Consider the following 72,089-nt stretch of genomic DNA (forward strand, 5'->3'; position numbering starts at 1 on the left):
AAATAATGCACAGCAAACACATTTTAGTAACCAGATTTTACAAACATGCAATACTACTGCTTTAAAATATATCACATGACAATTTCTTCCAGTATAGAGTTATAAAATTATTTATGCTTGTCAATCAGATGAATTAAATGAGTTACAGTAATGTATATGTTTGGGACATAGGTTTTTAACACATATTATTAATCTGCTATTCCTGTATCTGTGATGTGTCAGTGTGATATTTAGGTCAAAGGTGAGACCAGCTGCTTTCAGCTTCTCTGTGAGAATTCTGAGAGTTGAAGCTTTTGAAGTAGCTCATGGACACTGTGCATGAGACAGCCCACATCCCAGATTGTCTCTCTTAACATTTTGGCAGGAAACTTATTAAAACTAGTGACAAACATTCATTTAGCAGTGTAAATGCATCTAAACATGACAAAACCTTCACAATGCATTCTACAGGTTATTACAGACTCTATGTAAGTGAAATCAAGCCCAAAATTATTAATAAGTAACAAAACTCAACATTTTTGTCCCAACTCAACTCCTATGCGAATCTTATTATTTACTGTGTCTATATGATCAAAGTATTTCTATATATTAATAAAGAAAAGAAAAAGAGAGTAGAAAGTAAAAGGGTGTAAGGCAGAAATAAAAAAATGTAAGAGAAAGCTATAAGAAGTATATACAATAGAATATTACTTACTGTTTATATTAATAGAGTTAAAAATAAAACATTATTTACTATTATTTAGTTCTAATTATTATTAGTTAAAACATGACAGATTATTTACAAGCATAAGCAGTGTAATCAAGAAAGTATAATTAGGTAGTGTCATTCCTGTATCTGTGATGTGTCAGTGTGATATCTAGGTCAAAGGTTAGACTAGCTGCTTTCAGCTTCTCTGTGAGAATTTTGAGAGTTGAAGCTTTTGAAGTAGCTCATGGACACTGTGCATGAGACAGCCCACATCTCAGATTGTCTCTCTTAACATTTTGGCGGGAAACTTATTAAAAACTAGTGACAAACATTCATTTAGCAGTGTAAATCCATCTAAACATGACAGAACCTTCACAATGCATTCTACAGGTTATTACAGACTCTATGTAAGTGAAATCAAGCCCAAAATTATTAATAAGTAACAAAACTCAACATTTTTGTCCCAACTCAACTCCTATGCAAATCTTATTATTTACTGTGTCTATATGATCAAAAGCATTTCTATATATTAATAAAGAAAAGAAAAGAGAGTAGAAAGTAAAAGGGTGTAAGGCAGAAATAAAAAAAATGTAAGAGAAAGCTATAAGAAGTATATACAATAGAATGTTACTTACTGTTTATATTAATAGAGTTAAAAATAAAACATATTATTTACTATTATTTAGTTCTAATTATTATTAGTTAAAGCATGACAGATTATTTACAAACAAGCATAAGCAGTGTAATCAAGAAAGTATAATTAGGAATAGCATTTGAAGAACATATAAACTTTTAAAGGAAAAAAAATGTATCAAATTACTGACCTTATTTTTCCTCTTCAGAAAGAGAAACAAGTTAAATCACAGCTTGCCATTAAATCTCCAGATATTTTGATTAGTTATGAAACAAAACATTTCTTTGCACACAGAGAATAACTTTGATTAAATCTTTTTCAAAATATTTGTTGCTTCTTGGAAATGCAGGAACTATATTTAAAAGGATTAATAATAAAATAAAATGATGAGAGAGAAAAAAAAAACATAGCACAAATCATTTGTTTTTTAGTCTCTTCTTCTTCTCTGAAGTCTTCCACGAAGTTTCAGTTGCCAGTCTCTTTAACGAAGGACTAGCCCATTCCATTTCTTCTATTTTTCCAAAATCTTATTTTTTGATAAACAGTAAAGCAGAGTCTAAGTCATCGAAAATTTTAGGACCATCAGGAAGGAAGATTTTAAGCTTGGCAGGAAACAGAAGGTATGTTTTAAACTGTGCTTTTTTAAGCTCCCTTATTAGTGGCAGAAAAACTTTTCTTTTAGCTAATACCATGGAAGAATAGTCATTGTCAAAATGCACAGTTGTTTCATTAATCTTAACAGGAGCTTTAGCCCAAGCAGATTTAAGAACCATCTCTTTATCAGAAGATGATAGAAATCTAACTATAACTGATCTAGGATAGTTTTTGTTAGAGTTAGTATTAGCTATAGATCTATGTGCTCTTTCGATACCAAAATAGAATGCTTCTGGTAAATCTAAAGTTTTAGGGAGCCATGTTGTTAAAAAAGAAGTAATATTGTTACCTTCAATATTTTCTGGCAGTCCAAAAATCCTAATGTTATTGCGCCTAGATCTATTTTCCAGGTCATCCAGCTTTGTTTGTAAATGTGTATTTTGTTTCAGCAGAAACTCAATGTTGATTTCCTCTTCTTGTATTCTATTTTCCATGTCATTCACAGCTTCTTCTATGCCTGTCATCTGGATCTTCTGTTGTTGCAGGTCCATATGTAACAGGTCTATTTGTTTTGTAGTTTTTTCTATGAAAGTGTCTATTTTAGTATCCATTTTATCCATCTTAGCAGTAAGTTGCTGGACTATAATTATCAGAGACTGAAGTTCTTTCTTGATGCTGGAGTCTTGAGAATTTGTCTTACTGGAACTCATTTCAGACTGATAAACTGACAGGAAAATTTCCAAAGTAATTTCTGACAGGAATATTATTAACATTTCCTTTCTTTTTTAGATACAGTTCAAGAACTATATAAAACAAACATATTTAGAAAGAAAATTACTTCAAAAATTATTTTTTTAAGTAATTAATTCCTGTCAATGTAATGAAATTGGTGGAGCTGAAGAAATCTGCTGCTATCCTGTGTTCATCCTTGGCCACGCCCAATAAGACAATTATTGAAAAACATGTTAAAAAGTACTTTATATAAAATTATATAAAGGACAAAACCAACACCTAAATCTTTATAAAATGTATATAATAATTATACAATATATTATTATTAGTCGATGGAAAGCTACAAAATTTATATATATATACTAAATAAATTATGCTGATATCTGAAACAACAAGGTAAATATATTATCTTGAAAGAGCCTTAAGTTTCAAGAGACATTTAATAGAACAGGTCTCATTGAGACCTGGAGGAACGTATGCATTAGTTTTGAGCTGCCAAAGTAGTTCTTGTTCCTCAAGTAATAAATTCCAGGGTCCTCCTCTAGGGTCTTTATTAATCTTTTGTACTACCGTGAATGAAAATTTATGATTATTATTATCTATAATGTGTTTAGCAAGAGCATTAGTATTATTATTCTTAGAAATAGCATATAGGTGTTCATAAATGTGCTGTTTAAGTTGACGTTCCGTCTTGCCAAAATAAAAAGCGTGACAAATTTGACACATAGCTAAATAAACAACACCTTCAGTTTGACAATTATATTTGTTGTTAATAAAATATTTTACTCCTCTAATGTAAAATGTGGAACATGTTTTAATAAATTTGCAATAATTGCAATGTCCACATTTAAACATACCTCTATTAGGTTTATATTGTTGAACAGGGCATTCTAGTAATGTCCTTAGTGAGGGTGTTCTCTTAAAAACTACTAAAGGTTTCATACCTAGAACGTCACTACATTGAGAGTCTTGTAAAATTAATTCCCAGTTGATGTTTAAAATATTCCTGAACTCAAACATGAGTTCATTATATTGGGTTAGTAGACTCGATCTATAATTAAAAGAGGTAGAAGAGTCTGCCCTGTGGTTGAGATTAGACAACACATTGTCTGTATCAGAAACCTGTGTATTCATATTATAGTTCATTAATAAAGGAGCTAATGATCCATTTCTTCTCTTGTGTTCAACCTCCTTCATTAAATTATTAAATAATTTACAAGGGTAGTCTCTATTTAAAAACATTTGTTTAAGAAACAAACACTCTTTTTCGAATAAATGATCTTCTGAACACATACGTGAAGCACGGACCAATTGGCTTTTAACAATGCCACGTTTTTGAAAATAAGGCTCTTTCAAGATAATATATTTACCTTGTTGTTTCAGATATCAGCATAATTTATTTAGTATATATATAAATTTTGTAGCTTTCCATCGACTAATAATAATATATTGTATAATTATTATATACATTTTATAAAGATTTAGGTGTTGGTTTTGTCCTTTATATAATTTTATATAAAGTACTTTTTAACATGTTTTTCAATAATTGTCTTATTATAAGATTTAATTGAGTTTTTAATGGTTGTTTATATTGATTGTTTAATTGCCTAATTATTTTTGTAAAGTATATAAACTCAGTGTTTCTTGCTTGTAAATTGTCTGAAGAAGTGCGGGGATTGTCCGCATGAAAGCGCTAACCAGTAAAAGCATTTAGTTCAACTTTCTACTTGGTCTGCAGTTGGTACTTTTTTCGTTTCTCCTAAAGTGAATCATGAGAGACTGACATTCCTGCTGAATGTCAGCACCAATAGCTGCACCATCAGTAAACAGGAACTCCCTTAGATACTTCCTAAGCACCTTGAGTGACATCCCCACACTGGACCAGTAATCAAGGTGTCTGAATCCTCACCACTGACACTGGAGAGTGACATTCAGTTGGAATAGAATGGATACAAGATACAGACCTCTCTGCATCAAGCACAATTTCCCTTATGAGTATACAGGGCACACATACAGCCCGAGGTCTGGGTGCCTCTGTCACTCCCCAGGTGCCCAGTAAGGCTCCCCACTGGCAAGGTGAAACCACTGCTTTGTGTCCCTGTCCAAGTAGCTGACACATACACTCTTGAGATTTAATTTTCACACACACACACCATCGAAAGGCTGTCACAGATTGCTTGCTCTACCAACTTTGCCCAGACTACAAGGTAGATTCGCTGCCACCAGTCAGTTACTATAAGGCTTTTAAAAGGGTATTTAATTTTACTGAGTTAATTAATATTCATCCAAATGGTAATGCTGACCAAACAGCAAAGCTTTCAGGAGTGGCCAGAGTTATCACCAGAGCTTTGGATTGCATTGCATAAGTGGAAATTCCTTAAGATTCCAAGAGCAGGCTAAGTTATTTCTTACACTTATTTCACTGAATTGCACTTCTGAAATGCTTATAATTGTGCAATACAGTTGATCTACTATATTTTTGCACTGTTATAAAGCTTTTTTATTGTTTCACTGCATTTATGTACTGTTTTAAACTGTTTTAACATTACTTAACTGTAAACTGCTTTTTCATACTGAGAGTTGAATTTTCTGTTTGTGATTGCTCTATCTGAACCTTTATGTGCATTTGTGTCTGTTAAAAGCATTCTCTAGTCTGCTCCTTGATCTGTTTAAAACTTTCAATTAGTGGCTACAGCTAGGAACTGTAATAGTGTGCATTACTATAATTGTTTTTGTTTTATTTAAATTACTAAATTGTAAACTGCTTTTTCATACTGAGACTTGGATTTCCTATTTGTGGGTGTTCTTTATATGCTTTTAAAGTGAGGTTTCTGTGTTCTGCTCAGGTGGCATAATCCTAACAGAGGCCGGTTGTGTAGGCTGGAAGTTTTGTTTGTGTTTCTGGCAGCCATTTTCTGCTGATTGTCTTCATTATTGAGAGTAGCAAGACCTCCTGACCTTCTGAAGTACGAGCGATTGGGTAATAGCAGGAGCTGAGGAGTAATCTGATCTTCCCAACTCTTCCATTCTTACTGCTATATAAACCCTGTGTCTTACAAAGGCTCTGCTTGTATTGTCAGGCTCTGGATTGCATTGCATAAGTGGAAATTCCTTAAGATTCCAAGAGCAGGCTAAGTTATTTCTTACACTTATTTCACTGAATTGCACTTCTGAAACACTTATAATTGTGCTATACAGTTGCTCTACTATATTTTTGCACTGTTATAAAGCTGTTTTTATTGTTTCACTGCATTTATGTACTGTTTTAAACTGTTTTAACATAACTTAACTGTAAACTGCTTTTTCATACTGAGAGTTGTATTTTCTGTTTGTGATTGCTCTATCCGAACCTATATGTGGATTTTTGTCTGTTAAAAGGATTCTCTAGTCTGCTCCTTGATCTGTTTAAAACTTTCATTTAGTGGCTACAGCTAGGAACTGCAATAGTGTGCATTACTATAATTGTTTTTGTTTTATTTAAATTACTAAATTGTAAACTGCTTTTTCATACCGAGACTTGGATTTTCTATTTGTGGGTGTTCTTTCTATGCTTTTAAAGTGAGGTTTCTGTGTTCTGCTCAGGTGGCATAATCTTGATAGAGGCCTGTTGTGTAGGCTGGAAGTTTTGTTTGTGTTTCTGGCAGCCATTTTCGGCTGATTGTCTTCATTATTGAGAATAACAAGACCTCCTAACCTTCTGTAGTACGAGTGATTGGGTAATAGCAGGGACTAAGGAGTAATCTGATCTTCCCAACTCTTCCATTCTTATTGCTATATAAACCCTGTGTCTTATAAAGGCTCTGCTTGTATTGTCAGGCTCTGGATTGCATTGCATAAGTGGAAATTCCTTAAGATTTCAAGAGCAGGCTAAGTTATTTCTTACACTTATTTCACTGAATTGCACTTCTGAAACACTTATAATTGTGCTATACAGTTGCTCTACTATATTTTTGCACTGTTATAAAGCTTTTTTATTGTTTCACTGCATGTATGTACTGTTTTAAACTGTTTTAACATTAGTTAACTGTAAACTGCTTTTTCATACTGAGAGTTGTATTTTATGTTTGTGATTGCTCTATCCGAACCTTTATGTGCATTTTTGTCTGTTAAAAGCATTCTCTAGTCTGCTTCTTGATCTGTTTAAAACTTTAATTTAGTGGCTACAGCTAGGAACTGTAATAGTGTGCATTACTATAATTGTTTTTGTTTTATTTAAATTACTAAATTGTAAACTGCTTTTTCATACTGAGACTAGGATTTTCTATTTGTGGTTGTTCTTTCTATGCTTTTAAAGTGAGGTTTCTGTGTTCTTCTCAGGTGGCATAAACTTGATAGAGGCCTGTTGTGTAGGCTGGAAGTTTTGTTTGTGCTTCTGGCAGCCATTTTCTGCTGATTGTCTTAATTATTGAGAGTAACGAGGCCTCCTGACCTTCTGTAGTATGAGTGATTGGGTAATAGCAGAAACTGTGGAGTAATCTGATCTTCCCAACTCTTCCATTCTTACTGCTATATAAACCCTGTGTCTTATAAAGGTTCTTCTTATATTGTCAGGCTCTGGATTGCATTGCATAAGTGGAAATTCCTTAAGATTCCAAGAGCAGGCTAAGTTATTTCTTACACTTATTTCACCGAATTGCACTTCTGAAATGCTAATAATTGTTCTATACAGTTGCTTTACTATATTTTTGCACTCTTATAAATCTTTTTTTATTGTTTCATTGCATTTATGTACTGTTTTAAACTGTTTTAACATTACTTAACTGTAAACTGCTTTTTCATACTGAGAGTTGTATTTTCTGTTTGTGATTGCTCTATCCGAACCTTTATGTGCATTTTTGTCTTTTAAAAGCATTCTCTAGTCTGCTCCTTGATCTGTTTAAAACTTTCATTTAGTGGCTACAGCTAGGAACTGTAATAGTGTGCATTACTGTAATTGTTTTTCTTTTACTTTAATTACTGAATTGTAAACTGCTATTTCATACTGAGACTTGGATTTTCTATTTGTGTGTGTTCTTTCTATGCTTTTAAAGTGAGGTTTCTGTGTTCTGCTCAGGTGGCATAATCTTGATAGAGGCCTGTTGTGTAGGCTGGAAGTTTTGTTTGTGCTTCTGGCAGCCATTTTCTGCTGATTGTCTTCATTATTGAGAGTAACAAGGCCTCCTGACCTTCTTTAGTACGAGTGATTGGGTAATATCAGGGGCTGAGGAGTAATCTGATCTTCCCAACTCTTCCATTCTTACTGATATATAAACCTTGTGTCTTATAAAGGTTCTGCTTGTATTGTCAGGCTCTGGATTGCATTGCATAAGTGGAAATTCCTTAAGATTCCAAGAGCAGGCTAAGTTATTTCTTACACTTATTTCACTGAATTGCACTTCTGAAATGCTTATAATTGTGCTATACAGTTGCTCTACTATATTTTTGCACTGTTATAAAGCTTTTTTATTGTTTCACTGCATTTATGTACTGTTTTAAACTGTTTTAACATTACTTAACTGTAAACTGCTTTTTCATACTGAGAATTGTATTTTCTGTTTGTGATTGCTCTATCCGAACGTCTATGTGCATTTTTGTCTGTTAAAAGCATTCTCTAGTCTGCACCTTGATCTGTTTAAAACTTTCATTTAGTGGCTACAGCTAGGAACTGTAATAGTGTGCATAACTATAATTGTTTTTTGTTTTATTTAAATTACTAAATTGTAAACTGCTTTTTCATACTGAGACTTGGATTTTCTATTTGTGGGTGTTCTTTCTATGCTTTTAAAGTGAGGTTTCTGTGTTCTGCTCAGGTGGCATAATCTTTATAGAGGCCTGTTGTGTAGGCTGGAAGTTTTGTTTGTGCTTCTGGCAGCCATTTTCTGCTGATTGTCTTCATTATTGAGAGTAACAAGGCCTCCTGACCTTCTGTAGTAGAGTGACTGGGTAATAGCAGGGGCTGAGGAGTAATCTGATTTTCCCAACTCTTCCATTCTTACTGATATATAAACCGTGTGTCTTATAAAGGTTCTGCTTGTATTGTCAGGCTCAGGAATGCATTGCATAAGTGGAAATTCCTTAAGATTCCAAGAGCAGGCTAAGTTATTTCTTACACTTATTTCACTGAATTGCACTTCTGAAACACTTATAATTGTGCTTTACAGTTGCTCTACTATATTTTTGCACTGTTATAAAGCTTTTTTTATTGTTTCACTGCATTTATGTCCTGTTTTAAACTGTTTTAACATTACTTAACTGTAAATTGCTTTTTCATACTGAGAGTTGTATTTTCTGTTTGTGATTGCTCTATCCGAACCTTTATGTGCATTTATGTCTGTTAAAAGCATTCTCTAGTCTGCTCCTTGATTTGTTTAAAACTTTCATTTAGTGGCTACAGCTAGGAACTGTAATAGTGTGCATTACTGTAATTGTTTTTGTTTTATTTAAATTACTAAATTATAAACTGCTTTTTCATCTATTTGTCTGTGTTCTTTCTATGCTTGTTAAGTGAGGTTTCTATGTTCTGCTCAGGTGGCATAATCTTGATAGAGGCCTGTTGTGTAGGCTGGAAGTTTTGTTTGTGCTTCTGGCAGCCATTTTCTGCTGATTGTCTTCATTATTGAGGGTAACAAGGCCTCCCGACCTTCTGTAGTGTGAGTGATTGATTAATAGCAGGGGCTGAGGAGTAATCTGATCTTCCCAACTCTTCCATTGTTACTGCTATATAAACCCTGTATCTTATAAAGGCTCTGCTTGTATTGTCAGGCTCTGGATTGCATTGCATAAGTGGAAATTCCTTAAGATTCCAAGAGCAGGCTAATTATTTCTTATACTTATTTCACTGAATTGCACTTCTGAAATGCTAATAATTGTTCTATACAGTTGCTCTACTATATTTTTGCACTGCTATAAATCTTTTTTTATTGTTTCACTGCATTTATGTACTGTTTTAAACTGTTTTAACATTACTTAACTGTAAACTGCTTTTTCATACTGAGAGTTGTGTTTTCTGTTTGTGATTGCTCTATCCGAACCTTTATGTGCATTTTTGTCTGTTAAAAGCATTCTCTAGTCTGCTCCTTGATCTGTTTAAAACTTTCATTTAGTGGCTACAGCTAGGAACTGTAATAGTGTGCATTACTGTAATTGTTTTTGTTTTACTTAAATTACTAAATTGTAAACTGCTTTTTCATACTGAGACTTGGATTTTCTATTTGTGGGTGTTCTTTCTATGCTTTTAAAGTGAGGTTTCTGTGTTCTGCTCAGGTGGCATAATCTTGATAGAGGCCTGTTGTGTAGGCTGGAAGTTTTGTTTGTTCTTCTGGCACCCATTTTCTGCTGATTGTCTTCATTATTGAGAGTAACAAGGCCTCCTGACCTTCTTTACTACGAGTGATTGAGTAATAACAGGGACTGAGGAGTAATCTGATCTTCCCCACTCTTCCATTCTTACTGATATATAAACCCTGTGTCTTATAAAGGTTCTGCTTGTATTGTCAGGCTCTGGATTGCATTGCATAAGTGGAAATTCCTTAAGATTCCAAGAGCAGGCTAAGTTATTTCTTACACTTATTTCACTGAATTGCACTTCTGAAATGCTTATAATTGTGCTATACAGTTGCTCTACTATATTTTTGCACGGTTATAAAGCTTTTTTATTGTTTCACTGCATTTATGTACAGTTTTAAACTGTTTTAACATTACTTAACTGTAAACTGCTTTTTCATATTGAGAGTTGTATTTTCTGTTTGTGATTGCTCTATCTGAACCTCTATGTGCATTTTTGTCTGTTAAAAGCATTCTCTAGTCTGTTCCTTGACCTGTTTAAAACTTTCATTTAGTGGCTACAGCTAGGAACTGCAATAGTGTGCATTACTATAATTGTTTTTGTTTTATTTAAATTACTAAATTGTAAACTGCTTTTTCATACCGAGACTTGGATTTTATATTTGTGGGTGTTCTTTCTATGCTTTTAAAGTGAGGTTTCTGTATTCTGCTCAGGTGGCATAATCTTGATAGAGGCCTGTTGTGTAGGCTGGAAGTTTTGTTTGTGCTTCTGGCAGCCATTTTCTGCTGATTGTCTTTATTATTGAGAGTAACAAGGCCTCCTGACCTTCTGTAGTAGAGTGACTGGGTAATACCAGGGGCTGAGGAGTAATCTGATTTTCCCAACTCTTCCATTCTTACTGATATATAAACCCTGTGTCTTATAAAGGTTCTGCTTGTATTGTCAGGCTCTGGATTGCATTGCATAAGTGGAAATTCCTTAAGATTCCAAGAGCAGGCTAAGTTATTTCTTACACTTATTTCACTGAATTGCACTTCTGAAACGCTTATAATTGTGCTATACAGTTGCTCTACTATATTTTTGCTCTGTTATAAAGCTTTTTTTATTGTTTCACTGCATTTATGTCCTGTTTTAAACTGTTTTAACATTACTTAACTGTAAACTGCTTTTTCATACTGAGAGTTGTATTTTCTGTTTGTGATTGCTCTATCCGAACCTTTATGTGTATTTTTGTCTATTAAAAGCATTCTCTAGTCTGCTCCTTGATCTGTTTAAAACTTTCATTTAGTGGCTACAGCTAGGAACTGTAATAGTGTGCATTACTATAATTGTTTTCGTTTTATTTAAATTACTAAATTATAAACTGCTTTTTCATACTGAGACTTGGATTTTCTATTTGTGGGTCTTCTTTCTATGCTTTTAAAGTGAGGTTTCTGTGTTCTGCTCAGGAGGCATAGTCTTGATTGAGGCCTGTTGTGTAGGCTGGAAGTTTTGTTTGTGTTTCTGGCAGCCATTTTCTGCTGATTGTCTTCATTATTGAGAGTAACAAGGCCTCCTGACCTTCTGTAGTATGAGTGATTGGGTAATAGCAGGGGCTGAGGAGTAATCTGATCTTCCCAACTCTTCCATTCTTACTGCTATATAAACCCTGTGTCTTATAAAGGCTCTGCTTGTATTGTCAGGCTCTGGATTGGATTTCATAAGTGGAAATTCCTTAAGATTCCATGAGCAGGCTAAGTTATTTCTTACACTTATTTCACTGAATTGCACTTCTGAAACACTTATAATTGTGCTTTAGAGTTGATCTACTATATTTTTGCACTGTTATAAAGCTTGTTTATTGTTTCACTGCATTTATTACCTGTTTTAAACTGTTTTAACATTACTTAACTGTAAACAGCTTTTTCATACTGAGAGTTGTATTTTCTGCTTGTGATTGCTCTATCCGAACCTTTATGTGCATTTTTGTCTGTTAAAAGCATTCTCTAGTCTGCTCTTTGATCTGTTTAAAACTTTCATTTAGTGGCTACAGCTAGGAACTGTAATAGTGTGCATTACTGTAAATGTTTTGTTTTATTTAAACTACTAAATTGTAAACTGCTTTTTCATCTATTTGTCTGTGTTCTTTCTATGCTTGTTAAGTGAGGTTTCTGTGTTCTGCTCAGGTGGCATAATCTTGATAGAGTCCTGTTGTGTAGACTGGAAGTTTTGTTTGTGTTTCTGGCAGCCATTTTCTGCTGATTGTCTTCATGATTGACAGTAACACGGCCTCCCGACCTTCTGTAGTGTGAGTGATTGGGTAATAGCAAGGGCTGAGGAGTAATCTGATCATCCCAACTCTTCCATTCTTACTGCTATATAAACCTTGTGTCTTATAAAGGTTCTGCTTGTATTGTCAGGCTCTGGATTGCATTCATAAGTAGAAATTACCTAAGATTCCATGAGCAGGCTAAGTTATTTCTTACACTTATTTCACTGAATTGCACTTCTGAAACACTTATAATTGTGCAATACAGGTGATCTACTATATTTTTGCACTGTTATAAAGCTTTTTTATTGTTCCCCTGCATTTATGAACTGTTTTAAACTGTTTTAACATTACTTAAGTGTAAATTGCTTTTTCATACTGAGAGTTGTATTTTCTGCTTGTGATTGCTCTATCCGAACATTTATGTGCATTTTTGTCTGTTAAAAGCATTCTCTAGTCTGCTCCTTGATCTGTTTAAAACTTTCATTTAATGGCTACAGCTAGGAAATGTAATAGTGTGCATTACTATAATTATTTTTGTTTTATTTAAATGACTAAATTATAAACTGCTTTTTCATACTGAGACTTGGATTTCTATTTGTGGGTGTTCTTTCGATGCTTTTAAAGTGAGGTTTCTTTGTTCTGCTCAGGTGGCATAATCTTGATAGAGGCCTGTTGTGTAGACTGGAAGTTTTGTTTGTGTTTCTGGCAGCCATTTTCTGCTGATTGTCTTCATTATTGAGAGTAACAAGGCCTCCTGACCTTCTGTAGTACGAGTGATTGAGTAATAGCAAGGGCTGAGGAGTAATCTGATCTTCTCAACTCTTCCATTCTTACTGCTGTATAAACCCTGTGTCTTATAAAGGCTCTGCTTGTATTGCAGGCTCTGGATTGCATTGCATAAGTGGAAATTCCTTAAGATTCCAAGAGCAGGCTAATTATTTCTTATACTTATTTCACTGAATTGCACTTCTGAAATGCTAATAATTGTTCTATACAGTTGCTCTACTATATTTTTGCACTGCTATAAAGCTTTTTTTATTGTTTCACTGCATTTATGTACTGTTTTAAAGTGTTTTAACATTACTTAACTGTAAACTGCTTTTTCATATTGAGAGTTGTATTTTCTGTTTGTGATTGTTCTATCTGAACCTTTATGTGTATTTTTGTCTGTTAAAAGAATTCTCCAGTCTGCTCCTTGATCTGTTTAAAACTTTCATTTAGTGGCTACAGCTAGGAACTGTAATAGTGTGCATTACTGTAATTGTTTTTGTTTTACTTAAATTACTAAATTGTAAACTGCTTTTTCATACTGAGACTTGGATTTTCTATTTGTGGGTGTTCTTTCTATGCTTTTAAAGTGAGGTTTCTGTGTTCTGCTCAGGTGGCATAATCTTGATAGAGGCCTGTTGTGTAGGCTGGAAGTTTTGTTTGTTCTTCTGGCACCCATTTTCTGCTGATTGTCTTCATTATTGAGAGTAACAAGGCCTCCTGACCTTCTTTAGTATGAGTGATTGAGTAATAACAGGGACTGAGGAGTAATCTGATCTTCCCCACTCTTCCATTCTTACTGATATATAAACCCTGTGTCTTATAAAGGTTCTGCTTGTATTGTCAGGCTCTGGATTGCATTGCATAAGTGGAAATTCCTTAAGATTCCAAGAGCAGGCTAAGTTATTTCTTACACTTATTTCACTGAATTGCACTTCTGAAATGCTTATAATTGTGCTATACAGTTGCTCTACTATATTTTTGCACGGTTATAAAGCTTTTTTATTGTTTCACTGCATTTATGTACAGTTTTAAACTGTTTTAACATTACTTAACTGTAAACTGCTTTTTCATATTGAGAGTTGTATTTTCTGTTTGTGATTGCTCTATCTGAACCTCTATGTGCATTTTTGTCTGTTAAAAGCATTCTCTAGTCTGTTCCTTGACCTGTTTAAAACTTTCATTTAGTGGCTACAGCTAGGAACTGCAATAGTGTGCATTACTATAATTGTTTTTGTTTTATTTAAATTACTAAATTGTAAACTGCTTTTTCATACCGAGACTTGGATTTTATATTTGTGGGTGTTCTTTCTATGCTTTTAAAGTGAGGTTTCTGTGTTCTGCTCAGGTGGCATAATCTTGATAGAGGCCTTTTGTGTAGGCTGGAAGTTTTGTTTGTGCTTCTGGCAGCCATTTTCTGCTGATTGTCTTTATTATTGAGAGTAACAAGGCCTCCTGACCTTCTGTAGTATGAGTGATTGGGTAATAGCAGGGGCTGAGGAGTAATCTGATCTTCCCAACTCTTCCATTCTTACTGCTATATAAACCCTGTGTCTTATAAAGGCTCTGCTTGTATTGTCAGGCTCTGGATTGCATTGCATAAGTGGAAATTCCTTAAGATTCCAAGAGCAGGCTAAGTTATTTCTTACACTTATTTCACTGAATTGCACTTCTGAAATGCTTATAATTGTGCTTTAGAGTTGCTCTACTATATTTTTGCACTGTTATAAAGTTTTTTATTGTTTTACTGCATTTATGTACTGTTTTAAACTGTTTTAACTTTACTTAACTGTAAACAGCTTTTTCATACTGAGAGTTGTATTTTCTTTTTTTGATTGCTCTATCCATATCTTTATGTGCATATTTGTCTTTTAATAGAATTCTCTAGTCTGCTCCTTGATCTGTTTAAAACTTTCATTTAGTGGCTACAGCTAGGAACTGTAATAGTGTGCATTACTATAATTGTTTTTGTTTTATTTAAATTACTAAATTGTAAACTGCTTTTTCATACTGAGACTTGGATTTTCTATTTGTGGGTGTTCTTTCTATGCTTTTAAAGTGAGGTTTCTGTGTTCTGCTCAGGTGGCATAATCTTGATAGAGGCCTGTTCTGTAGGCTGGAAGTTTTGCTTGTGCTTCTGGCAGCCATTTTCTGCTGATTGTCTTCATTATTGAGAGTAACAAGGCCTCCTGACCTTCTGTAGTACGAGTGATTGGGTAATAGCAGGGGCTGAGGAGTAATCTGGTCTTCCCAACTCTTCCATTCTGACTGATATATAAACCCTGTGTCTTATAAAGGTTCTGCTTGTATTGTCAGGCTCTGGATTGCATTGCATAAGTGGAAATTCCTTAAGATTCCAACAGCAGGCTAAGTTATTTCTTACACTTATTTCACTGAATTGCACTTCTGAAACACTTATAATTGTGCTATACAGTTGCTCTACTATATTTTTGCACTGTTATAAAGCTTTTTTATTGTTTCACTGCATTTATGTACTGTTTTAAACTGTTTTAACATTACTTGACTGTAAACTGCTTTTTCATACTGAGAGTTGTATTTTCTGTTTGTGATTGCTCTATCTGAACCTTTATGTGCATTTTTGTCTGTTAAAAGCATTCTCTAGTCTGCTCCTTGATCTGTTTAAAACTTTCATTTAGTGGCTACAGCTAGGAACTGTAATAGTGTGCATTACTATAATTGTTTTTGTTTTATTTAAATTACTAAATTATAAACTGCTTTTTCATACTGAGACTTGAATTTTCTATTTGTGGGTGTTCTTTCTATGCTTTTAAAGTGAGGTTTCTGTGTTCTGCTCAGGTGGCATAATCTTGATAGAGGCTTGTTGTGTAGGCTGGAAGTTTTGTTTGTGCTTCTGGCAGCCATTTTCTGCTGATTGTCTTCATTATTGAGAGTAACATGGCCCCCTGACCTTCTGTAGTACGAGTGATTGGGTAATAGCAGGGGCTGAGGAGTAATCAGATCTTCCCAACTCTTCCATTCTTACTGCTATATAAACCCTGTGTTTTATAAAGGTTCTGCTTGTATTGTCAGGCTCTGGATTGCATTGCATAAGTGGAAATTCCTTAAGATTCCAAGAGCAGGCTAAGTTATTTCTTACACTTATTTCACTGAATTGCACTTCTGAAACGCTTATAATTGTGCTATACAGTTGCTCTACTATATTTTTGCACTGTTTTAAAGCTTTTTTATTGTTTCACTGCATTTATGTACTGTTTTAAACTGTTTTAACATTACTTAACTGTAAACTGCTTTTTCATACTGAGAGTTGTATTTTCTGTTTGTGATTGCTCTATCCGAACCTTTATGTGCATTTTTGTCTGTTAAAAGCATTCTCTAGTCTGCTCCTTGATCTGTTTAAAACTTTCATTTAGTGGCTACAGCTAGGAACTGTAATTTTTAATTTTTCCCATCCACCCACCCACCCTCCCTAGTGTTGTGTTTTTATACTTGGTGGCTTTGTAGTTGCCTGCCCTTACTGTATATTTGATCTGTGACATTCCTCCCAGTCTAGTGTCCTTAGTTCACTCAATTTCATAGAGAACATTTGTGAAGGCCAACCCACTCAGATTCTTAATGTTGAATTAACTTCTGTTCCATCTTTCTCCATTTCCAATTCACTGGAAAAAAAATTCTAAGCTTGCTTCCCCCTTCTCCTGTGGCAGGTCAGATACAGATTTGCAGTGTCCAGGACTGTTTGTGATCTCCTAAGCCCCCCCCCCTCCACTTAACTGGGGTTAAACTATTCCTGGCGCCATAAAGTCTGTTTTACAAAATTTCCCTTGCAACTAGCCAGCTTTTTAGTTTTAGCACTCATCTGTTTCCTTGATCTCAGCACTTGTTCAGAACTCATAAGCACTAAATAAGTTGCAAATTACTACAGCACTCAACTTTCTTCACTTCTCTAGAGGAAAACAGTTTTTAGTACTTAATAAATAAGCACCTATTCAGGCATGTCTAAAGGTCAGCTCCCGGTGTTTTCTCCTGTCTACCTGATAAATCTGGGCATCTTGAGACAATGCAGCAATTGCCTCATGTAGACAGACAACCCTCTCCTCCTACCACCCAACACTACGACCTGTGAAAGATGCACTTATATATCCAAACTGGAAGCAAAGCTCTCTTTACCAAAGACAGGCCTAGACAGTCAAGAGGAGAAGGTAAGCACTTGCACCGCACCACACTCATCACATAGTCCCTCAAAACCTACACCACCAAAACACACACACAGAACCACAAAACACACACCTACATTCGCAGAGGCTCTCTGTACTAATCTGCCCAAACAACAGAGACCTTCAAAGCAGAGTAAACAAGCAACCTCCACCCCCCAACACAACCCAAATGACACATAGTCCACATACTCAGTGGGCCACTCAACTACAGCCCATAAGGCATAACGTACCCAACACTCTAGTCATAGGTGACTCTATAGTCAGGCACACTGATGTTCCACTCACCAGGCTAAACAAGGAAAAAGTTACTGTCAGCGCCTGTCAGGTGCCAGGATCCGCCACATAATGCATGCACTCAGGTCACTCCACAACAAGTACAAATATGACTCTGTCATTGTCCATGTTGGTGTGAATGACCTGAGACGTACCTCCCTGGACTACATGAAGAGAGACATGGAAGAGCTCTCTGATCTTGTAGCCCAGGCCGGTATGACCCTAGCCCTGAGTAGCATCCTGCCATCACCCAGAATGACACCACAGTACAAGGACAAAATGATTGACTTTAACAATTGGCTAAGCTTCTGGTGTCATTCTAAGGGAATCCAGTATCTGCCTGCCTGGGATGACATGATCGACAGACCACGCTGCTTTGCCAGAGATGGCCTGCACCTGTCACCCTTGGGATTCCAGATACTGGCAAAGGCTCCTGCCAACCCTATAGTGCCTTTTTTAGGCAAGGTTCAAATGACAAATTCACCACTGTAACAGGTACAAGCAAGCAAAATCTGTGGGTAATGCTACTCAATGCTAGAAGTCTAAACCTCAAAATACACTCAACCGAGGCAGTCCTTAAAATGGAGAACATTGACATCTGTGCAGTGGCAGAGACCTGGTTCAAAGCTCCAGAGAGCACCCCTGCATTACCAGGCTATAATTCAAACCACACCTTTCGGCCGCCAAATCCAGACCGAAACACTAAAGGTGGAGGCATGTCCATATTCATTAAGGATATCCGCACCTCCAAGCTAGTTGCTCAGCATAATGCATCCGAGATTATCCAAGTTTAACTAACTCTGGGCAAAACCGCAATCCAGATTGTAGCTTGCTACAGACCCCCCACCATGCCCCAGGATTCCCACTCCTCTTTTCTTGATACACTGGAAAATATTAAGGTACAACCCAACACTCTAATAATGGGTGATTTCAACTACCCTACCATTAACTGGGAAAACTACTCATGTACCAACTCTTTTGCTCAACGTTTTCTGGAAATCATCAATTCCAACGCTTTGGATCAACTTATCCACACCCCCACCAGAGGCAGCAATATCCTACACCTGGTCATCACCAACATGGGTGACTGGTGTTCCGTACCAGAGGTCAGCTCCTCATTAGTCAGATCTGACCACAAGCTAATCACCCTAGACATCCACATCCCGCTCCCACCCTTCATTAGGAAAACAACCATAAAAAATTTCTCCAAAGCCAATTTCACTCTTCTTAAGACAGAAGTGGCAAACTTCATGACACCCATGCAGATGGACAATAGAGGTACGACTGCTGAATCCTACACAAATGCACTTTATAAGCACTTACACGAGTGCATGGATCATGCTATCCCTAACAGAACCAAGATTCTATCCTCCAAAAAAAAAGAAGCCAATCTGGTGGTCTGCCATAAACAAACTCTACAACAGAAGAAAGAAACTGTTGCAAAAAAGGGTAAAATCCCATGATTGGAGGAACTCCCTGGTCAGCCTCAGTAAGAAGCTGAGATCCCTCATAAAATCCTCCAAAGCTAGTTATGAAAACCAAATTGCCACTGATTCTAAAGACAACCACAAAGCATTCTATAGCTATGTTAAAAATCTCAATGGCAACACTCAGATTTGCTCTGAGTTACAGCACAATGACACTAAATATACAGAACCAACTGATATTGCCAACATCCTGGCAGATAGGTTCAGTGCTAACTTTACCCCCCTCTCACCCCCTAAAGGGCCCATCTTTATACCGGAAGAATGCAAAGTTCCTGTAATCACGGCTGCACAGATAAAAACTTCACTCTCCAAAGCCAAGAACACAGCATCCATGGGACCTGACAACATCCCAGGCTGCCTTCTACATGAACTACAGAATGAACTGGCACCCCACCTAAGTACCATGTTCAATCATAGCCTCACCTCAGGCTTTGTGCCCATTGAATGGTGCACCGCGACAGTTATCCCACTCCACAAAGGGGGGCCACAACAGACCCTGGGAACTACCGCCCCATTAGCCTGACGAGCCTCGTCTGCAAGGCCATGGAACGTATCATCATGGAACTCATAAACAAAGACATTGGAGATCTCCAAACCCTAGACCCCACACAGTTTGGGTTTGTAAAAGGCAGATCATGTCTCCTAAACCTGATAGACTTCTTTGAAGTAGTCACCAAGGCCATGGATGAGGGTAAGGTGGTTCACACAGCCTATCTAGATATCACCAAGGCGTTCAACACCATCCCCCACTCTGGAATTATAGATAAACTCACTAAACTAGGTATAAATCCCTATGTCACAAGATGGGTTGCCAACTGGCTTACTGAAAGAACCCACACTGTGAAAGTAGCAGACTCCAAATCAGACTTCAGACCAATGACAAGTGGAGTACCACAGCGTTCAGTCCTGGGTCCTCTCCTGTTTGGTATCTACTTCTGTGAAGTACAGGCTAACACAGAAGGTCTTTGGTTAACTAAATTCACAGATGACTGCAAACTAGGAGCCATAATTGAAACTCCTAACGATGTGGACATCCTACAAAAGGGCCTCACTGAGACAGATGCCTGGTGTCAAAGACATGGTCTCAAGCTCAATGCCAAAACGTGCATTGTCATCCCCTTTGGTAAAAATTCTGTACCCATGAAATATCACATAGGCGGTAGTCTATTTAACACCAAAAGTGTGATAAGATACCTTGGGACACAGGTGGACAGTAGTCTCTCCTTTGATAATCACATTGCCAAAGTGGTCAGGAAATCCTTCTACGTGGCACACCTCATCACAAAAGGTTTCTCATCCAGAATAAAAGAGGTCATTGTTCCCCTCTACTCATCACTCATTAGACCCATTATAGAGTACAACGCCCCTTTTGGTATGTACCTCACAAGACATCTACAATAACTATAAAGGCCGCAAAAATACCTCACAAAGAGGATTACTGGCCTCAAACAGATGCCTTACACAGACCATCTAAAAAAACTCCAGCTTTACTCCGTCGCATATCGCCTACTCAGAGGCGATCTCTGCCTAACAGACAAAGCTATGTCAAGCCCAGAGCTGTTGGACATGCTCCACTTAAAGAAATCCCAATCCCTCCGAGCTACACGCTCTAGGGACCTAAACCTTGTCACCACAATAAACAGAACATGCTGGAGGGATAGATTCCTGTCCCAGAGACTTCCCATACTCTGAAACAGACTACCTATCTATGTCAAACAGAGCTCCTCATTAGCAATCTTCAAGAAAAATCTTGATGATTGGATGGATAATAGGAAATTCACCCTGGGGATCACTTCTGTGGTTCTGCTTGACAGGGGCACAGGAAAATGATTTTCTTGGGTGGTGAAAGCCAGGGTACATTTTTGGATAGGCTTGTATAGGCCCTAGGGCCAATAGCCTAGTACCTACCTATGAACCTATGAACCTAAATATGTGCATACTCTCAAAGCTTAAATATTCTCTAAAAAAGGATCAACTACAATGAAAAGTTTAAATATTTATTTATGTATTTATTTATTTATGTTATTTTGTTGACCAGGATTGTCCGACTGAGCTGATAGCCCTTTTTTCAGCAGAGGCCAAGGGAGGAAAGCTCCACAGATTTACAATAAAAATAAAATAGACAATTGTATTAAAAACAAAACATTAACAGTTTCAGTAAAAGCATAGAAATTATAGACAGAACTTAAGTTGCCATTTAACATAAGGTATGTGTAGAAACAATATGCAGAGTTTGTTAGTGTAGCTAAGGAAGTTACAGTTAGTGAGGATGATACAGGTAGCATATCAGTAGAGATATTTTTAGGATTGGAGAGACAGGTAATTACCTTGATAAGATGGCTAAGAGAGCTGACACATAACAGTAATAAAAATCAATGAAGGCAGACAGTAAGCTATGTAGAAAATGAAGAGGGTGTATAGAGTGGTATGCCCAGCAACTGTTTAGGTTTTCTTTTGTGGCTGTTTTAAATTATTTGAGTTTTTTTGAGTGACCTCACTTCCAATGGCAGCTTGTTCCAAGAAATGGTAGGGTAGTAGCTGTAGAGGTTTTGACCAATTTTGTTCTTGGGCCTATAGATTTGTAGTAAGTCTTGGTCCATTAATAATAAATAATAAAAGAACTAGAAAATAATAAATATCTATTTACAGCAAACACCAGAGTTTCAGCACAGGAAATATTAAAAATAACAGTGATGGAAAGTTTCACACAGTTATAGAAAAACAGTATTTAGCTCGTCTCACTATCTATTCCTGATTGATGAAAAGAATTACTGTTCCCTAGTTAAGTTACTTACTAAATAGAGCAAGACAAGATAATGTGGGTGACTGGTCCTTGTTGTCAGGTCTAAGGCAGAATACAGACTGTTAATCCTACTGAAACTCCTACTAATATCCAAATATTGTTTTGGCTTACAGAACGACGTCATGCACATTTGATCATCTGACTCTATTTCCCATGCTATCCCAGCACTAGAAGCTACCAGGGTTTTGGACCTATGTGCTACAATACACACAGCTAGAGCTTTGCTTAGAAAACCATGAAACCATTTCACTCTTCCTACAGGAGCTACCAACTATTCTCTAGCAAAGACATTGTGTCTTTGGCTTCATTCAGAACTGTGGGATAACATCTTCATGGCTTAACCATTAAAGTGATTTAATTTCAAGAATATTTTGCTAAATTAGATGGATTAAGTTCAACCTCTTCACTTTCAGTCTATGCTGTTACAAAGTATACATTTAATTCAGTTACAATAATACACAGCACAGAGATGCAGTGATCGCCTTGTCACTTCATACCAAGAGGTTCTCTGGTTCAATTCTTGACTGGAGTGTCTTCTGTGTGGAGTCTGTATGTCCTCTCTGTGCTCATGTGGGTTTCCTCTGGTGCTCCAGTATCCTCCCACAATTCAAAGACATGCGTCTGGACCATTTCTCCTTGGGCATCCACTCAACACTGGCTTTGTTCCAAGTCGGACTTTCCCGGTAAATAAATAAATAAATTTACATTTCTTTTCCTTCCAGCAGGACATACTGTTGCTACATAACAACACAAGCAAACCTCACAAATACATTTTTAGCACAAGCATCTGTACAAATCAGTTTTATATACAAATGGCATATAATTATTTATAAAATTCCAGCCAGCTGTGCTGGCATATCTTACAAATCCACTCCCCTATTTCTCCAGGCATGGCTGGCAATACCTCCTATCATCACACCCTGATCTTTGACCTAAGCCTTGATTGTTTGAAGTGGTTGCCAGCAAGTCTGGTTCAGAGAATGATATGCTCTGTAGTAGTACCAAAAGGAAATAGTTGCTACCTTGCCACATTCCACTTGCTCCACTGGGTGGGTGGAGTTAGGGAACCCCCAACAGGTGGGTCATTAACCATAAACCTGGAAAAACAAAAAGCAACAAAATAAACCAGCCTTTATGCTGTGCACATGGAATGTAAGGACAATGACTCCAGGCTTTATGGAAGATCTACAGAACATCAGTGATGTTCGGAAGACAGCAGTCATTAACAACCTGAGCAGGTTGCAAATAGACATTGTTTCCCTCCAGGAAACAAGGTTGTCATCCTTTGGATATATCAGGGAGAAGGACTTTACTTTTTCCTGTCATGGGAAGCTTCCAGATGGGACCAGAAAAATGGTGTTGGTTTCATAATTAGAAACAATCTCATTGGCTCAGTCATACCACCAAATGTGGAAAATGAGAGAATGTTCAAATTTCAGTCACAAGCACCAATGGCCATGGTCAACATCTTCAGCATCTATGCACCTACTTTAACTTGTTCCCAAGACGTCAAGGACAAGTTCTATGATTAACTTAGTCCTGCCATCAGTGAGGTCCCTTCCCATGAACCCTTATTCTTTCTTGGAAACATTAATGCCAGAGTTGGCAGTGACCATCACAGATGGCCATCCTGGGTGGGACAGTTCAAAACAGAAAAGATGAATGAAAACAGACAGCATCCCCTTGAACTTTGTTCCCAGTATGACTACTACTTAACCAATACCTTCTTCAATGTCAAGCCCCAGCACAAACCTTTGTGGCAACACCCAATATCGAAATATTGGCACCATCTTGACCTTGTCCTCACCAAAGCAGCAGTTTAGGTAGTGCTAGGATAACATACCGTTACCACAGCACAAACTGTAATGCTGACCACTTGCTTATGTCTAATAAGATGAACATCCAGCCACAAAGATTCTTTCATTCCAAAAAAAAAAAAAAAAAAAAAGAGGCTGCTCATTGACACAGGCAAGACTCATGACCCTTCAAAAGTATGCACGTTTGTCCAAGCACTTGAAGAGGCCATGCCCCAACCAGATAGCACTGATATCAGCAAGAGATGGGAAATACTATGGGATGCAATGTATACTACTGCAATATCTATCTTTGAGAAGAAGACAGTCAAGCATGCCGACTGATTTGATGCCCACAGTGAAGTGATGACACCCCGGATTGAAAAGAAGAGACAGGCACTAGCTGGATATAGGTCCTTTCCCAATGAGGAGAACTTGCAGGCACTTCTGTGTGCTGAGAGTCAGCTGCTGCAGCAGGTAGCTCAGCAATGTGCTAATGATTATTGGCTCCAACTTTGCTTCAAGATTCAGCAGTCTGTGGAAATTGGTAATATACAAGGAATGTATGATGGGATCAAGTAAGCCATTGGTCCATCACAAAGGAAAATCACCCAACATAAGTCGGCCATAGGTGAGGTCTTGAAGCATAAAACCAAGCAGATGGAATGCTGGGTGGAACACTACTTGCATCTGTATATCAGAGAGACCATAATTATGGAAGAGCCCTGAATGCCATCGAACCTCAGCCAACTATGATTGAACTCAATGATGAGCTCGCTTTGGAGGATCTCATGGACATGCTAAAAGCACTCTCTTCTGCAAAAGCCCCAGTGATTGATGATATTCCCTCAGAAATCCTTAAATATGCCAGTGGCACCCTAATCTCACAGTGGAATGCAATACTTTGCCAGTGTTACAGAGAAGGCAGTGTACTGCAAGGTGTGAGGTATGCTAATATGGTTACTATGTATAAGAATAAGGGTGACTAAAGTGATTCTAACAGCTATCATGATATCTCCCTTCTCAGTACTGTGGGGAAACTGTTTGCATGTGTTGCTCTGAAGAGGCTCCATGTTCTTGCAGAGAGAATTTAACTGGAGTCTCAGTGTGGAGTCAGAGCTGAACAGTCTACCATAGACATGTTTTTTCCATTAAGCAACTACAAAAAAGTGCAGGGAGTACAACAAACCTCTGCATATTGCAATCATTGATCTGACCAAGGCATTCAACTTCATCATTAGGAAATGTCTATTCATGATTCTGGCAAGGATCTGCTGTCCTCTAATACTGCTTAACATTATCAGAGCCTTCCATGAAGGCATGAAGGGGACCATCATGTACAATGGATCCACATCCAAACCTTTCAAGATTCTCAGTGGAATGAAGCAGGGGTATGTGTATGTACTGGCTCCAATATTGTTTGGTATCTTCTTTTCAGTTCTGTTGTAGCCTCCATATTTGTTAAATATGTGCATCTCTCACAAACATAATGTCTCATTAAGTAAGGATTCATTGTCAGCTTAAAACAGTTACTGCACTGCCTAAGGATTCCAGATGCTATGAGGCTGAAAACAGAAGGGAAACAAGTACACTGACTTTCCATCTTGGTCCAGAGATTTTGAGAATTATTGAAGATTACACTGACTATTATATGCAGTTAGAGCTATACAGCAGAAGAATGGAGCTATGAAGATTTTCCTATAGACGGTTTACACTAAGATATATGAACTAAATTAGGTAAATTGGGTTTAGCTGGTAGGAGTACACTGCTTGTTATACAACTAAATGTTATAAATTAGATTTTTATTGGTAGGAGTACACTGCCTGACAAAATAAAGTAATTAATTTAGATTAGGTTGCAACTGTGAGAATAGACAACCAGAATCATTCAGCTACTGCATAACATGGGCTATGCAGAGTAACTATGAGCTGCTTCAGGCATCATAGCCTACCTGTGTGCTACTCAGGGTAAGGTAAAGTTGCCATGGGCTGCTAGATGCTACCTGGAGGATATGTGGTCTACAGTGTGGCAAGTTTTGCAACTACAAAGAGCAGGCTGCACATCTACATATCATTAATCACACAAAATAATAGAACTAGAGAGAGATGGTGACAAGTCAGTTCTGCATCAAGATGCCTATGTCTATACAGTACACATTTCAGTAATGCTGCACTAAGCACAGCACCAGGCCAATGCTGACAATTTATAGCAACACTGACAAAAACTGAACAATTCAAACAAACATATTGGCCAGTAGCAAATAAAAAAACTTCAAGTTTGTGCTTTAGTCTGAGCCTTAGAAATGCCTTGGCCCATCTCTACGCTCACTAGAGCAAACCAGAAGCAGTTCTTGGCACTCACTTACTGCAGTGCAGAGGGGCATGTGAGAATTGATGATTTCAATGTGCTGCTCTTGTCAATGTCATACTGAGGATCACAACCAGTACTGAGTGGTGGGAGTATTTAGGTACAAGACAGGTCACAAAGACTGTCACCGTGTGTACCCTGAGCATGAGCAAGGCACCTGTTTTTGGAATAACCAAAGGCAAGGAATCTCAGCAGGGCAGACCATGCACCCTACTGATAACACATTGTGTGCCTGGGGAAAAAAGTGCAGTACAAGTTCATACACCCCAGTGGCCTTGCACTATGCACCCCACTGATAGCAGTACAAGTGCATAAACCACAGTAGCCTTGTACTATGTACCCTACTGATAGCAGTACAAGTGCCCATAGCATAGTTTTAAGTAGCATAGTGAGCAATTGAGTGACAGCATGACTTAGGGTATTACATTTTATTAAACATTTCAACCATTATGGATGAAACTGTGGACCACTGTCACTGGCAACCTATTGTGCGCAAGCTACTCCTTCCAAGCCCACTGTTTTTTTAATTGTAGTAGCATTTTCTTAGGTAGCTGAAGTCATGAAATTAACTTCTGGAAATTTATTGTGTGCATACACAGTAGTAGGAACATTGGAGTTGGCATCTACTTTCTGTGTCCATGTGCGAATTCCCTGCATCTCCAGTTTCCTTACACCTTCCAAAGATCTGCACAGAGACAAACTAGTGCTAGTGTTGCTCAAAATATGATACATTGTAATAGTTGTTACATACAGAACTTCTGCTCAAGACAGACTGACAGATATTTGGCCTGACTTCCAGAGTTTAGCACCCTTTTACCGCATGGCTGGATGGCTAACATCACACCTTGATTGATACATACATCTGTTCTAACAGGGGCATTTGGGCATGCCACCTTTACTTCTTTCTCACTGTTGTTCATAAACACATCACCTAACATGTCAGTTCATGGTGAGAATCCATTTGGTTTCCCTCATATTCACTATATTTTTGTATGCTTACAGTACTAGGTTTTGGGTGTCAAGACATTAGGCTATGTTGAACATTACTAAGAAAAAAAATGCATCTATCACCTGAGGAAAACCAGTGAAACACTTTCACATTCAGTACATTTTCTGTCTGATGTTGGGCCCCTTCTCCCACAGTGCTTTATTTAATAAGAAATCTGTATGGTAGAGAGCGAAATTGTTTTAGGTCTACCTTTAATAAGAATAGGGTAGCTGCCATGGCTTCTGCCAAAGTCATGTCCAAGAAGCAACAATTGACTGAGAAGTGCCCTAAGGATAAAGAATCCCAGGAAGCAAAATATGTTCAATCATGGTCAGAAGATCCCCCTAGACTCAACAGTACTCAGTCTGCTGAAGTACTTCCAGAGCTCCTGACACTAGCATCTACTATGACTGAGGTCTCTGATACTTCCTCTCAGAAGGCCTCCATACTTTCTCCCTTGGTGATGTTTTTTGCTGAGCTGAACCCTTTCTTCATCTATCAGTCTAATCATCTCTCTATGGGCATCAACTTCTGATGCCTAATTTATAGGTGCAAGTGAGAGGGTAGTCTATCCTTGATCCATGTTTCTGAGGATATCAGAGGTTCCAAGGTCATGATTTGGTTACTGTTCTAAATTCTTTAAGGTGGCACACCCTCCATGAGTAGACCTAAGTTATCCAGGCCTCACACATTTATCATCTGGCCACATCATGAGTTTGAAAGGTTGCCCACTCTCCTTTGTGTCAGGCTTCCTCATTAGATATTTTGAAAGTATCTCAGGAGTTTTTCAGAACCTGCAACCTACATATGATTAGCCTTTAGTGTCTCGGGTTCCTTTCAGAATCAGAAAAGGGTTGTCATCTCTCTAATTTTCTGAATCTTGTGATTCTGAGGTGGATGAGTGGGCCTGGCTCTCCTCATAGGTTCATAGGTTCATAAATGGTTACTAGGCTAGCTGTCCTAGAGCCCTTAGAAACCTAGTCATATTTATCTAGTCATATTTAACCTAATTTGCCCCAATTGTCAGTGGCTAGGTGAACAAAGTTAACAGAGGTAAGCGTCTATAGTATTTAATACCGACTGCCTCTTTCTATGAGGGATGTGGGTGTCAATCCTGGAGTGAATTTGCAGTCACCCATCCATTGATCTAGGTTGCATATGAAGAGAGTCAGGGAGGAACTCTGTTTCATGTGAACTGGAAGCTTGTTCCAGAGCAGTGGCAGTCTCTAGGAGATGTATCTGTCTCTCCTGCATGATGTGTTCGTGTCACAGGCTAGGTTAAGATTCCTGGAATGAGTGACCATCATGCAATTTGATTTGTAAATGTGTAGCATTTCCATCAGGCAGGGTTTGAGACTTCCAGTTCGGCACATAGTTGGGCATTCCCTTTCAGATTTTGGATGAAGTTAAAGAATGTCTTGTGATTATCCTTAGCTAGGGATGCTATTTTTGCTTCATAATTAACTATGGAGGACTCAACAAAGAGTTCTAATTTGTTTGTTTAAGCTGTAGAGGGAATTCTTCCTCTGCTGAGCCAGTTCTCTCTTGTTCTTTGACATTAGTTTCTTCCTGTTGTTGTATAACCTGTTTATACTAGGGTGTCCACCAGAGTGGCTTGTTTTTTTCAGTAGGACCTAGTTTTAATCTGGTCAGGTACAGCTGTCTCTATATAATTTGCTTAAGTGGTTACACAGGGTATTGACATACACCTCTGCATAGGAGTCCATATTATCTATAATTGAGGGGGCCTTGAAATGTCTTATACCATCACTTAGCAGGAAGTAATTTGTTTTGGAAATTTTTTTAAGCTTTTTGGAGCTTGATGTGATATCTGACCTTATAATTATATCAAATGAGACTGCTTTATGGTCAGATCTTACCAGGGAGGACATCACACAGGGGGGGAGGGGGGATGCAGTGCCCCCTATTGGTGAAGGACTCTGTCCAAAACATTTTTTTCTAAACATCTTTATTAAAGTTACACATATAACAAAGGCAATCTTACATTTATATAAATGAAAAACATACAAAATTATACCACTTTAGTTGCAAACAGTTTACATCACAGACACCATTGAAACAATTGTAATTGCAAACATTATACCCCACTTAAAAACCATCCGGTCATTGTCAGTTAAGCATTGTATGGCTCATTCAAATCCTGCCTCTTAAACCTCATCCATGCTCTGCATATATTGTTCCCACAATTTCCATTTTTCCTTTGTAGTTTGCTCCTTCCCTTTCTAAACATCCCAGTTCCAGTTGTTGTATCTCTGCTACTATATCCACTACTTCTGGTAAAGTTGGTCTAGACTTTGGTTTCCATTTTCTAGTAATTGCTTTTTTGGCAGCCACCATAATTAGACTCTGCAAGGCTTTACTATGTTTAGGCAATTCTGATTCTGTAGCATAACTCAGAAAAATGTATCTCCCCAATCAATCCAATCTGCTTACCCAGCTTCTCAGACAGAGTGGTCTGCAGGGAATCCTAAAGTCTGCCAGCGCATTACACTCCCAAAAATATGTCCCCAGCTCCCTCTTTCTTGCCCATCACACCTCCAACATTTGCTATCCACCTGAGGAAAAATTATTTGGAGTCTACTTGGGTATGCAAATACTATGTAAACACTTCCAGGCAAATATCCTAAATCTTCTAGACTTTATTGCATATTTGGGAGATATACATATACTCCCCATTGTCTCTTTGTGAATTGCTTATCCAGTCTCTCTTCCCTATCCTTTCTAGGCTCCTCTGATTAATTCTTATAATTATCGTGTAATATTTTATATGCCTTACTAATTATTCCTTTTTTAATGGCAGCTTCTGTTCTATATTCTATTAAAAAACTCTACCAGTGCTGGTCTTTCATTTAGGAGCCCCTATTTATTTCTCTTTTCCTATACTCTGATATCAATCCTTGATAGGGAAGGCAATCTCTAACCTGCAGTCCAAATAAATTCTTGGCCTCTTCCCATTCTATTACTTTTCCTTTTCTAGTTATTTACTCCCAATAGCTTGGTTCCTTTGCCAGTTTTTTCTAGTAAATTCCAGCCCCCTCTTGCCTATTATCTGTATCCTTAACCATAGTCATCCCTATCAGCAAAATCTATTGTATCCATTCTTGTGCTGGTTTGGTTCTTAGAATACTCTCTGCTATTTTATGAATATAATACTCTATATGATTTTGGTTGTTCTCCTTAAGAGTCTGCATCCAAAATCCCAATATCTCTTTATTCCTTGAGCTTCATCCCTGTGTCAGTATCATTCCTTTCCTCTTTGAATTATAGTTTTCTGCTTCTGCTATGTATAAGAGCTTCAGAAAATGGGACCAGACCTTCCGCAAAACAAAATAATCCACTCGAAAGTCTTTTAAGATATTTTATTGTAGAGGTAAATTCCAAAAAACACGGACTGAGTAAGCGCGTTCATCCAAACCAACAGGACTTTGTCAAACCATAGTGCTTTACTTGTTGAAACACTTTAAATAATGCAATCAATTAAATACAAAACAATTAACACATATTAATTACAATGTAAAAGAAAACATTTTCCAAACACTAATACAAGACTCCAATGCTTTCCAGATTCAAAGAGATACACACTCTTTTAAATCAGATAAAAACATATATGTAGAAAATGCATATAAAAATATATGTAGAAATACATATAAAAAACACATAAAGTGCGTATAAAAATATATATAAAAATGTGTGTAAAAAGCCTAAAAGCATTGTAAAGCATGTTTGCATGTCCTATTTGAAACATAACCCTAGTTCCAGAGCACAGCAGATTGATTCATAATACTTTCTTCCTAAGTTTCCTATTCTTCAGAACAGGTTTAAGGGATATATAATCATTCAGCCTGGATGATTTATGTGCAGCCAGTGTCAAAATCCATCTAAGTTCTTTCTGTTCAGTTCTATTATTTAAATCCCTACCTCTCATATTTTCTACTAAATTGTCTATAATGGAGAAATTAAAATAATGGTTCTCCCCCTGTTGCAACATATGCTTGGCTATTGCACTATGTTCCTGCCCTCTCCTAAAACAGTAGAAGTGATCCCGTATCCATTCTCTGAGACATCTGTTGGTTTTCCCAACATAGAATGCGTCACAGCATACACAGTGGGCAAAATATATCACTTGCTTAGTTTGACAGTCCCCCACGGCACTAAATTTATATGATTTCCATGTTATGGGGTGTACAAATAATCTGTTGGTTTCAATGTACTGACAGAATGCACACTTGTTGCATCTCACTGTCCCATAGGTCACCAGAGGGGGATGTTCCATCCTTTCTTTATAGCAGAGCATTCCCCTGAGTGATTTACTGTTTTTATATATAAACGTCAGCCTATCACCTACTATCTTACTGACCTGATCATCTGTACCTATAATATGCCAATTCCTATACAGTATAGTCTTAATCAGATGTGTATCTGTCGAATGTGTCATATTATAGCTCAAAATGTGTGTGCCACCTATCCTTTTCTCAGAGGTCAGATTATCTCTAGCCGGACCGGAGAAGTATGGTTTTCCTATATTGTCTCTCTGACTTTTGGCTGTTTGACAAGCCACCTCTATCTCTTTTTTGGGGTAACCTCTCACTGCAAACTCATCTCTCAAAGTTGCCAAACTGATCTCAAAATCCTGGTTTCTGGCATGTAACCTAGACATGCGCACAGCCTGATTCTTAACAACATTCTCAAAGATGTGGGGTGGATGCATACTTGTATGGTGAACATAACTGTTACGGTAACATTCCTTCCTATGCAGGCTAGTGTATATCTTTCCAGTTGTTGTTTCCCTTATTACTTTAATATCCAATAAGTCAATGCTAGTCCTAGAACTATTAACAGTAAAGTTCAAAAATTCCATACTATTATTCAGATGTTCAATAAACTCATGTAACCTTTCTTCAGTATCACCCCATAGAAGAAACAAATCATCCAAAAAATGCCGGAAAAATAATATATATTCCTACTGAAATCATTATAATTCATTGTTCCCACTGTGCCATTACTATGTTTGCATAACTGTTAGCTGTTGGGGTCCCCATGGCCACCCCTGATGTTTGCAAAAAATACCTTGTTTCAAATGTGAAAACATTAAATTCTAAAATTAGTTCAAGTAGGAAACAAATTAAATCAATCTTTTCTACAGCTATTGTGGCATCTTTCATCAAGAACTCCCTTACATAGCCTATTCTTACCTCATTGGGAATGCTGGTGAAAAGGGATACTACATCCAAGGTAACCAAAAGTTCTTTCCCAGTTGCCTTGTAGCTGCTTAAAAAGGCATAAATATCCTTTAAAAAATCTCAGAATCTCTCCATATTAAACAGTGCTTTTAGGCTTTTTACACACTTTTATATATTTTTTATACACACTTTATGTGTTTTTTATTTGTATTTCTACATCTATTTTTATTTTCATTTTCTACATATATGTTTTTATCTGATTTAAAAGAGTGTGTATCGCTTTGAATCTGGAAAGCATTGGAGTCTTGTATTCTCCACGGGGATTGGTGGGTCTTGTGTGATGTGTATTATAAAAAGGGGATAGTTTCTAAGCATGTTTGTTTTGGTCTGAGGAAGCAACCAGGAGAGGTTGCGAAAGCACTTACCTATGCAACAAAAGTTTCTGTGGAACTTTATTTGGATTCTTACTTGGATTTTTATTGGATTTTGGCTTCTCCTTGGTTTTAGTGTTTGGAACATTTTTTCTTTTACATTGGACTTTTGTGTTTGTTCCATCACTTAGCAAGCAGGGCTTTTTCTTTTTCATTATTACATATTAATTACAACTCATTAAGGTATATTACTCAAAAATAAAATTTGTGACTGTAGTCTCAACCCACATAAAAATACTGTATTTAAACAACAAATAATGTCTTTAAAACACTCAGTTAAAAAACAAGAACATAAAATGTATAAGTTGTGTGCTCTATCTTTTAAAATGGGAAAAATGGAAAGGTGTTTATGTTCTTGTTTTTTTAACTGTTTTAAAGATATTATTTGTGATTTAAATGCAATATTTTTTATGTGGGTTGAGACTACAGTCACAGATTTTATTTTTTGACTAATATACCTTAATGAGTTGTAATTAATGTGTTAATTGTTTTTTACTTAATTGATTGCATTATTTAAACTGTTTCAAATGGTGAAGCACTATGGTTTGACAAAGTCCTGTTGGTTTTGATGAAAGCGCTTACACAGTCTGCATTTTTTGGAATTTACCTCTACAATAAAACTTCTTAAAGACTTTTGAATAGATTATTCTGTTTTGTGGAAGGTCTGGTCCCATTTGGTGAAGTTTTTGTGTTTTTACTGGTTTTTGGCACTTCACCTATACACCCACAATTTGTTTTTCCTATGTATAAGAGCCTTAACTGTATTGCTGTAAAATACCCCCTCAAATAAGGTAATCCTAGTCCACCTTGTTTTATTGCTAGAATCAATTTATCCCACTTGACCCTTGCTGTCTTCCCTTCCCAGATAAAATCTTTCAACTCTTTTTTAATTGCTATCCACAACTTCTCCAGTTGATAAAAGTATGCCTGACCTGTTTATAAGACTAAAATGACTTAAAACATTTTAATGGCTTGTATCTTAGTATCCATATCCATATAACAAAACTTCCAGTTTCTCAATTTTTGTATTATCTTCTATTTAGTCTCTTCCCACATATCCTTAGCTGGCATCACAAGTCATTTCTAATCCATACTCCTAAATACTTCATTTTATTATGTCTCGATAAATATAGATATTGCTGGACCAATTTGTGTGTGGATACATCATTTACCACTATTGCCTTTGTTTTAGCTTCATTAATTTTGTATCCTGAGAAGATTTGAAACTGTCTTAAAATGTTCCACAACACTGTAATATCCCTTTCTGGTTTTGTCAAGTATAAAACAATATCATCTGGAAATAGAGCCAGCTTTTCCTGACTACCATATCAATTATATCCTTGAATTTCTGACTCCCTTATTTTATTTGCCAATGGTTCTAAATATAATACAAATAAAAAAGGGGGAAGCAGACAGCCCTGCCTGGTTCCTCTCCTCAAGCAGAAATTATCAGAGAGGTCCCCACCCACTTTAATTCGCAGCTCTGATTCCTCATATATTCTTCTAATCAGTCTTATAATTGTATCTGGGAAAGTAAATGCTTCCATTGCTCTGCTCATGAAGTCCCAGTCTACTCTGTCAAATACTTTCTCTGTATCAAGACCTACCAATAAAAGTGGTACTTTCTTATATTCTACTTCCCTCTGGATCATCAATGTTCTGTTAATATTGTCAAATGTTTGTCTCCCACCCACAAAACCACACAGATCCATATCTATCAATTTTGGTATCACTTTTGCAATTTGTTTAGCCATTATAGACATGAACACTTCATAATCATGGTTTAGTATTGAAATGGGCCTGTATGAAGCTGGATCTGATGGATCTGTACCCTCTTTAGGTATTACCATTACCACCACCTTCTTCCAGGATGCTGGTACTTCTCCTCCTCTTAAAATACTGTTAAACAAATCCTTCCAGATCTTTATCAGTTTTTTCCCTCCTAACTCCCACAGGAACATTAGCTATTTCTGGGGACTTTTGTGTAGATTGGTTATACACAGTTATTTTTATCTCATCCCTTCCTATCCTAACTGTTAGTAATTGAGCCTCATCTACCTCTAACTTTAGCATATTTAATTCTTCCATAAACATTTCCATTTGTACCTTTTCTTGATTTCCATATTTCTCTGCTTTAAACTAATTTTCATAAAATTTCATAAATATTTCTAATACTTGTACAGGGTCTCTTGTTATCTTCCTTGTTACAGGGTCCCTAAGCATGGTGACTGCCCTTTCCACTTTCTGTTGCCTGAGTTGTTGTGCTAAAAGATTTTTTTGCTCTAGAATTAATATAAAAAAATATTTGCTTAACAGCGATCATTCTAAACTTGTGCATATTATTGAGGTAATCCCTTATTTTCTGTTTAGCATTCTGCAGTTGCTCCTTTTCTTGTTCTGAGAGATTCTCCCTATTTTGTAATACTTTAACATTCGTTAATCCCGCTAAATAATTATTGTTACTTTTTGAGCATATCTTCCTTTCTTTTATATACAACCTAGTGTCAAACTCCACTTTAATTTTATCCCACTTCTTAGCTATGTTTTCAGAAGATAATTCTATTTTCTCTAGTAGCTCCTAAATTAATTCCACAACCCATTCCTTAAATTCCTCACTTTTCAACCAATTGGTGGGAAAGCACCAGTGTCTCATTTTTATTTCATTAGCTTGCATTTTTATTTTAGTTATTATTGGTACGGAATCTGAAATAGTTGTTGGGTGCATTTCAAAACCTTCAATAAAATGCATGGGTTCCTGTGAGATATAAAATCTGTCTGACCTAGACCAGTTTTTGTATTTCAGTGAGTAATATGTTATTTCACTCCGAACTCCTAGTAGTGAATTCACATCTTCCATGCCAAACATTTTCATAAATTTCTTCAAAAATTTACCGTTTTTTTGTTATATTTTCCACACTAGACCCCCAAGACACATCTTCACTGTTGCAAACCAAATACCAGTCTCCACCTATAAGTAATATTCCTTGCTGAAAGCTGATTATTTTTCCCATCATTTTCTTAAGCTCCATTATAGCAGTTTTAGAGGGTACGTAAATGCTGGACTACATGAAAAAAGACATGGAGGAGCTCTTGGATTATGTAGCCCAGGCGGGTATGACCCTAGTCCTGAGCAGCATCCTACCATCACCCCGAATTATACCACAGTACAAGCAGAAAATGATCAATTTCAACAATTGGCTAAGTTTCTGGTGTCATTCTAAGGGGATCCAGTATCTGTCTGCCTGGAATGACATGATTAACAGACCTCGATGCTTTGCCAGAGATGGCCTGCATCTGTCACCCCATGGCTTCTAGATACTGGCCAAAGCTCTTGCTGCCCCCATAGTGCCCTTTTTAGGCAGTGTTCCAAAGACCAAATTACCACTGTAACAGCTACAAACAAATGCAAACTGAGGGTCATGCTGCTCAATGCTAGAAGTCTAAATCTGAAAATGCACTCGCTCAAAGCACTCCTTAAAATGGAGAACATCAACATTTGTGCTGTAACAGAGACCTAGCTCAAGGCAGCAGAAAGCACCCCTGCAGTACCAGGCTATAACTCATTCCACACCTTTCGGCCCCAGAACTTGGACCAAAGCTCCAAAGATGGTGGTGTTTCCATATTCATAAAGGATGCGCACACCTCCAGACTGGTAGCCCAACATAATGCATCAGAGATAGTTTAGGTGCAGCTAACATTGGGTAAGACAGCGATTCAGGTCATAGCCTGCTATAGGTCCCCAACAATGTCCCAAGACTCACACTTCACATTCCTAAGTACATTGGAGAATATCAGGGTCCAATATGACACTGTCATACTGGGCAATTTCAACAACCTTCCATTAACTGGGAAAACTACTCATGTACCAATGTACTTGCCCAACGTTTCCTGGAATTCATTAATTCAAATGCCCTGGACTAGCTCGTTCTTACCCCCACTAGAGGTAGCAACATCCCTGACCTGGACATTACTAACATGGGTAACCATTGCTCTACACCAATAGTTAACTCCTCCCTGGTTAGATCCGACCATATACTAATCACCCTGGAAATCCACATCACTCACACCCCCCCCCCCTGCAAAGGTAACCACCATAAAAAATTCTCCAAAGCTAACTTTGGGCTCCTAAAAACTGAGGTGGCTAACTTCATGGCACCCATGCAAATAGAGAATAGCTGCATGACCGCCAAATCATACACCAATGCACTGTGCAAACATGTACACAAATGCATGGATCTCGCTATAGCCAATATTTATTTATTTTATTTTATTTATTTTATTTTACATTTGTTGACCGGGCTAGTCCAGCTGGATATATGTCCATTTTCAGTTGAGGCCCGGGGAGAAAAGCTCCAATGGTTATAACAAGTTTAGAGAATACAAAATAAATAACAAAACAAAACAAAACAAAAACATTGAGCATAAAAGATAAAAAGATTTTAGTATAGGTAGTACACATCTCAGAGGAAATATCCATAACAAGATAATATTCCTAAAGAAGTTATTAAATAATTGCAATAAGCAAATTTGATAATATCAAAATGTAGTGCAAATAATACATTGTCTTACTAATAAGGAAGACAAAATATATTTTTTTTTTTTTGTCGTACAGTATACATGAGATAAGTTATATTTACAAAAATGTTATGTCAGTGGGGATCAGTCGGGATGCAGTAAAAGAGAAGGAAGTATTGTGGTAGAGGAAAGGAAGAAGGAAGGTTGATCAGGGTTGGTACAGGAGCAAAGCCAGTATTTATTATGATGAATTTCCAGTTGTCTTTTAAAGAGTGGATCAGTCAGGATGCAATCAAAGAGAAGGAAGTATTGTGGTAGAGGAAAGGAAGAAGGAAGGTTAATCAGGGTTGGTACAGGAGCAAAGCCAGTATTTATTAAGATGGATTTCCAGTTGTCTTTTAAAGAGTGGAAGAGTGGACAAAGATGAGATATTGGATGGAAGGTTGTTCCACATTTTGCCAACTGAGTTGGAAAAAAGGCAATCTCCTGCAGTATTAATGGGTTTGGTACTATTAACTAGTAGTTTGTCTGAAGAACGTAGTTGTTTCTGGTTGTTGTAGGGAGTAAGGAGGTTAGAACCAAGACGCTCTCCTCCAAAAAAAGGAAGCCAATCTGGTGGTCTCCTGCAATAAACAAACACTACAACAAAAGGAGGAAACTGATACGTAATAAGGTGAAGTCCCAAGACTGGAAAAACTCCCTTATCAGCCTCAACAAAAAGTTGAGATCCCTCATCAAATCCTCTAAAGCTAGCTATGAAAACAGAATTGCAGCAGATAGTAAAGACAACCACAAGGCCTTCTATAGTTATGTAAAGAATCTCCTTGTTAATACCCAGATTTGCTCTGAGCTACTACACAACAGTACCTCATATACCACGCCAACAGATATGGCCAATATACTGGCTAACAGATTCAGTACCAACTTTACCCCCCCCCCCAAGGCCCAATCACAATACCAGTAGATTTCCAGGACCCAGTATTACTGCTGCACAGGTTAAAACAGCACTGTCCAAGGCCAAGAATACAGCTTCCATGGGACCTGACAGTATCCCTGGCTGTGTTCTACATGAACTACAGAGTGAACTGGCACCTCACCTGTGTTCCTTATTCAATCACAGCCTCACCTCAGGCTTTGTCCCTGCTGAATGGCGCATTGCTACAGTCATCCATGTCCACAAAGGAGGAGTGACTACAGACCCTGGGAACTATTGCCCCATTAGCCTGATGAGTCTGGCATGCAAAGCTATGGAACACATCATCATGGTCCTAATAAACAAGGATATAGGGAATCTCCAAACTCTGGATTCCACACAGTTTGGATTTGTGAAGGGTAGATCATGCCTGCTCAACTTGGTCAACTTCTTTGAGTCAGTCACCAGAGCTGTGGATGAAGGCAAGGTGGTTCATACAGCCTACCTTGATCTGGCCAAGGTGTTTGATACCATTCCCCCATTCAGGTATCATAGAAAAACTCACTAAGCTAGGCATCAACCCCTATATCACTAGGTGGGTTGCAAATTGCCTCACAGATAGAACCCACAGTGTGAAAGCAGCGGACTCCAAGTCAGACTGCCAACAAGTCATGAATGGAGTCCCACAGAGTTCGGTCCTGGGTCCTCCCCTGTTTGGTATCTACTTCTCTGTAGTCCAGGCCAACACAAAGGGTCTCTGGCTGACAAAGTTTGCAGATGATTGCAAGTTGGGAGCTATTATTAACTCCCCAAGTGATGTTGACATCCTATAGAAAGGCCTCACTGTGACCAACGACTGATGTCAAAGCCACGGCCTTAAGCTCAATGCCAAAAAATGTGTCGTCACCCCCTTTAGGAAAAACTTGATTCCCATGAATTACCACATCAATGGTAGTCCACTGAACACAGAAGATGTTATAAGAGATCTGGAAACACAGGTTGACAGCAGCCTCTCTTCTGACCACCACATTGCCATTGTGGTCGGAACATCCTTCTATGTGGCACATCTCATTACTAAGGGTTTTGCATCCAGGAAGAAAGAGGTCATTGTCTCCCTCTACTCTTCTCTCATTAGGCCAGTCATCGAGTATAATGCCCCATTTGGCATGTATCTCACTAGACACCTGCAACAACTGGAGAGCCTGCAAAAGTACCTCACAAAGAGGATCCTAGGCCTTAAACACTTGTCCTGTATGGACTGACTCAAAAAACTCCAACTATTCTCTGTCTCATATCGCCTACTTAGAGGCAATCACTGCTTGACATACAAAGCCATGTCTGATCCAGCTCTGTTAGAAATCCTACATCTAAAGAAATCCCAATCCCTCCACACTACATGCTCCAGTGACCTCAGCCTCATTACCACAATCAACAGAACATGCTTGCGGGACAGGTTCATAACCCAGAGACTACCCTTGCTATGGAATAGACTTCCCATACATGTCAAACAGAGCACCTCACTGGATCTCTTCAAGAGACACCTTAATGAGTGGATGGGAAATAGAAAATTCACCCCAGGGATCACTCTAGTGGTTCTACTCGACAGAGGTACTGGGATCTAAGGTCGGGTTGCACAATGTCAGGGTAATCCTATGGGCTAGGTCTGTAAAGGCTCCAGGGCCATTAGCCTAGTACACACCTATGAACCTAGTGTAATCCTCCTCCCTAGACAGTAGCCCCTTAGTACTATGTATCTTCCATTATTATCTTATTTTCCTCTTCTATCACTATTGGAGCTCCTCTTGCAATTAACATAAGTACTCCTCCTTTTCTTTGCCCCAGATATTCCACTGAATAACCATTTTGAAAATATTTCTTTATCAAATTCTCATGTTCAGTTCTTTCCAGGTATGTCTCCTGGTGCATAGCTATTTGCACTCTACATTTTTTGCTGTAGTTCACTACTCTTTCTTTTTTATATGTATCAGTGAGACCATTCAGATTGAAAGACATTACAGAAAACATAATTTTCTTATATAGTTATTATTACCACCTTTTATGTATAACTGTTCTTTTGCTAAATGTCTAGTTCCAACATTTATGTTACATGTATATACTGTTCGCCAGATTGGTGTTTTATGGAGTTGTTTCATGTCATATCCATTTGTACCTATGTCACATCTTGCATAACTTTTTTTTTTAATATGTCCAGGACATTTTTTGCCCTTGTGTGAGTGCTAACTATCTTTTCCAGAGCATTTGCTTTGACAAAGTCCAAGAACCTCGGGCCCAGCATGTTTGTGGTCATGTACATTTCCCAGTCAATGGAAGGATAGTGAAAATCACCCATGACCAAGTTGTTTGGCTGTATAGCTAGTGACTCCAGTAAGTCCAGGAAGAGTGTGTTTTGCCTAGAGTTAATAGGACAAGGAGTAGCTCAAGAGAGTCATACTGTGTGACCAGTCCTGAGGTGTAATTATCCTTAATGAAGATGGGTACACCTCCTCCTTTGGTTCTTTCATGCTCAGTTCATGGTGTGAACGTATAGAAGGTGTTGTAGTCCTGCAGTCCTGTATGGCTGGGGTGCTTTCCATGGCTTTGAACCATGTCTCAGTGACTGCACAGATGTCAGCATCTTCCAAAGTGAAGAGTGCTTCCAAGGAATGCAGGTTTCTGTTTAGGTTCTTAGTATTAAGTGGTAGAACCTTGAGTTTTTCTAGAGAGGATTTTGTTACATCAGGAGGATGGTTGTTTTGATACTGCCTAAAAAAAAGGCATAGTAGGGGTGGCTGATCTCTGGCAAAGCAGCATGGCCTGTCGACCATGTCTTCTCAGACTGACAGAAATTGGACTGACACCAGAAGCTAAGCCAATTGTTAAAGTCAATCATTTTTCATTTGCATTGTGTCACCATCATTGGTGAAGGTAGTATGCTTTTTACGGCTAGGCTCATACCTGCCTGAGACACATAATCTGAGAGCTCAGTCATGTCTCTCTTCATATAGTCCAGAGAGGTAGATGTCGTTCACCCCAACATGGATTATAATGGAATCATACTGCTGCTTGTTGTTGAGTGACTTGAGTGCTTGAGTGACTTGACTGATCCTGACACATGAGATACAGTTAACCGTAATCCTCTCCTTATCCAGCCTGGATCTGTGTGTTTCACTATGGAGTCACCTATGACCAATACATTAGGCTTTGAGGTGTTATGCCTTATAGGCTTATTTGTTGAGATGCTGGTGTATGTGTGTGTTTGTGTGTGTGTGTGTGTGTGTGTGTGTGTGTGTGTGTGTGTGTGTGTGTGTGTGTGTGTGTGTGTGTGTGTGTGTGTGTGTATGTGTGTTGTTATTTGTTGTGGTTGTTTTTTGCATTGCTGTGTGTAAGTGGTTTCTGTTTGGGAGGTATCTGATCTTTTGATAAACTTCTAGTGAGTACCACCACATATGTGGGTTTGTTCATGTGTCGTGTCTTTATTTCGTTTGGGAGGTGATGCGTGTGTGTGTGCTGACAACCTGTTTGGTGTTTGATTTTTCCTTATGTGAGAATTGTTGTTGTTTTTCTTTTGGCTTTTCCCGGTTAGGGGTCGCCACAGTGGAACTCTGGCCCGCTAATGATTGGCAGTCGATTTTTACGGTGCCAAGGTGCCAGCCCGATGCCCAACCTTCAACGAAGGCACGCCCATTCACGCATGTCTTTCGAAAGCCACTCGACCATGGGGAGGACATGCAGACTCCACACAGAAGGTGCTTCAGGCAAGAATAGAATGGGAGAACCTCTTGCTGTGAGGAGACAATGCTACAGCTGCACCACCGTGGCTTTGTCCTTATGTGACACTATTACCTTTTTATGTATTTACATTTCTCACATAGAGTATTTGTTTGTTTCAGGAGTAAGTGGCTGTCAGTATACATGAGAGAATTGCTGCATTGCCACAAGATTGTCAATCAGGCTGGCCAGAAAGATGATGAGAAACTGCCCATCCATTATAGCAGGTTCTTACAGTATGTTCTATTAAGGAAGGGAGTAGGCTAATTTGACAGAACTTTGCTGGTAGCTCCAAGACTACCAGAGGGACTTATACTTGTGTAGGCTAAGGTTGATCAATAAGGCAACACTGCTCAGTGTGCAACTGAGTTGCAACTAATGCAGCAGAGAAGCTTGGGAGGGTTTCACTGACCGCTGTCTAGTGGAAAAAAACTGTGCTTCAAGGCTTTTGCATTTATATAGGGCACTGCTGACCCTTGCTACATGAAGCACAACAATGTGCAAACCCAAGGTTTAAACAAAAGCCAAAATAAACACTTTTAAGTGTTTACCAATAGGAAAGAACACAATGAGCCTTCCTCCAGCAATCCCTAACTCAGATGAGGCTTGATCTACTCACTTCTGCCACAAGGGTGCAGGAAATCCATCCTAATGTAAGATGGCTGGTTTAGTGCTTAAGTGTAACAACAACAGTCTAGATTCTGCAGATTTGAATCTAGTGTACACTAGGTCCACAATAACAATATTTAAAGTGCAGAAAAATGTAGGCAAAAACAGCAGAAATGAGGCAGCAATTCAATTAAATATAATCAACAAAGTGCAATAGTGGCTTAACATACACCTATTTTTCAGTTTTTAGCAACAGATGCTTTGGATTTTAGCAGAAACTCTCCAGGATTTTTCCCCTCTTATGAAATATGATGCTAAAGACAGCTGTTTTTCTACCACAATACCTCATTTTGCAACACTTACAGTACATTGAAGGAGCACATCAAATGGGAAAGCAAATATTTCTGTGCTGCCTAGAAAACATGTAGAGAGCTTCCCTTCTGGGCTTGCTGGATTCAAAACATTTGGGTGTACCTCTAGCACCAGAGCCCTTAGTTAAGATGCCTTTGCTGCATCCCTGATACCTGACTTCCAGCATCTTGCAACTAAGAAAGCAAATCACTTCTACAGAGTTGTTGATTCCAGTAAATACTTTTGTAAGAAATGTGTTGCTGATCCAATGGTGATATTAGATTTTGTTTTATAGGTCTAAACCTGAGCAGCTGATACTTGTGCTTTCCTGGATTTCACAGTAATTATGTTCCATATTTGTTCATGTTTGTTACAGCATCATAAACAGGGCACTTAAATTCATATACAGCTTTTTGGCATTTTCTACAGATTTCAATCTCCACATAAAATTCAGTTTCTTGATCAAGTTTATCACATTAAATAAAAGGTTGACTAAAAATATAAAAATAGAGATTCAAGTCACCTCACGCCACCTCCCACACCCCCCAGCACAGTATGTGATAAGAGGATATAAATCAAATTGGTTTCATCTGAATTACTCTAAGCTTGCAGTCATGATACTTAGTCGTGTTAAACAGTTTTTGTTTTTAGATTAAACAATAGGTGTCAGCAGAGGTGAAATGGCCAATTTCAGCTTGATGGAGCACTAAATGCATTGCTTTCTGCATTGGTCCTGCTTTTCATTTCACTGAATTGATTTGACAGGGCAATGCACTCAAAATGGGGGCGGGGGGTCATGCTTAGATATTTTCCATCTCATTCTTTTTTTTGATTGATCAGGAGTAGTTGGGTATGCATCTTTATGAGGTGAGACATCTTCGTCACTTTCCATTAAGCTCAGTTGTGAACATTGTGAACTCACAATCAGAGGGAAAAGTTGTAGGGGTTACATATTATTATTATTATTATTATTATTATTATTATTATTATCACCATCATCATCATCATCATCATCATCATCATCATTATCATCATTATTATTAATGTTATTGTTATTATTATTATTATTATTGTTGTTGTTGTTATAATCTTTTGTTGCTGGTGACAGTGGGATTAGGAATTAGACTAATTAAGTTTTCTAAAATAGATGTGTGAATTTGGGTCCTGTTGCAGCACGCGTTAGACATAATAACTATATGTTGTTGCTTAGGTAGTAAGTAGGTTTTGTGGAGGTCATTTGTAGACGTTTTACAGAAGATGATAGTTCTCACAGAACTTGGTTATGCCACTCTGCTGGGCATTACAGGTAGGTAAAGATTTTATTTTTAGGAGATTCTTATTTAAACTATGATAAATTATTGATGTTGTGTCATCCTGGGTGTAAATGCAAGATGTAGTATGAGTTAACTCATTCCCTCTAATGGAGCTCTAGTTGTTGGCACTAACTTCCAGGCCTGAGCCTAAGCTTTTTGATAGAATAAAGTTATGTCCTCACATTTCAAACAATTACTCAAATCTGTGGAATTATATAGGGGTTACTAAAGAGGTTTTAAGAATGAGCAAACGTTGCATCAGCACCCTGATTGAAGAGCAAACGTTCTCCATTAGGGTATTAATGTAGAATTAATGCTCTCCGAAAAATGAGTCTGCCACTTCACAGCAGCATATCAAGCTGCCGTGGATCTCAGACAGAAAAAAATCTAATGGCCACCATTATTTTACACTTCTGCTGTTTAGCGAGTGTAAATTGTAAAAACAAAAAAAAAAGTGTTTATGTAAGTATGTGTAAGTGAAAGTGAGATTGATTGAGCTGTTATTTTACATTTGCTAATCAGCTCTATTGCTGTTTAGTGAGTGTATAAAAATAAACAGAAAAAAGTGTATATGCGTATGTATTTGTATGTGTGTTTATGTTTCTGTCTGCATGTGTGAGTGAATGCATGCATGAAATCAGAAGAGGCTGTGTTTTTATGTGTATGTGCCTGTGAAAGCAGAAGAGACTGTGTATGTATATATGAAAGAGGGAGAGTGAACAGTGAAATCGAATGAGCCATTATTTTAACTCACTAAACAGTAAAAAAGAAAAAAAACTTAAAAAAGTGTGTGTGTGTGTGTGTGTGTGTGTGTGTGTGTGTGTGTGTGTGTGTGTGTGTGTGTGTGTGTGTGTGTGTGTATGTGTGTGTGGTGAGAGTTTATGCATGTATGAAACCAGAGGAGACCGTGTCAGTGAGAGACAGAGTGAAGAGTGAGAGTGATCCCTGGCAACAGCAGCAGTTAAGAGGTCTCCATACCTCTCGATATAACTCACAACTGTACAGATTTCTATAGATTGTCCAGATTTTTTTCCTCATATTTTTGGTATGGTCCTCATAAAATTTTGGTTTGCTGGTAAATCGCTGGCAAACCACTGAGAATTGAATTCAGAAAATAATAACATGCATTTGAATTTCAGACTTCATTTCCTTCATAAAATGCATGCTAATGCAAAACCTCTTATTCTATCAACTTTCTATGTTTGTAAAAACAATATTTAAAAACTGTCTCTATTTTTGGGCCTTTGACCCCCATTATTTATGGCTTTGTCCAGATTTCTTGTTCTAAGAGTTTGAGAGGTGTGCTCTCGACCTCTTACCTCACCATATGTTTTTATATATTTTTGATATAAAATGTTTCCTACAACACCATCAACATATACTACAGCAAGTTTGAAACATTAGATGGAGGACCTATAGTACATAAAAAAATATAAAAAAAATAATACAGTACTTAAATAAATAAGTAAAACAACAATTTTACAGAGATCCCATTCTCTAAGCACAATAATGTCCTCCAGATTGTATGTTAATGTGTAATTAATGCCCTTCCAGGGGTGTAGAGGCCCTCTGTCTGTAGTTTTGGGCCTCATAACAACCCTGGGCAGGCATTAATTACACATTAACACAGACCCTGGAGGACATTATTGCTTGTGTAAATGACAAACTCTTCAGCACCATTTATTTTTATACTGTTGTTACTAGATTTTACAAGTCATTGTAAACATTGTAATTATTGTGCTTGCAATGTTTCATAAACAACTTACAATATCTCAGCAACCACTTAAGTTCCATACATACTGTCAGCAGCAATTTGTTCATCCAGCTCAAAGCTTTCATATGAGGCTAGGCAGCTCTGTCTGTGTTACCTGGTTGTTGAGATATTTGGAAAACATGAAATATATGACAATATAAATAAACATTATATGGACAACAATTACTAGTTCTTTAGCACCACTTGACAGAGGTCAAACATCATTGCAGTTGTGTTTGCTCTTGCAAACGTTTTAAGATGAAATGTTTTAATATTTCATACTGAGCATGGTTTGTGTAGTAGTAGTACAGACATGAACAAGAAATATTTGACACCAGGAGGCGTTAGTAGGATGCAACTGCAGAAACACCTGGAGGTGTCACTCAGCTGTAATGAGTTAAGTATTTAATGAACTTTTTGTTGCAATATTGTACAATTTAAACAGGTTAATGTTTTATATTCTGGGTTTTATTTTTATCAATTGTCCCAGTTTTACTGCACTGTGAGTGAGCAGTTCTTTATGAGAATTTCTCTAGTTTAGTTCTTTTCTTTAGTAAATGTAATCACTATGTTAGGCTGGATACTGATGAAGTCCCTGGATTTGGTTGGGATGAAAGCATTCGATACTGTTTTCTTATTAAAAGATTTAACTTTTTTAACCATTGTAGCCATCCTTTTCAGCACATTTGGGTTTGGTGTTATTGAGTAGTCAAGGGTGTTTAATGAGCTCTTCTCTCCTCTTGTCTTACAATCCCTCAACGTCTTTAAAGCAGGGACTACATGGATTACTCCCTGGGTTTCCAGGCTTCCCATTACATACCAACACTGTAGTGCTGTGCCACAAACAGTAAGTTTGTCACTGATCTACTCTAAAGTTAGGTTTTTTGATCTAGAAGGAATTCACTGTAGGCTGCCTCTTTGCCCTGTTTTCATCATGGTTAGGTTCTGCCTCTTACCCTATAGAAAATATCAATGGCCTGCCTTCATGTGTGCATTTTATGTTATGTTTACTATAGTAAACTGTGGTTTCTTTTTATGTTTACAAATAAATTGTACTACGGATGCGTATGTACACATTTCAACTGCTGGCATTTGCATATGTATCATGATTTGAAAAGTTCTAAAAGCATATGTAGTGTTCAGAAGTTCACAGGAAGAGATATACACCTTTCAGAGAATGCATGTTTTAAATATATGCTTATAATGAAATGCCAACTGAATCTGGCATGGCTAATGCTGCATAAATGATATTCAAAACTGGTAAGAGAGTTTTCATCTTGCTGTAGCTATGAAATGTATACACTCCATCTCAAATCGGTGATATGTACTGTAGTTCAATAGGTTCATAGGTTTATAGGTTGGTACTAGGCTATCGGCCCTAGGGCCTATACAAGCCTAGCCATAACAATTCCCTGGATATTTCTTCCCACAATATTTACTTCTCTGGACCCCTATCTAGCAGAGCGACTGACATGATCCCCGGGGTGAATTTCCTATCTCCCATCCAGTCATTAAGGTTCCTTTTGAAGAGGGCCAAGGAGGCGCTCTGCTTGACATGTATGGGCAGTCTATTCCAGAGTATGAGGAGTTTCTGGGTCAGAAACCTATCCCTCCAGCATATTTTGTTCATTGTGATGACAAGGTTTAGATCCCTGGAGCGTGTGGCTCTGAGGGATTGGGATTTCTTTAAGTGTAGCATGTCCAACAGCTCAGGGTTTGACATGGCCTTGTATGTTAAGCAGAGATCGCCTCTGAGTAGACGATATGCCACAGAGTATAGCTGGAGTTTTTTTAGATGGTCAACATATGGCATCTGCTTTAGGCCTGTGATTCTTTTAGTGAGGTATTTCTGTGGCCTTTCCAGCTGTTGCAGATGTCTTGTGAGGTACACACCAAATGGGGCATTATACTCTATAATGGGTCTAATGAGGGATGAGTACAGTGGGACAATTACCTCCTTTTTTCTGGATGAAAAGCCCTTAGTGATGAGGTGTGCCACATAAAAGGATTTCCTGACTGTTGTGGTGATGTGGTTATCGAAAGTGAGACCACTGTCCACCTGTGTCCCTAAGTCACTCATCACACTTTCAGTGTTTAGTGTACTGCCACCTATGTGGTAATTCATGGGTACATGTTTTTTTTCCAAAGGGGATAGCTATACATTTCTTGGCATTAAGCTTGAGCCCATGGCTCTGGCACCAGGCATCTGCTTCTGTAAGGCCCTTTTGTAGAATATCCACATCATTTGGGGATTCAGTAATGGCTCCCAGTTTGCAGTCATCTGCGAACTTTGTTAGCCAGAGTCCCTTAGTGTTGGCCTGTACTTCAGAGAAGTAGATGCCAAACAAGAGTGGTCCCAGGACTGAACCCTGAGGTACTCCACTTGTCACTTGTCTGGAGCTGGATTTGGAGTCAGCTACTTTTACAGTCTGGGTTCTGTCAGTAAGCCAGTTGGCAACCCAGCGAGTGATGTAGGGATTTATGCCCAGCTTAGTACGTTTATCTATGATTCCAGAGTGGGGGATGGTGTCGAAGGCCTTGACAAGGTCCAGATAGGCTGTGTGGACTACCTTACCCTTATCCACAGCTCTGGAGACTGATTTGAAGAAGTTAATCAGATTCAGAAGACAAGATTGGCCCTTCACAAACTCAAACTGGGTGGGGTCCAGTGTTTGAAGATTGCCAATGTCTTTGTTTATAAGTTCCATGATAATGAGTTCCATGCCCTTGCAGATCAGGCTTTTCAGACTGATGGGACAGTAGTTCCTGGGATCCAAGGCGGATCCTCCCTTGTGGAGTGGGATAACTGTAGCTGTGCGCCACTCAGTGGGCACGAAGCCTGAGGTGAGGCTATGATTAAACATGATGCTTAGGTAAGGCACCAGTTCATTTTGTAGTTCATGTAGTACACAGTCTGGGATGTCATCTGGTCCCATGGATGCTGTATTCTTAGCTTTGGAGAATGTGGTTTCTACCTGTGTGGCCGTGATTATCGGAATTTGGCAATCTTTTGGTACTGAGATGGGTCCTTTAGAGGTGAGAGGGGGGTGAAGTTGGCACTAAATCGATCTGCCAGGATATTGGCAATATCCTTGGGATCAGTATACTTAATGCCATTCTGTTGTAGCTCAGAGCAGATCTGAGCATTGCCATTTAGATTCTTGACATAACTATAGAATGCCTTGTGGCTGTCTTTGGAATCTTTGGCAATTTTATTTTTATTTCCATCCAGATAGGATGCATTCAGTTTGTTGGAATTAAATGAGTAGATTTCTATACTTAAATTTTGCTGTTAACTTGTCCTCCTGACTAAATTCTGCATTGTTTAAAACCAGTATATGGAGTATGAAGGGTGGGATTATTTCTAGATTTGTGTTTTAGGTTTATTACTGCACTCTAGCAGGAGCAAAGCAGTTTATATTGGAAACTAAATAAACTCAAAAGAACTTATAACCTAGTCTCAGCAATCTAGGGATGCAGCCATAAGAAAGGCTTGGTGAGGGAGGATAGGTTTGAATGGACAATGCCAGCTTATCCATCTAGGGGGAGGAAGACAACTAGGCCTGCTGCACATGCAATGCTGTTGGTAGATGATCCGACACAAATGTGGCTAGTGGGTAGTCTCACACTGTTATGGCACTGCATAATGCTGTTGAGTCAGGGGCATATAATTACAGAAGCACACCCATCTCCCCTTGACCAGACAGCAACTCTGAGACCACAAGCCATATACTGAGGAGGGGTTAGGAGAGATGTCCATAGTTCCAATAACTGTCCCACTCCATAAAACAAAAGTGTCAACTCACAGGAGATGAATGGACTTGTGAGGCTGCTAAATGGTGATGAATGGGCTGCAGGGCTCTCAGCTACTTAGCAGATGCCTATCTCTCACTACTATGGGGTACAGATGAGGTGATGGGTGGATGAAAAAAGGGGTTCCATTGGTCAAGTTCTTTGTAGGAGTCAAAACGGCTAGTTCTCATGGGAGTGTCATTTCTCATAGCATCCTTCACTAAACTGTACATGTTAAGGGTCAGTGCTCCCAGCATCTTGATCCTCTGTTCATTCAGATCAACATACCCAAAGCCTGCAAGCCCCACATTTTTTGCTGGCTGGATTCCACATATTTGAGAGCAGAAAATGGCTTTCAGTTACAGAATCCTCAGGCACTGTTCACCCCAGATGAGTACACTCAAGGTGCAGGGACCCTGCAATGAGAAGAAAGTCTAGGATACCCAGTTATCTCAGGAGTTGAATCTCCATATTAATGTGCTGGAAATATCCCAACAAACTTTTCTTCCAGCATGAAAATAAAAAAAAAGCTAACACAAGCAGCCTGAAAGGAAGTTCCAAGTCAAAAAGCAGTTCCCAGCATAACATTTTCAAAAAATGTTGAGCACTTTTGTCCAGTTCAATGCAGGACTTCTTCAGAATGAATAAATAAAATCAGTTCTACCCTTATATAATTTTCTTACCCCAAAACTTATTTGCTGAACTAGTAATTAAATCATAAATACATTCAGGTTTAAAGGTACAACAACTTAAAACATAAAAGATCTAACCATAAAAAAATCTACTGCAGTTGCTGCTAAGTATAATTAAAAGTCACTCAAAGCCCAATATGAATTTATAAAGTAATAAAAATGTTAAAACATTTCCAAAATCAATTAAATTGTTTCTCACAAAGTTGACATTTGTAAATAGTGAAGTCTCATAGTGTAAAATAAAAATATCACTCAATTGCAGACCTCATGTTTAAAAAAGGTTGTAAAGAAATCTCATTGAAACCAGGATCTTGAAAGGCATTGAGTCTTAATTGCCATTTTACCACTTTCATTGCTAAGTCATCTTTAATATCTCCCCCTCTTGGGTCATTTTTTCACCTGTTCTAGGATCCTGGACAAATGTATTGTATTTATGCATACTTTAGAATGCTTAAAAAGTGTGTTGTTTTTGTTTCTCTTCCCTTTCTCATAGTTGTGCTCATATATACGCCTACGAAGACGTCTCTCCATTTTGCCCATGTAGAAAGATGGTCAACTTGAGCACTTAGCAGGATAAACAATGCCTTTAGATTGACAGTTACCCTTACAAAATGCAACACTACAATAAATAAAATGCTCTAAATCCAGTGTTTTGATATCTAATATGTATGGATGTTGTGCAAATGCTCCGCATCTTACAGTCACTTTTTTGACATTTTTGAGTACCTGATGTCCCTTCAAACCAATCTTTTAAATTCTGCCCAGTTTTAACAGTGAAATGTGATTCAGGCCCCAAAAATAAAAAATAAAGGGGTTTGCTCTTAAAATATTCCAATTTCTTGTAATGATGCCCATAACCTCTCTCGATTGTGGGCAGTACTGTACCACCAGACCCCTTTCATATTTATTCTCTTTTGTGACCTCTCCTTTATTTCATAGTCCTATCCCCAATAGGGGTTTATACATAATACCACATTGGGACTGGAAATAATTCCCAATGCCTTTCACAATTTGTTGTGGGTAACCCCTAGTGATGGACATATCTGTTACAGCATCTAATTCATAAGGGACATCCTCTAGTTGTAATGTCATTTTTGTGATGTGGCTGCATTGACTTTTAACCAAACTTGTCTTTTAACTGAAGGGGTGACTACTGGGTAAAAAGTCATTGGCAAGTACCATCTCCATCAAATCTATCACAAACTTAATCAACTCTTGACCTAAACCAGTCCCGAAATATAATGCCTCACAGAACCACTCAAACCCACCCTAGTGGGGAATAACCAATAAAAGATCTTTAACATATTTGGTTACAAAAATCAAATGTTCTTGAAAGCCTACTTTGTCTAGTTTTCAAAGACAGTGCCATGAATCCTTGTGAATATATTTCTTATCTTCAAAAAAACATTTTAATATGTGACTACCATTTTTTCCAAAGGTTTAGTCTTTGATCCCCAAGAGGCCACGATAGGTCTAAGTGAGGGATCATTCATATCTTTGTGAACCTTATGAATTCTGAACATTTATTTATTTATTTATTATTTGTCTTTGTTTATCTGGAAAGTTAATGGTTAATACCCATTTTCAGCAGAGGCCCAAGGAGAAAAGATCCATTTGCTTACATTGCATTATACTAAGTTCCAGTTAAACACGGAGTAGTTACATTTCTATTTACATTTATGCACATATCGTAGTTACATTTATAAATTCTAAAATTTTACACAGGTAGAAGTTACTAAAGAGATAGCCCATGTGCAACTTAGTGGATTGTACAAGCAACAGTTATGTATAAAACTTTTCTCATTTCAGTGAGAGTATTCTGTTTAAGGAGAGCATTTGGAGAGTATTGTACAGTGATGACAAAGTCTTAATCTGGTGATGAGCATGTGCAGGACCAGGATTGGTTAGGATGTTGTTTAAGCAGTGGTTTGAAACTGAGTTTGTTGGAGAGTTTTATTTGTGTGGGGATACTATTCCAGTTTAGCAAAATATTGGGTGTAGAGTGAGTCGTCTGCAACGGTATTTGAATTATTTGTTTGTAGTAAGAATTTGTTATTAGAATGGAGGTCCTTTGCTGGACAGTAGGGCACAAATAAGTTTTGTAGTGCAGACCATTTTTCTAGATGATGAATGAGTTTGTGTACTGTTATATTAAGTAGCTGTGCAGTTCAAGCCAGTTTAATTGCTTAAAGCTATGACAATGGTTGGTCCTACGAGGGAGATTGGTGGCAAATTTAACTATTTTATTGTAACAGGAGGCAAGTTTCTTTCTTTGAGTATTGTTTAAGTTTATGAGGATAGGAGCGGCATTATAAGAGATTTGGCAATAAGAAGGTGGTGGTGGTGTTTTTTCTTGCAGTATCTGCAAAGAATCCATTGAACCTCTAAAGGGAGCCTAGTTTCTGGTGGGTAGGTTTAATGGTGTGCAGTATATGCTAGTCATATTTCAGATTGTGATCTAGTATAACACCTAAAAGTTTACTATGAATTACAGTTTCAGTGATAGTATTATTCGCTGACTTTATGGTAAAAGACTGTTTTTGATTTTGACAACTTTTTGCGGTAAAAAGCATTAACTTAGTTTTCTTGGGGTTGAGCAGGAGGTTTGATTCTTTGAGCCAGGCATTTACAGAGGAGAAAGATTTTTGGGCAATATATTGCAGCTTACTTATTGTTGAGGCTGCACATATTAATGATGAGTCATCTGCATACTGAACTAAATTAGCATGTTGAGTGGAGGTGTGAACGTTATTAATAAATATATTAAATAGCAGAGGACCGAGGATAGAGCCCTGAGAAGCACCTGCAGTAACTAGTTGAAAGCATGAGTAGGTTTGTTGCCATTTAACAGCTTGTTGCCTTCCAGATAGGTAACTAAGAAACTAGAACAAGGAATTATTGTGAAAGTCCAATGGAGGAGAGTTGAATGAGCAGCTGCTGGTGTGAGGCAGTATCAAATGCCTTTGACAAGTCTAAAAACATGGAGGACACAAGCAGGCCATTGTTTCTATGATGGTTTATTATATTGGTAAAATATAATAGGGCAGTATTGGTGTTGTGCTGGGGCCTAAAGCCATTTCTTTTTCTATGATATGGGATGCTGTCAATTTTTTTTTGTAATCTATACATGCTATATTTTGATTCTTCCTCTTTTTATAATCCCCTATTATGGTTTTATTTAACAACAAATTCTATTTTCTCCCACATGACTTTCTTTTGTTAATCTTTTATTCTGTTGCCATGATTGAGTTTTTTTACAAATGAATATAAACTCTGCATCAGTTCCAGTATATAGTTTGCACAATGTCAGAAGACAAGTCATTGTCTATAATTCTGAGGATAGCTTACGTGATCAATGTTAAGGAGGAGTGTCAGTTTTACTGTTGTTAACCAGGTTGGTGTCTATTTGGGATGTGCATATAAGTAATTCTTGTTCAGAGCTAAATCTTTGTGTAAAAATGTTAATATTTTATTTCTTCAATATAAAGTGGGTGATGACTTTGATATGTTTATTTGGGAATTTGAAATTCTGTGCAATCAACAAATTGATCATGGGCAGTGGCTGAGGAACTAACTCTTGAAACAAATATAAATAAATTCAAAGAAAACAGTAGAAAGCTGGGTCTATACTACCAGAGCGAAACTCCTTGTGAATGAATACCAAAACACTGACATGAATTGTGCAAACCTCGAAAATACCGAAAGCACTAAACTGTGAAATTTTAAATCTCGAACTGTCATAGTTGGCCAACCCCACCACCCACTACATACTATCTACCCAAACAAAATAAATAAACTACATGCATACACTAACCAAACCCTACTTCTAGCCCTAAAGTAAAGCACCAAAACCCTACTTCTAACCCTACACTAAACCCCACATACACAACTATCTATGCACTATCCTTAACCCCTCCCTAACCCTAAGGTCTGTAACTACCGCACACCTCCCCTACGAAAATATAAACAAACAAAATAAATAATCCACATACATACATTTACCAAAACCCTACTCTTAACCCTACACTAAATCTTACATACATTAACTATCTATGCACTTACCTTAACCCACACCCTAACCCTAAGGTCTGTAACTATCGCACGCTTACCTTATGGAGCTATACCACAGACGGCCCAACCATGTTAATTCTACATTTCCATATTCGCGGTTTTGGACATTCACTGTAATGCTGGTTTGCGCAATACATGTCGACGTTTATGGATTTGCTTAAATGGACATTTGCTCTCGTAATAGGGAACCAGAAAGCCATATGGCAATATGAGTGATTATATTACACAAATAAACACTTTCATAGGTGTGTAAGTAGATGTTAAGTAAATACAAGTGATAGACTATAAGATCATTTGGTGAGTTAGCAAGCAAGCACTACTCTGTCAGGGTACATGATAAGCTGGTTGTTAGATCTAGAGTATAAAACTGTCAAAATGATGGTGAAGAAGGGGGACATCTGTCTTACTAGCAGGTTACAACTGCACAAAAAGTGAGTAGACAGCAGTACACATAAGCATAAGGAGGACAATGGTGAAGCCTAAGTCATCACAACAGGTTCTGCAGGTAAACGAGGATGCTACTGGTTCAGGTACACAACCAGGTCTTGGGGTCAAATATTTTTTGAATAACCAAACAGGGTATGTTCAGTAGCACTGTCTACTGAGTCAAGGTTGTAAATTAAAGTCACAGAAGTAGGTTTTTTTGAGGACAGCTACTGCACCAGTTCCATAGCAGTGCAGACTATGTCCTGGTACAGGAGAAAGATACCATTGCCAAAAGGGTTACAGCATGAAACACAACTATTACTTTACTTGCAGTGATTAAAAGGAGCAATACTTACTTGGGCAGTTAACTCCAATTACAGCCATGGAAGGGACGCCTTTTCAGGTATCGTTGGCCGGTACACTTGGATTAGATAGGAGGACAAGGGAACAAGCAGATGGCAGTGTTCAAAAACATCCTAGTGAATATTTTTATGGGAAATGATTTTGATAATGGAGTACCTGATATACATATGGTACAAACACTCTAGCTTGGAGACAAGCACTTGGGAAAGGCACCAAGGTGAGGCACAGACAGTACCCACACTTCAAACCAAAACTTGTGATGACTGTTTCAGTGGGTTAGTTAATAGCAGAGAGCTTGAATCTGAGCTCTAACTAGTGAATGTTACTAGCTTTTCTTGAAAGGGGTTACTTCAAGGAGAGAGAGAGAGTTGGGTAGAAGTAGCAAGCGTGAATTTGAGGCAGCTGAACATACCAGAATCCCTTTGGAGGGGGAGCTTGGAAGTGTCACAAAGAGAGACTTAAGATAGGCTCAACTCTCAGGCTGCACTTTGCAGAACTTGCGGAAGGTAGCCAAGGAAGCTTCTGATCCTTAAGGCCAGGTTGAGTCCATATACTGAGACAAGATGTAGTACAACAGATTGTAGCTCCGAGGGCCTATTAACAGGCACGTCTGACCATAGCTACTGTTCTTTAATTCTGTCATGATAGCATTTCTCATTTCTAAGATATTCTTTCATATAGATAGAGGCAGTCAGTAAATCACCCCTATATATATGAAATTTGTGGGTCACATTTAGGCTGCATGGCTGGGCTTATATGGGTGCCAGTGGTAGTTAGCCTAGTATAGACCTATGAATCATTATTTGTGATATTTATTTGCATAATACCTAAATGGATTGTGGTTGCAAATAAAGTACGAACTATTAAGACATCAGAATTTCTTATCAAACTACGTCCCCTTTAGGCTGTCTTGAAACATTTCTCAGTGCTTATCTTTTCTCAGTACAGATGCTGTATATTTTCTGCATAAATATGTTATAGATACATGGTTATTCATTATACATAAACTGTATATGCATCGAATAGCAAATTATAGGACCATAACATTCATAAATGGTCACTAGAAAGATATTGACAAAAACTAATAAGAATATAAGAAAAATGACCAATTACATCCAATGTAAAACAACAAAAAAAGGAAATGAGCAATGTTACAATAAAATAGCAAAACTTTAATTTAACATTGCAAAAAGCAAAGCTTTCAGGTCAAAAACCCTTCATCAGTGCTAACATCATTCCTCAAGGTAGATACATTTAAATAAAATCTTTGCCTGACATCACAGCCAATAAAAAACAGAAACAATTAATCCATCAAGTTCTTCTTAAGGACATATGATAAATTAGATTCTCAATATAACAAAAACTTACCTAAAAATGCATCAAAAATATGTAAACATTTTTAAAACTATATTTATTATAAAAAAATAAAATCATTTCAGACAAGCCTGTTTATATTTAAGAATAGGTTTTAATGTTACAGTTTGATTTAAACCTGGTGGGTGGTCAGCTTGTAGCTGTAAAATCCACATATACTCTCTCATTTCAAATCTATTATTCAGATTGCCTCTCCTAATGTCTTTAAAAATAATATATATGACTCTAAAAGTAAAAGAATGCAGTTTGCTAGTTTCATAGATATGTTTGGCTAAGGCATTTGTTAATATATTCTTTTTAATGTCCGAGTTGTGTTCAATAATTCTATCTTTAACTATCCTAGTTTATTTGCCGACATAGAAACTGAAACATAACTTGCATGCTGCAAGATATACTACATTCACTGAACTACAAGTTGCAAAACATTTAAAATCATATGTCTTGCCAGTTAATGGATGGATAAATCTAAAATCACTATTAATAAAATTACAACAACAACAATTATAACATGGGTCTGTACCATTCTTATTAAATTATGTATAAAAAAGACTTTCGGCTTTTCCTGGTTAGGGATCGCCACAGCAGAACACCGGTCCACCCATGATTGGCAGTGGATTTTTATGGTGCCGAGTTGCCAGCTCGACCCCCAACCTTCAAAGAAGGCATGCCCATTCACGCTCACACCTACCTGCATGTCTTTAACATCACTCAACTGTGGGGAGGACATGCAGACTCCACAAAGAAGGCACTCCAGCTGAGAATCGAATGGGAGAACCTCTTGCTGTGAGGCGAAAATGCTAACCGCTGCACCACCGCAGCGTATTCCTATTAAATTATGTATATTGGAAATTATTCCACATCTTTCTGTAACATAATTGTCATTTAAGTCTGGAGCAGTCACGATATGGAAATCTAGGCTTATCTCCAACTAATTGTTGCAACTCTGGGGTAAGTTTCAAAATGCCCCAATTATCACATATCATTTTTTCTTTACTAAAAAGATATCAACAAGTTATGCATCAAGATTTCAGACCATCAAGTGATGCCACTTTTGCCGTGCTCAGCCAAACCCATCCCAACACATATGCCATGAGGTTTTAGTTCTTGCATCGAGATGAAGTAGTCATTCAAATTAATGCATTTCCTTAACTCTAGGTTTTGTTTCTACAGCCTTCCACCTGAGCACTTGATGTTTGTGATTCCCTAGATTTTCACTGTGATGTTCCTATACATATTCCAAATTTGTTACAATATGGAACTTTGTATGCACATTTGTTTATTTATTTATTTTATTTTTTATCAGTCTCTTCACAGAAAACACAGTCTTTTAAAGTGTATCCAATGAATGCAAATGCTGACTGAAATTAAAAAAAAAATAACTACTTATTCTAGTCATCCTCCTGAACCACTAGGTGATTACAGGAGTTATAACTTTGCATGTCAATTATTCTAAGGTTACATTCATCATCCTTAGCTATGTGTTAATAGCTCATTGTCTTGGACCAATGATTAAACATTAGATGCCAGTTGATGTGAAAATGGCTATATTCACTTTAATGAGACACTAACTGCACAGTTTTCTGACATAATGAAAAACTTAAACTGTGGGCAGTTTGTGTTCATTCATCATGCATGTGTTTATGTTTTGAATTTAACTAATATATACTGTACATTCCCAATGTACTGATTTTAGGACTTGGCTGGCTGCACTCTGTTGTGGAACAATGATATTTTGAGGTGTTCTTTTTTTTTTTTTGATTTGTGGTGGGGGATGTCATTGGGTAAGCTTTTGTATAAGATCAGTTATGTTTCTCTACTTCAGTAGATGTTAGCTCAGTTCAGTACTGAATTACAATGGAAGGGAAGTTTAGTGCAATCTTTTTTTTAATTTACATTTTTCTGGTAAATGATAGCTCATTTATGACAGATTTAATAGGCATCATAAAGGTAGTGTTTTAGAACTTCTGAGGTTGTGTCCAGTTGAAGAAAGTGTTAGAGATAATGTTTATGGTTTCATGGGTAGGAGGTACATTTTTATAGAGACCATCTGAAAAAGCAGTCAGCTTATTAGAAGAAGACAAATTCACTACCATAACAGGAACAGGCAAGCAAAAACTGAGGGTGATGCTACTCAATGCTAGAAGACTAAATCTCAAAATGCATTCACTCGAGGCACTCCTTAAAATGGAGAACATCGATATCTGTGCAGTGACTGAGACCGGGTTCAAGGCTCCAGAGAGTACCCCTGCACTACCAGGCTATAACTCATACCACACTTTTTGGCTATGTAACCTGGACCAGAACACTAAAGGCGGAGGTGTGTCCATATTCATTGAAGATATCCACACCTCCAGGCTAGTTGCTCAGCATAATGCAGCCGAGGTTATCCAAGTGCAACTAACTCTGGGCAAAACTGCAGTCCAAATTGTAGCTTGCTACAGATCACCCACCATGCCCTAGGATTCCCACTCCTCTTTTCTTGATGTACTGGAAAATATTAGGGTTCAACCAAACACCCTAATAATGGGTGATTTCAACTACCCCACCATTAACTGGAAAAACTACTCATGTACCAACTCCTTTGCTCAACGCTTTCTGGAATTCATAAACTCCAATGCCCTGGATCAACTTATCCACACCCCCACCAGGGGCAACAATATCCTAGATCTAGTCATTACCAACATGAGTGTTCCACACCTGAAGTCAACGCCTCATTGGTCCAATCCGACCATAAGCTAATTACCCTAGATATCCACATCCTGCCCCACCCCCCATTAAGGAAACCATGGTAAAAAATTTCTCCAAATCCAACTTCATGCTTCTTAAGACAGAAGTGGTGAACTTCATGACGCCCATGCAGATGGACAATACAATTACGACTACTGAATCCTACACAATTGCACTTTATAAGCAATTACATGAGTGCATGGATTGTGCTATCCCAAACAGAACCAAGACGCTATCCTCCAAAAAAGGAAGCCAATCTGGTGGTCCCCTGCCATAAACAAACTGTACAACAGAAGGAAGAAACTGTTGCAAAAGAGTAAAATCCCATGAGTGGAGGAGCTCCCTGGTCAGCCTCAGTAAGAAGCTGCGATACCTGATAAAATCCTCCAAAGCTAGTTACGAAAACAAAATCGCCACTGATTCTAAAGACAACCACAAAGCATTCTATAGCTATGTCAAGAATCTCAATGGCAACACTCAGATCTGCTCTGAGTTACAGCACAATGGCACTAAATATACAGACCCAACTGATATTGCCAACATCCTGGCAGATAGGTTCAGTGCTAACTTTATCCCCCTTTCACCCCTTAAAGAGCCCATCTCTATACCGGAAGAATGCAAAGTTCCTGTAATCATGGCTGCACAGGTAAAAAACACACTCTCCAAAGCCAAGAACACAGCATCCATGGGACCAGACAACATCCCAGGCTGCGTTCTACATGGACTACAGAACAAACTGGCACCCCACCTAAGTACCATGTTCAATTATAGCCTCACCTCAGGCTTTGTGCCTGCTGAATGGCGCACAGTGACGGTTATCCCACTCCAAAAGGGGGGAGCCACCATGGACCCTGGGAACTACTGCCCCATTAGCCTGATGAGCCTGGTCTGCAAGGCCATGGAACATATCATCATGGAACTTATAAACAAAGACATTGGTAATCTGCAAACTCTGGACCCCACCCAGTTTGGGTTTGTAAAAAGCAGGTCATGTCTCCTAAACCTGATAGACTTCTTTGAAGCAGCCAGCAAAGCCATAGACAAGAGTAAGGTGGTTCACATAGCCTATCTAGGTCTTGCCAAGGCTTTCAATACCATCCCCACTCTGGAAATATAGATAAACTCACTAAACTAGGTATAAATCTCTATATCACAAGATGGGTTGCCAACTGGCTCACTGACAGAACCCACACTGTGAAAGTAGCAGACTCCAAATTCGACTTCAGACCTGTGACAAGTGGAATACCACAGGGCTCAGTCCTAGGTCCACTCCTGTTTGGTATCTACTTCTCTGAAGTACAGGCTAACACAGAAGGTCTTTGGCTAATGAAGTCTGCAGATGACTGCAAACTAGGAGCCATAATCAAAACTCCTAACGATGTGGACATCCTACAAAAGGGCCTCACTGAGACAGATGCCTGGTGTCAAAGCCATGGCCTCAAGCTCAATGCCAAAAACTGCATTGTCATCCCCTTTGGTAAAAACCATGTACCCATGAACTACAACATAGGCAGGAGTATACTTAACATTGAAAGTGTGATAAGAGACCTTGGGACACAGGTGGACAGGAGACTCTCTTTTGATAATCACATTGCCACAGTAGTCAGTAAATCCTTCTACATGGCACACCTCATCACAAAAGGTTTCTCATCCAGAAAAAAGAGGTCATTGTTCCCCTCCACTCATCACTCATTAGACCCATTATAGAGTATAACGCCCCTTTTGGTATGTATCCCACAAGACATCTACAACAACTGGAAAGGCCACAGAAATACCTCACAAAGAAGATTACCAGCCTCAAACAGATGCCCTACGCAGACCGTCTCAAAAAACTCCAGCTTTACTCCATCGCATATCGCCTACACAGAGGTGATCTCTGCCTAACATACAAAGCTATGTCAAACCCAGAGCTGTTGGACATGCTCCACTTAAAGAAATCCCAATCCCTCCGAGCTACATGCTCTAGGGACCTAAACTTTGTCACCACAATAAACAGAACATGCCAGAGGGATAGATTCTTGTCCTAGAGACTTCTCATACTCTGGAATAAATTACCTATCTATATCAAACAAAGCTCCTCATTAGCACTTTTCAAGAAAAATCTTGATGATTGGATGTGAAATAGGAAATTCACCCCGGGGATCACATCTGTGGCTCTGCTTGATAGTGGCACAAGAAAATAATTTTCTTGGGTGGGAAAAGCCAGGGTACCTTTTTGGCTGAGCTTGTATAGGCCCCAGGGCTGATAGCCTAGTACCTACCTATGAACTCCATGAACCTATAAAGATGGTTGAGGCATACATAGACTTTACAGGTAAGTGTACTTTTTTGTTTGGTAGATTCTTTTTCAGGCTGTGATGATTTAATAATGTTTGGTGTAATTAATTGTTGGTATAGTGAATAAGGAGGAATTATGCATTTACTATAATTTTCATTACAATATTTTATACCTTAAGTGGAGTAATGCTTTTACTGCATATGTCATTGTACAGATTGCCAGTTTTTACTACATTTTCTCTGAGCAGTTATTTCATAGGATTTTTCTACCTCTAAAAATTATTACTTCAGGCCCACTTGTTTAATATGTTAGGTTAGGCAATTTCTTTCTGAGAGGCTGGATTTGTTTTAAATGTTTTGTGTACATCTGATATCTAGTCATTCTGTTTTACTTTTGATAAAGACTGGACAAGCATTTATTTTTGCAGCTATATAAGATTTTATTTGTGTGTATATTGATGTGATGTGTGTGTGTTTGTAAATGTATTTGTATGTGTAAGTAGGTATATAAATTTGTATCTGTATGTTGCCTGTATGAGTAAGAGTTGTCACATGAATCTCTGTTGTAGAATTTTAGTTGATTGTGATGGAGTATATCATATTAAGATGTTCAAAATATAATATCTTTAAAACTGACAGCATCAAATATTCTGTGTTTAGGAAATACTATTTTTATAACAGCAGTGCATAGCCTTTCTTCTAAGGATAACATACATTTTACCTTTTGTCTTTTATTCATAGGATTCATAGGAATTTCAAGACAAGTGAGACTTTTGACTATTTACACCTTGCCAGTACCCACCCACTGGCTATACCTCCTTCTCTAAGAGGGTTAGGCTATTCAAGCCCAAAATTAATTTATGGGTACCCATCCAGTAATCTAGGTCCTCTATGAAAGATGAGCATGTATCAGATGGCTTAATCTGCAGTGGCAGGCTGTGTTTCAGGTAGAAGAGGTGCTGCATGATGGCTCTGTCTCTGCATTATGTATTATTTACCTGTTTGTGAAGACTTAGGTCCCTAGCTCTGGTATTTGTAGAACTATTAGACTTGTAGAGATACTAGACATCTGGGTCTCTAATGACTTGGAAGCCAAGACACAGATGTCCTCTCAAGAGTCTATAAGATACAGAATAAATGGTTAGTGCTTCTATCCTGTTTGGAAGCTCAGGGTCTTTTAGTCAGTGATCTTCTTAGGAATCTCTGGGGTCTTTCTAGTTGTTTGATATCTTTGGAGAGGTACATCCTGTAGGGGGCATTGTACTTACCTAATCAATGCTGAATATACAGGAACGATAACCCCCTCTACATCTGGATTATGTTCCCTTGGCAATTAGCTGTGGTAAGTTAAAGAATGTTTTGACTACTGTTGTCACATGATGCCCAAAAGAGGAGATCACCAAACCATGATCCAAGGTCCCTAACTATATTTTCATTTTGAAGTGCAGTATTGTTGATGCAAAGATGAGGGGTAATCTGCCAAATATGACAGCATTGCACTTTTTTTGGTTAAATGGCTTCTAAGTCTGAATCAGAAATCTGAAAAGAAAAAATGAATCTGTCCCTTCATCTTCATGTTCAGATCTAGAATCTTTAATTTCTTTAGGAAAAGAGGCATCCCTCTTTCTTTCACCAGAAATTACCTTATAAGAAGAGTCAGTAGCCTAAACCAGATCCTAAACCAGATTGAATAACTACTGCTGTCTAGAGAAATTTGAGGAGCTAGATGTTAAGTTTTCGGTTTCATTTTGACAGGAAAAATGAGGCCAACAGTGTTACTAAGGGAAGCAGCAGCTTCCTCAGGGATGGGATCAATATTTTGACTAAACAGGGAAATCTTCTTTTTTCCCTTTCCCAGGACCAACAAGAGTTGCTCTTGCTTGCCTACTGATGAAACCCCAATAGCCATACAGGACATGCCTAATCACACTCCATATTGGTTGTAGGTGCTACACTAGAGGGATACAGGGTAAAAGATGAGTGGTCTAAGGAATCAGCTTTGACTGCAGTAGACCCACCCACCTGTGGCCGAGACAAATTGCTAACCTGCTGTGGTGGCAAAGGCTATTTGTTTAACTTTTTCTTTTTCTTTTTGTGGATGGAAGAAAGACCGACTGTGGGACTGAGGTTTTGTTACATGGTCAAGCTAAAATGGTGCATCTTCTCCTGGGAAGACAAGTAGCATAAGCCAGAAAAAATGTAAAGCTGTTAAAAATCATTTTTCACCAAAAAAAAAAAAAAAACTACAGTAAAAACCACCTTAATATACTTTGCCAATTCCAAAATGTAAAATAAACACAATTTCTCAACAGGAAAAACTGTTTTACAAACATGTTTTAACTACTTTTAAACTGACAGGAAAAAAGTGTGTTCCTAATAAAAGTACAGTTAGGGGTCAAGACAGTCCATTAAGACACAAACTCCTAGAAAATAATTTCCTAAGCAAGAACGTGTATATAAAGAATATCTTTTTAATGTGAGTTCTTTTTCTCCAAGGGAACTTGTGTATCCAGCAAAAGAACAGCCCAAGCCGGCTGTTGATCCTTGAAAGCCAGCAGAGGAGTATTGTTTTCGGCAGCAGGAAACCTATGAAGGGATTGGTGCTCAAACCTGTGTTTTTAGGCACCTCTCCTAGGTCATATTAAGATAAGCAGTATATGCCCATAACCACTCTCCATACTCTCTGGATCCTTTTCAAAGAAGCTTACTAGGTTCAGCAGACAGGATCTACCCTTCATAAAACCATATTGACTGGGATCTAGATCCACAAAGTTGCCTGCATCTGTATAAATGAGTTCTGATATGATATGTTCCACAGCTTTGCAGATAAGGCTAGTGAGGCTAATGGACCTGTAATTTTCTGGATCTGTAGATGGGCCTAATGTTTTGAGCATGTGGAAGATACCCAGAAGCTTTGGAAACTGGTTGGTTATTATAACCTTGGGAGGATATAACCCTTATAGCTAAGGCTATTGCAGCAGTGATAAATGAAGGTTAGTTCATAGGTTCATATGTGATTATTAGGCCAATGGTATAAAATATTTTACAAGTCTAGCCAATAATACCCGGGATATAACAATATTATATCTTAATTCCCCAGATATGGGATGGGGTAGTAACAGGGTAGTGTGCCTTTGGCTGTTGGAGCCCATAATCATTTTACAGACTGCTTCTGTCCATAAGGTACATGGACAGTACCCTGGGTGTGAATTTATACTTCCCCATCCATTTATCCAAATTCTGTTTTTGAATACAGTGAGGGACAAGCTTTGTTTTATGAAGATGGGAAGTTTATTCCACAGACAAGTTCGGCTTTGGAATATGAATCTGTCTTCTTAAGAGTACCATTAGAAAAGTAAAGCAAGAGTATGATGTTAAGGTCACTGCAGATGCCTACAGAAACTACACACTACATGTGTGGGGTTCCAGCACCATATACAGCAGCACTGCTACAGAAACTAAATAGGAGTGAGGCTATGCGTAGCACTGAATGCAGCTATAAATTAAGGACTATGCATCTGGCCATCTAGGTTTGCCAGTTTAGGGAAGTATAACCCAACCCATATGTCCCAAGGTTTTGATTCTTGCATATGGGTGAAATGGTTATTCAAATGAATCCATTTCTCCCATGCCAGATACTGTTTGCACAACTCTCCAGCTGAGCAGTTGAGATTTCTAGCTACCCAGATTACACTTTATTTTCCATACCTGCCCATGTCTGTTGCAGGCCCATAAACTAGGCACATAAAATAATATGCCTATTTTTTGAATTTCTTTACTGCAGATTTCAGTCTCTACACAAAATTAAAAGTTTGTTAAAGTTTATCACATGAACTAAAAGGTTGACTAAAACTATAAAAAATAACTAAATATTCTAGCCATCCCCCCTTTCACATTATGTGGTAAGAGAAGTGTAGATCAGTGTGCATATGTCTTTAAGAAACCTCCTGTGGGCATGTACTAAGTGTAATGATTACTGAGCATGTGCAGGGACAGAGTACCATTTTGTACCAAGCTGTTGAGATGTGAGCATGTATGTGTGGAAGCTCTATCTGTTAATCAGTTTGTTTATATTTACTGATGCAGTTATCTATCCTGATGTGTTTCTATATAATAAAGCATCTTAAACGAATTAACCCACATGCTTGTTTTCCATGGATTAGGGGACAAGCAACGAGACGATCAACTTAATCAGCTTGCTTGTAATTTAGTCTAAGCTTCTCTCCACTATCCTTCCCTATGGGTTAATCATTTTTGATTTTGGACATGGCAGATAAAACAATAGGTGCCACCAGAGGTAAAAATATTGAACTTGATGGGGCACTAATTACACTGTGACCTGTTTAGACCCTGATTTTCATTTCATTGATTGAGAAGCTTAAATGTTGGTTGTTTAAACTGTATTCACTCATTCAATCCATTTACTTAACTGACTTTAATACGGTAATGCAGTCACAAAAAATAGTGATTGTAGGTATTCCCTGAGTATAGCATGTGTTGAACATGTTAGATTTTTTAAATTTTCTTTATCCATTTTTTTTTTCTTTTGGATCAGTTTGTGGGTGGTTGAGTATGCTTTTCCTTACAATCTGATATATGTTTGTCGCTTTCAAAAAATTTTGCTCAGTTGCGAATTTGTATTTGAAGATGTTAGTGCATTCTTTTTTATAACACTAATACTAATAATAATTGTGATGATAAGAGGTACTGCCAGCCATGTCAGGGAGAAGTAGGACAGTGGATGTCTGACTTGTGCCAACACACCTAGCTGGAATTTTGTAAATAATTGTAAATAATTGTATGGCATTAGTACACCAAACTGATCTGCACAGATGCTTGTGCTGAAAATGTATTTGTGAGCTTTGCTTGTGTTAACTGTGTTAAAATGTATCAACAGTGCACCCTGCTGAAATGAAGAGAAATATACATGTATTATGGTATCTGAATTAAATGTATATGTTTTAATAGAGGACACTGAACAGCAATGGTTAACCAGCTGGCTTATTTTAAGCAAAATAAGGGAAATGTAAATGAGCTATTAAGTCATTGAATGGTACCCCACAGTGCTGAGCTGGACTGGAGCCAATGGGTCTGGGACAGAGCCTTTGTTCATTAGCTCAGTGAAAAGTGGGGAGGCATCCAGACACTGCCATAAAAACTCTACATGTGTATTGTAGCAGTCTGCTAAAGTCCTGTCTCAGACTTTAAAAGGAGATATTGTGGGAACCTAGAGTGAGGTGATCAGATGAGGTCATTCTGCAAGTTATCTTGGATATTATATTTTACAATGAGTAATCTCAGAGGTTAGACTATTCTCTTTGGGAGGCTGACTAGAAAGACTGCTCATGTAATTCATCTTGCCTTGCCCAAGTAAGTTATTACAGAGCAGTAAATTCAGTACTTACATATTATTGCAACCAGATTTCCGAAGTGGCATAATTCATTATGTTTGGATGGAAATACTTATTTTAACCTTAAAAGGGGTATGTACACAACTAAGTAGTAATATGTGGCAGTGGGTATGAGGCAGGAAGAGGAATATCGGTGAAATCTTCTACTCCTGGGTGGCATACTTCATTTGTTCTGTGAACTCTGCAGTGCTACATTGCATTACAAATCCTGCATTCCTAATTTCAACCGAAGCAAAGGGAAGTCACTCACGAACATACTGTCTAACTTTTCATGGACACTAATCATCAAAAGCAAAGGTGCCTGTAAGGAACAGTAAGTAACGGGGCAATGATTCCTCACGGACTACTGCCTTTCTTTCCAGCAGAACTCCTGTGCCAGGGGTGTTCAACATTATGCCACTTCACACAGATACCACTGTTCATCTGAACTTGCTTACTCCGAACAGCCACTTACCCTAGTAACAAGAGGAATCATAATCAAACTCTTTACCTTGTGTCTATGTGGAAAATACCTTAATTATTATGCAAACCTACCCCCTGTGTATTGAGAGTATTTGTCTTCCAAACCTTCTATGCATCAACTATGGATCTCTACAGACACACCTGGGCTCTAAGTCTTCATCTTGTCCCTGGAAATAGAGCACTTTGAACTGGAGTAAGATATAAAAATAAAATGTGTAATGTTGTTGCAGAATTGGCCAAACTGTAAAGGATGGATCAGTCCTTAGTACTAAGTAGAGTATTGGGATCAGGTAGCTTGCATCTTGGAAATGAAAGATCTGAAATTATTTATGGAGGATATTTAGGGGTATGGAAGGACCAGAAGGCTATAGCTGGTGAGGTCACTTGAGGTATTGAGGAGTATATTGGTATGACTACATCTGTATTGTATACTGGTAATTATTAGAACTGAGCTTTTTCCATTTTGGATTGTGTTATTTGTATTAAGCTAAGTTGCTTTGTATCAGGCTGTCCAGTTTATCAAGAAAAGAAATATTAGTGTGTCACACTAAATGTGTTCCTTTGTATATTTCATTTATATACACTATTGTTTATCTTGTTTTACTTTGTACTTTTAGTTTTCTAGGGTCCTGGCTGAAATTAATGTATCAAGAGAACAAACAAATTAAATAAATGAAAAAAAAATGAATGTGCAGAGCCTAAGGTCACATAAGGCTAATTTTATTTCTTCTATAGCCTTCAACATGTTGCATATTTAAAAAGCTTTTTGTTCTAATGTTTATTTTTCAATTGACTGCACGTTTAACAGAATATTTTCATTTTTAAATAAAACAATAAAATACATTTGCCGTTCAATAACTGCATAAATAATTGTTGTACCACAATAGAAGTCAGATGATTTTATTACATTTTCATTGCTATGCTGGCATAAATTAAACTAACATTTCTTAACAAGACGAGGTTTAACCTGAAATCTTTGTTGGGAAAAAAACACTTGACTTAGCATGAAGACAAGTACTTTTCCCTGTCTGAGTTGTGAGTATTGTCATTATATATATTTTGAAGTTGATTCTAGATCATGTTTATGAAGCAAGAGGTTTTTACACCTATAAGTCAGAATATATAATATATTTAGCAAATGTGTGTCATGTTACTACTTTTATATAAGTAAAACAATAAGGAAATTGTGAACTACAATTTATGAGCATTGTTATGCTATACACAATTGTGAAGTGTCTAATGCATTGGCAAAGCACTCTTTATTTATTTGTTTGCTGTTTATTTCCATTTGTTGACAGGGATATTCTGAATGGGCAAAACCAATTTTCAGCAGGGGCATGGGGAAAAAAGTTCCACATTTGCATAATACAACATAAAATGTTAGAAACAGCATATGATTACAAATAATTAAATGCAAAAGTTGCCAAAAACATACATAGGCAAGAACAAAAGAAAATAATCATTTGGCATACGTATGATAAATACAAAAATGGGGGGCAGAAGTTCTTATATTGGGTACACACAAATAGAAAGGAGAACAGGTGTAAGAATATACATTTAGGGTGATGATGTGGTATGATTATCCAGATGCAGAGTAGGAGTGTAACCAAGACTTGGACAGGTATTGTTCAAGTCTGGCTTTAAAGGATTTCAGTTTTTCTAGTTGCTGTAGTTCAGTCACTGTGTTGTTCTACAATTTAGAGATATAATTTGTGCAATGTGTGTCACCAGCCATAGTTTTTGATTTACTAGAAATTAGGAGACATTTATTTCCTGGGCGCGGTTCTCTTGTAGGTGAGTAGTGCTGAAGAATGTTGTTTATGGATGGACAATTTTCAGGTTTATAAATTAGGTTGTGTGAAGTAGTGAGTTATGTCTAGGGAAGATATTGTGGAAGTTCAATCCAGTATCATTGTTTAAGGGCAGCATAGTGATGTGTTCTGGAATGAAGGTTAGTTGTGAATTTAGCTATCTGTTATAACATAGATCCAGTTTCTTTATGTATGTGCAGTTTAGTAAGAATGGTAGCATAAAAAAGTGATGAGAAAGATAGTACTAAACAGTTTTTTATAGCAGATTCTGGGAGATATAGACTAGTGCAATAAAGTTTAATGGATTAAAGAATATGATGCTTAAAATTTATGTTTTATCTATAGTATTACCTAGCAATTTAGTCTATGATGCTATTTAAATTTTAACATTGTCTTTTGTTGTAATTCTAAAGGTTTGTTGCCTGTTTGATGGGTAGAGATGGAGCCCTGAAGAATAGAGTTTGCTTAGTAGTTTTTGATGAGAAACTGTATCATGGGCTTTAGATAGGTCTAAGAAAAGAGAAGAGACACCTTTACCTGTTTTTCTGTAAATTGTACCAGTGTTAATGTAACTCAGGAAAGCAGTGTTTGTGCTATGGTGGGGAAGAAAACCATATTTATTTATTTTTTATTTTATTTAACATTTGTTTACCAGGATAGTCCAGCTGGACAGCTAGTGTCCATTTTTAGCAGAGTCCTGGGAAGAAAACCTCCAGGTTGTTACAGAGTAATGCAATTGATGGTAACAATCAAGGTAACAAAGTTTAAAATGATAACTTTAGGAAACACATGTAGAAAGGTTAGCACATTATTAATACAGAGATGAAGTACAAGCATGTGAACATAGCACTTTGTAGAGAAATGTAGGTGCAGTGTATTTACATTACAGAGCATTAGCACAGTAAGAGCATATATACAGTATATACAATATATACAGTGGGAGTAAGTGGAACACAGTATTTGTAATTTTCCTGAAGCAATAAAAAATAATGTTTTACAGTAGGGTGGGGCTTCAGGGAGGTCCCTTGCAGTTACATAAATGGTTGGAGTGAAGATATGATTTGAAGATGTTTTTATAGGTTCATAGGTTCATAGGTTCATACTAGGCTATCTGCCCGAGGGCATTTACAAGCCTAGCCCATAGTTTTGTGGCTTACACCACCCCTTTAATATGGGGAACTATACCCATTATTTTGCTGTGCCTCTGAGGTAATCCCTGGGGTATATCTGCGATCTCCCATCCATTGGTCAAGATTTCTCTTGAACAAGGCCAGCGAGGTGCTCTGCCTCACATATACCGGGATTTTGTTCCACAGCATAGGGAGTCTTTGGGTGATGAATCTATCCCTCCAGCACGTCCTATTAATAGCCGTGTCGAGGTTTAAGTCTCCCGCCCTTGTGGCTCTGACGGATCTAGATTTTTTGAGGTGAAGCATATTCATCAAATCTGGGTTTGACATGGCCTTGTATGTCAGGCACAGGTCACCTCTGAGCAAGCGGTAAGCGACTGAATAAAGCTGGAGTTCTTTCAGTCGGGCAGCATAGGACAGATTTTTGAGACCCTTTATCCTTTTGGTGAGGAACTTTTGTGGCCTCTCCAGCTGCTGCAAGTGTCGGGTCAGATACATTCCGAATGGGGCATTGTACTCAATCATTGGTCTGATGAGTGATGAGTATAGGGGGACTATGACCTCCCTTGATCTAGATGTGAATCCCTTCATGATAAGGTGGGCAATGTAGAAGGTCTTCCTAACTACTTTAGCTACATGGGTGTTGAATGACAGGCTACTGTCAACCTGGGTCCCCAGGTCCCTGATAACTTCTTCTGTGCTCAGTGGATTGCCACCTATATGGTAGCTAGGGGTAACCTTGTTTTTCCCGAAGGGTATGACTATGCATTTTTTGGCATTTAACTTTAGGCCATGGCTCTGGCACCAGTTATCCGTTTCTGTGAGACCCTTCTGAAGGATATCTGTGTCAGATGTGTTTTCGACTACGGCACCCAGTTTGCAGTCATCTGCAAACTTTGTCATCCATAACCCTCCTGTGTTTGCTTGTACTTCGGAAAAGTAGATGCCAAACAAGAGTGGGCCCAGGACTGAGCCCTGTGGGACACCACTTGTGACAGGCTTTGAGTCTGACATGCGCCAGTAACTCTGACCCTGTGGGTTCTGTCACTCAGCCAGTTTGCAACCCATCTTGTGATGTATGGGTTAACATTTAAGCTGATGAGTTTTTCAATGATACCCGAGTGGGGTATTGTATCGAAGGCTTTCGCCAGATCGAGGTAGGCTGTATGGACTGCCTTTCCCTCATCAATGGCTTTGGTGACTGTTTCGAAAAAGTCAACCAAGTTTAAAAGGCATGATCTGCCTTTGACAAAGCCAAACTGGGTTGGATCCAAAGTCTGCAAATTCCCTAAGTCTTTATTTATGAGATCCATTATGATCCTCTCCATGGCTTTGCAGATAAGGCTTGTCAAGCTAATGGGCCGGTAATTTCCAGGGTCGGTGGAGGCACCGCCTTTGTGAAGTGGGACCACAGTCGCAGTGCGCCACTCCCTGAGTACGTATCCAGAGGTGAGACTATGATTAAACAGCTGTCCTAGCTGTGGGTTTAATTCCTCGTTGAGTTCGTGGAGCACACAGCCGGGGACACCATCAGGTCCCATGGATGCTGTGTTTTTTGCTTTGGAGAGAGCAGTTCTCACTTGGGCATTAGAGATGTTTGGGGGGCTGCAATCGTTTGGTATAGATATCTCTCCTTTTGGGGAGAAGTTTGCACTGAACCTGTCAGCCAGTATGTTGGCAATGTCTGTAGGATCAGTAATCTTCACATCATTTTGAACTAGTTCTGAGCATATCTGGGAATTTCCTCCCAGGTTTCTAACATAGCTAAAGAAGGCCTTATGATTGTCTTTTGAGTCTTTAGCTATTTTTCTCTCAAAATTTGCTTTGGATGATTTTATGAGAGCTCTTAGTTTTTACTTATA

Source organism: Protopterus annectens, chromosome 12.part0, assembly GCF_019279795.1.
Source record: "Protopterus annectens isolate FY-2018-M chromosome 12.part0, PAN1.0, whole genome shotgun sequence".
Lineage (NCBI taxonomy): Eukaryota > Metazoa > Chordata > Ceratodontiformes > Protopteridae > Protopterus > Protopterus annectens.